This window comes from Heloderma suspectum, chromosome W (assembly GCF_057233095.1).
Source record: "Heloderma suspectum isolate Gila_16-S chromosome W, 16-S_ref, whole genome shotgun sequence".
In the NCBI taxonomy this organism is placed as follows: domain Eukaryota; kingdom Metazoa; phylum Chordata; class Lepidosauria; order Squamata; family Helodermatidae; genus Heloderma; species Heloderma suspectum.
Window position 1 is genome coordinate 27,391,421 of NC_139475.1, and position 65,865 is coordinate 27,457,285.

A 65,865-nucleotide genomic window follows, 5' to 3' on the forward strand; every position below is an offset into this window, starting at 1 on the left:
TTTGGGTTAGGGTTAGGGTTAGGATTAGGGCTAGGGCTAGTGTTAGGACTAGGGCTAGGGTAACGGTTAGGACATGCGTTAGAGCTAGAGTTAGGGCTAGCGTTAGGGTTTAGGTTCAGTTTAGGGTTACAGTTTGAGTTAGGGGTAGGGGTAGGGTAGGGCTAGGGCTAGGGTTAGGGCTAGGCCTAGGGTTAGAATTAGGGCTAAGGTTAGGTTTAGGGTTAGGGTTAGCGCTAGGGTTAGCGCTAGGGTTACGTTTAGGGTTAGGGATAGGGTTAGGTGTAGGGGTAGGGATAGGTTTAGGGATAGGGTCTGGGCTAGGGTTAGGTTTAGGGTTAAGGCTCGGGCTAGGGCTAGGTATAGGGCTAGGGCTAGGGCTAGGGCTAGGGCTAGGGTTAGGGTTAGGGTTAGGGCTATGGTTCGGGTTAGGGCTAGAGTTCGGGTTAGGGTTAGGGTGGGGTTAGGGCTACGGCTAGGGTTAGGGCTTGGGTTATGTTTAGGGTTAGGGTTAGGGTTAGGGTTAGGGCTAGGGCTAGGGTTAGGGCTAGGGCTTGGACTAGGGATAGGGACAGGGATAGGGATAGGGCTAGGGCTAGGACTAGGGATAGGGATAGGGCTAGGGCAAGGGTTAGGTCAAGGGCTATTGTTACGGTTAGGGTTAGGGTCAGTGTGAGGGCTATGGTTAGGGTGAGGGTGAGGGTGAGGGTTACGGCTAGGGTTAGCATTAGGGTTAGGGCTGGCGTTAGTGTTAGCGTTAGAGTTAGGTTTAGGTTTAGGGTTAGGGTTAGGGTTAGGGCTAGGGCTAGGGCTACGGTTAGGGCTAGCGTTATGGCTAGGGTTAGGGTTCGGTGAGGTTTAGGGTTAGGAGTAGAGTTAGGGTGAGGGTGAGGGCTAGGTTAGGGGTGAGGGTTAGTTTTAGGGTTAGGGTTAGGGCTAGGGTTATCATTAGGGTGAGGGCTAGGGTTAGGGTTAGGTTTATGATTATGGTTAGGGTTTTGGTTAGGTTTAGTGGTAGGCTTTGGGTTAGGGTTAGGGCTAGGGTTTGGGTTAGGGTTTGGGTTAGGGTTAGGGTTAGGATTAGGGCTAGGGCTCGTGTTAGCGCTAGGGCTAGGGCTAGGGTAACGGTTAGGACATGCGTTAGAGCTAGAGTTAGGGCTAGCGTTAGGGTTCAGGTTCAGTTTAGGGTTACAGTTTGAGTTAGGGGTAGGGCTAGGGTAGGGCTAGGGCTAGGGTTAGGGCTAGGCCTAGGGTTAGAATTAGGGCTAAGGTTAGGTTTAGGGTTAGGGTTAGCGTTAGGGTTAGCGCTAGGGTTACGTTTAGGGTTAGGGATAGGGTTAGGTTTAGGGCTCGGGTTATGGTTAGGGTTACGGTTAGGGTTAGGGTTTGGGTTAGGGTTAGGGTTAGTGGTAGGGGTTGGGTTAGGGTTAGGGCTAGGGTCAGGGTTGGGGCTAGGGTTAGGGTTAGGGTTATTGTAAGTGAGAGGGTTAGGGCTAAGCCTAGGGTTATGCTTAGGGTTAGGGATACTGTTTGGGTTAGGGTTAGGGTTAGGGTAAGGGTTAGGGTTAGGGTTAGGGCTAGGGTGATGTTGAGGGTTAGGGTTAGGGTTAGGGTTAGCTCTAGGGTTAGGGTTATCGTTAGGGTGACGCTTTGGGCTAGGGTTAGGGTTAGGGTTAGGGTTAGGGTTAGGCTTAGGCTTAGGGTTCGGGCTAGGGCTAGGGTTAGGGCTAGGGCTAGGGCTAGGGTGAGGGTTCTGGTTAGTGTTAGGGCTAGGGTTAGCATTAGGGTTAGGGCTACGGTTATGGTTAGGGTTTGTGTTAGGGTTAGTGGTAGGCTTTGAGTTAGGGTAAGGTCTAGGGTTAGGGCTAGGGCTAGGGTTAGGGCTAGGGCTAGGGCTACGGATAGGGCTAGGGTTAGGGCTAGGGTTAGGGCTTAGGTTAGGGTTAGGGTTAGGGTTAGGGTTCGGGTTAGGTATAGGGTGAGTGCTAGGGTTAGGTTGAGGGTTCTGGTTAGTGTTAGGGCTAGGGTTAGCATTAAGGTTAGGGCTACGGTTATGGTTAGGATTTGTGTTAGGGTTAGTGGTAGGCTTTGAGTTAGGGTAAGGTCTAGGGTTAGGGCTAGGGCTAGGGTAAGGGTTAGGGCTAGGGGTAGAACTAGAGCTAGGGCTAAGGTTAGGGTTAGGGTTCAGTTTTAGTTTAGGGTTACAGTTTGGTTTAGGGGTAGGGGTAGGGGTAGGGGTCGGTCTAGGCCTAGGGTTAGGGTTAAGGCTAAAGTTAGGTTTAGGGTTAGGGTTAGGGTTAGCGCTAGGGTTAGGCTTAGGGTTAGGGTTAGGGCTAGGGTTAGGTTTAGGGCTCGGGTTAGGGTTAGGGTTACGGTTCTGGTTAGGGTTTGGGTTAGCGTTAGGGTTAGTGGTAGGTGTTGGGTTAGGGTTAGGGCTAGGGATAGAGTTTAGGCTAGGATTAGGGTTAGGGTTACAGTTAGTGAGAGGGTTAGGGCTAAGCCTAGTGTTAGGGTGAGATTTAGGTTTAGGGATATGTTTTTTTGTTAGGGTTAGGGTTATGGTTAGCGTTAGGATTAGGGTTAGGGCTAGGGTTAGGTCGAGGGTTAGGGTTAGGGTTAGGGTTAGGGTTAGGGTTAGGGTTAAGGTTAGAGTTAGGGTTAGCGTTAGGGTTTGGGTTAGGGTTAGGGTTAGTGTTCGGGCTAGGGCTAGGGTTACTGCTAGGGCTACGGTTAGGGCTAGGGTTAGGGCTAGGGTTAGGGCTTGGGTTAGGGTTAGTTTTAGGGCTAGGGCTAGGGCTAGGGCAAGGGTTAGGGCAAGGGCTATGGTTAGGGTTAGGGTTAGGGTTAGGGTTAGGGTGAGGGTTAGGGCTAGGGCTAGGGCTAGGGCTAGGGCAAGGGTTAGGGCAAGGGTTAGGGCAAGGGCTATGATTAGGGTTAGAGATCGGGTTAGGGTTACGGTTGGGGTTAGGGTGAGGGTCAGGACTAGGGTTAGGGTGAGGGTTAGGGTTAGTGTTAGGGGCAGGGTTAGCATTAGGGTCAGGGCTACGGTTAGGGTTATGGGAAGGGGTCGGGGTAGGATTAGGGTAGGGTTAGGGTTATGGCTATGGTTAGGGTTAGGGCTCGGATAAGGGTTAGGGTTAAGGCTAGGGCTAGTGTTAGGGTTAGGGCTATGGCTAGGGCTTGGGCTAGGGCAAGGGTTAGGTTTAGGGTTAGGGTTAGGTATAGGGTGAGGGCTAGGGTTAGGGTGAGGGTTCTGGTTAGTGTTAGGGCTAGGGTTAGCATTAGGGTTAGGTCTACGGTTATCGTTAGGGTTTGTGTTAGGGTTAGTGGTAGGCTTTGAGTTAGGGTAAGGTCTAGGGTTAGGGCTAGGGCTAGGGTCAGGGTTAGGGCTAGGTTTAGAACTAGAGCTAGGGCTAGGGTTAGGGTTAGGGTTCAGTTTTAGTTTAGGGTTACAGTTTGGTTTAGGGGTAGGGGTAGGGGTAGGGTTAGGTCTAGGCCTAGGGTTTGGGTTAAGGCTATAGTTAGGTTTAGGGTTAGGGTTAGGGTTAGCGCTAGGGTTAGGCTTAGGGTTAGGGTTAGGGCTAGGGTTAGGTTTAGGGCTCGGGTTAGGGTTAGGGTTACGGTTCTGGTTCCGGTTAGGGTTTGGGTTAGCGTTAGGGTTAGTGGTAGGTGTTGGGTTAGGGTTAGGGCTAGGGATAGAGTTTAGGCTAGGATTAGGGTTAGGGTTACAGTTAGTGAGAGGGTTAGGGCTAAGGCTAGTGTTAGGGTGAGAGTTAGGTTTAGGGATATGGTTTTTTGTTAGGGTTAGGGTTATGGTTAGCGTTAGGATTAGGGTTAGGGCTAGGGTTAGGTCGAGGGTTAGGGTTAGGGTTAGGGTTAGGGTTAGGGTTAGGGTTAGGGTTAAGGTTAGAGTTAGGGTTAGGGTTAGGGTTAGGGTTTGGGTTAGGGTTAGTGTTCAGGCTAGGGCTAGGGTTACTGCTAGGGCTATGGTAAGGGCTAGGGTTAGGGCTAGGGGTAGGGCTTGGGTTAGGGTTAGGGTTAGGGCTAGGGCTAGGGCTAGGGCAAGGGTTAGGGCAAGGGCTATGGTTAGGGTTAGGGTTAGGGTTAGGGTTAGGGTTAGGGTTAGGGTTAGGGTGAGGGTTAGGGCTCGGGCTAGGGCTAGGGCTAGGGCAAGGGTTAGGGCAAGGGCTATGGTTAGGGTTAGAGATCGGGTTAGGGTTACGGTTGGGGTTAGGGTGAGGGTCAGGACTAGGGTTAGGGTGAGGGTTAGGGTTAGTGTTAGGGCCAGGGTTAGCATTAGGGTCAGGGCTACGGTTAGGGTTATGGGAAGGGGTAGGGGTAGGATTAGGGTAGGGTTAGGGTTACGGCTATGGTTAGGGTTAGGGCTCGGACAAGGGTTAGGGCTAAGGCTAGGGCTAGTGTTAGGGTTAGGGCTATGGCTAGGGCTTGGGCTAGGGCAAGGGTTAGGGTTAGGGTTAGGGTTAGGTATAGGGTGAGGGCTACGGTTAGGGCGAGGGTTTGTATTAGGGTTAGTGGTAGGCTTTGGGTTAGGGTAAGGTCTAGGGTTAGGGCTAGGGCTAGGGTAAGGTTTAGGGCTAGGTTTAGAACTAGAGCTAGGGCTAGGGTTAGGGTTAGGGTTCAGTTTCAGTTTAGGGTTACAGTTTGGTTTAGGGGTAGGGGTAGGGTTAGGTCTAGGCCTAGGGTTAGGGTTAAGGCTATAGTTAGGTTTAGGGTTAGGGTTAGGGTTAGCGCTAGGGTTAGGCTTAGGGTTAGGGTTAGGGCTAGGGTTAGGTTTAGGGCTCGGGTTAGGTTTAGGGTTACGGTTCTGGTTCTGGTTAGGGTTTGGGTTAGCGTTACGGTTAGTGGTAGGTGTTGGGTTAGGGTTAGGGCTAGGGATAGAGTTTAGGCTAGGATTAGGGTTAGGTTACAGTTAGTGAGAGGGTTAGGGCTAAGGCTAGTGTTAGGGTGAGATTTAGGTTTAGGGATACGGTTTTTGTTAGGGTTAGGGTTATGGTTAGCGTTAGGATTAGGGTTAGGGCTAGGGTTAGGTCGAGGGTTAGGGTTAGGGTTAAGGTTAGGGTTAGGGTTAAGGTTAGAGTTAGGGTTAGGGTTAGGGTTTGTGTTAGGGTTAGGGTTAGTGTTCGGGCTAGGGCTAGGGTTACTGCTAGGGCTACAGTTAGGGCTAAGGTTAGGGCTAGGGTTAGGGCTAGGGTTAGGGCTTGGGTTAGGGTTAGGGCTAGGGCTAGGGCTAGGGCAAGGGTTAGGCAAGGGCTATGGTTAGGGTTAGGGTTAGGGTTAGGGTTAGGGTTAGGGTGAGGGTTAGGGCTAGGGCTAGGGCAAGGGTTAGGGCAAGGGCTATGCTTAGGGTTAGAGTTAGGGTTAGGGTTAGGGTTAGGGTTAGGGCTAGGGTGAGGTTTAGGGTTAGGGTTAGGGTTAGGTCTAGGGTTAGGGTTATCGTTAGGGTGACGCTTTGGGCTAGGGTTAGGGTTAGGGTTAGGGTTAGGGTTCGGGTTCGGGTTCGGGCTAGGGCTAGGGTTAGGGCTAGGGCTAGGGCTAGGGCTACGTATAGGGCTAGCGTTAGGGCTAGGGTTAGGGCTTAGGTTAGGGTTAGGGTTAGGGTTAAGGTTTAGGGTTCGGGTTAGGTATAGGGTGAGGGCTAGGGTTAGGGTGAGGGTTCTGGTTAGTGTTAGGGCTAGGGTTAGGGTTAGCATTAGGGTTAGGTCTACAGTTATGGTTAGGGTTTGTGTTAGGGTTAGTGGTAGGCTTTGAGTTAGGGTAAGGTCTAGGGTTAGGGCTAGGGCTAGGGTCAGGGTTAGGGCTAGGTTTAGAACTAGAGCTAGGGCTAGGGTTAGGGTTAGGGTTCAGTTTTAGTTTAGGGTTACAGTTTGGTTTAGGGGTAGGGGTAGGGGTAGGGTTAGGTCTAGGCCTAGGGTTTGGGTTAAGGCTATAGTTAGGTTTAGGGTTAGGGTTAGGGTTAGCGCTAGGGTTAGGCTTAGGGTTAGGGTTAGGGCTAGGGTTAGGTTTAGGGCTCGGGTTAGGGTTAGGGTTACGGTTCTGGTTCCGGCTAGGGTTTGGGTTAGCGTTAGGGTTAGTGGTAGGTGTTGGGTTAGGGTTAGGGCTAGGGATAGAGTTTAGGCTAGGATTAGGGTTAGGGTTACAGTTAGTGAGAGGGTTAGGGCTAAGGCTAGTGTTAGGGTGAGAGTTAGGTTTAGGGATATGGTTTTTTGTTAGGGTTAGGGTTATGGTTAGCGTTAGGATTAGGATTAGGGCTAGGGTTAGGTCGAGGGTTAGGGTTAGGGTTAGGGTTAGGGTTAGGGTTAAGGTTAGAGTTAGGTTTAGGGTTAGGGTTAGGGTTTGGGTTAGGGTTAGTGTTCAGGCTAGGGCTAGGGTTACTGCTAGGGCTACGGTAAGGGCTAGGGTTAGGGCTAGGGGTAGGGCTTGGGTTAGGGTTAGGGTTAGGGCTAGGGCTAGGGCTAGGGCAAGGGTTAGGGCAAGGGCTATGGTTAGGGTTAGGGTTAGGGTTAGGGTTAGGGTGAGGGTTAGGGCTCGGGCTAGGGCTAGGGCTAGGGCAAGGGTTAGGGCAAGGGCTATGATTAGGGTTAGAGTTCGGGTTAGGGTTATGGTTGGGGTTAGGGTGAGGGTCAGGACTAGGGTTAGCGTGAGGGTTAGGGTTAGTGTTAGGGCCAGGGTTAGCATTAGGGTCAGGGCTACGGTTAGGGTTAGGGGTAGGGGTAGGGGTAGGATTAGGGTAGGGTTAGGGTTACGGCTATGGTTAGGGTTAGGGCTCGGACAAGGGTTAGGGCTAAGGCTAGGGCTAGTGTTAGGGTTAGGGCTATGGCTAGGGCAAGGGTTAAGGTTAGGGTTAGGGTTAGGTATAGGGTGAGGGCTAGGGTTAGGGTGAGGGTTCTGGTTAGTGTTAGGGCTAGGGTAAGCATTAGGGTTAGGGCTACGGTTTTGGTTAGGGTTGGTATTAGGGTTAGTGGTAGGCTTTGGGTTAGGGTAAGGTCTAGGGTTAGGGCTAGGGCTAGGGTAAGGGTTAGGGCTAGGTTTAGAACTAGAGCTAGGGCTAGGGTTAGGGTTAGGGTTCAGTTTCAGTTTAGGGTTACAGTTTGGTTTAGAGGTAGGCATAGGGGTAGGGTTAGGTCTAGGCCTAGGGTTAGGGTTAAGGGTTAGGGTTAGGGTTAGGGTTAGGGTTAGGGTTAGGGTTAAGGTTAGGGTTAGGGTTAAGGTTAGAGTTAGGGTTAGGGTTAGGGTTTGTGTTAGGGTTAGGGTTAGTGTTCGGGCTAGGGCTAGGGTTACTGCTAGGGCTACAGTTAGGGCTAAGGTTAGGGCTAGGGTTAGGGCTAGGGTTAGGGCTTGGGTTAGGGTTAGGGCTAGGGCTAGGGCTAGGGCAAGGGTTAGGCAAGGGCTATGGTTAGGGTTAGGGTTAGGGTTAGGGTTAGGGTTAGGGTTAGGGTGAGGGTTAGGGCTAGGGCTAGGGCAAGGCTTAGGGCAAGGGCTATGCTTAGGGTTAGAGTTAGGGTTAGGGTTAGGGTTAGGGTTAGGGCTAGGGTGAGGTTTAGGGTTAGGGTTAGGGTTAGGTCTAGGGTTAGGGTTATCGTTAGGGTGACGCTTTGGGCTAGGGTTAGGGTTAGGGTTAGGGTTAGGGTTCGGGTTCGGGTTCGGGCTAGGGCTAGGGTTAGGGCTAGGGCTAGGGCTAAGGCTACGTATAGGGCTAGCGTTAGGGCTAGGGTTAGGGCTTAGGTTAGGGTTAGGGTTAGGGTTAAGGTTTAGGGTTCGGGTTAGGTATAGGGTGAGGGCTAGGGTTAGGGTGAGGGTTCTGGTTAGTGTTAGGGCTAGGGTTAGGGTTAGCATTAGGGTTAGGTCTACAGTTATGGTTAGGGTTTGTGTTAGGGTTAGTGGTAGGCTTTGAGTTAGGGTAAGGTCTAGGGTTAGGGCTAGGGCTAGGGTCAGGGTTAGGGCTAGGTTTAGAACTAGAGCTAGGGCTAGGGTTAGGGTTAGGGTTCAGTTTTAGTTTAGGGTTACAGTTTGGTTTAGGGGTAGGGGTAGGGGTAGGGTTAGGTCTAGGCCTAGGGTTTGGGTTAAGGCTATAGTTAGGTTTAGGGTTAGGGTTAGGGTTAGCGCTAGGGTTAGGCTTAGGGTTAGGGTTAGGGCTAGGGTTAGGTTTAGGGCTCGGGTTAGGGTTAGGGTTACGGTTCTGGTTCTGGTTAGGGTTTGGGTTAGCGTTAGGGTTAGTGGTAGGTGTTGGGTTAGGGTTAGGGATAGGGATAGAGTTTAGGCTAAGATTAGGGTTAGGGTTACAGTTAGTGAGAGGGTTAGGGCTAAGGCTAGTGTTAGGGTGAGAGTTAGGTTTAGGGATATGGTTTTTTGTTAGGGTTAGGGTTATGGTTAGCGTTAGGATTAGGATTAGGGCTAGGGTTAGGTCGAGGGTTAGGGTTAGGGTTAGGGTTAGGGTTAGGGTTAGGGTTAAGGTTAGAGTTAGGTTTAGGGTTAGGGTTAGGGTTTGGGTTAGGGTTAGTGTTCAGGCTAGGGCTAGGGTTACTGCTAGGGCTACGGTAAGGGCTAGGGTTAGGGCTAGGGGTAGGGCTTGGGTTAGGGTTAGGGTTAGGGCTAGGGCTATGGCTAGGGCAAGGGTTAGGGCAAGGGCTATGGTTAGGGTTAGGGTTAGGGTTAGGGTTAGGGTTAGGGTGAGGGTTAGGGCTCGGGCTAGGGCTAGGGCTAGGGCTAGGGCAAGGGTTAGGGCAAGGGCTATGATTAGGGTTAGAGTTCGGGTTAGGGTTATGGTTGGGGTTAGGGTGAGGGTCAGGACTAGGGTTAGCGTGAGGGTTAGGGTTAGTGTTAGGGCCAGGGTTAGCATTAGGGTCAGGGCTACGGTTAGGGTTAGGGGTAGGGGTAGGGGTAGGATTAGGGTAGGGTTAGGGTTACGGCTATGGTTAGGGTTAGGGCTCGGACAAGGGTTAGGGCTAAGGCTAGGGCTAGTGTTAGGGTTAGGGCTATGGCTAGGGCAAGGGTTAAGGTTAGGGTTAGGGTTAGGTATAGGGTGAGGGCTAGGGTTAGGGTGAGGGTTCTGGTTAGTGTTAGGGCTAGGGTAAGCATTAGGGTTAGGGCTACGGTTATGGTTAGGGTTGGTATTAGGGTTAGTGGTAGGCTTTGGGTTAGGGTAAGGTCTAGGGTTAGGGCTAGGGCTAGGGTAAGGGTTAGGGCTAGGTTTAGAACTAGAGCTAGGGCTAGGGTTAGGGTTAGGGTTCAGTTTCAGTTTAGGGTTACAGTTTGGTTTAGGGGTAGGCATAGGGGTAGGGTTAGGTCTAGGCCTAGGGTTAGGGTTAAGGCTATAGTTAGGTTTAGGGTTAGGGTTAGGGTTAGCGCTAGGGTTAGGCTTAGGGTTAGGGTTAGGGCTAGGGTTAGGTTTAGGGCTCGGGTTAGGTTTTGGGTTACGGTTCTGGTTCTGGTTAGGGTTTGGGTTAGCGTTACGGTTAGTGGTAGGTGTTGGGTTAGGGTTAGGGATAGGGATAGAGTTTAGGCTATGATTAGGGTTAGGTTACAGTTAGTGAGAGGGTTAGGGCTAAGGCTAGTGTTAGGGTTAGGCTTAGGTTTAGGGATATGGTTTGGGTTAGGCTTAGGGTTAGGGCTAGGGTTAGGGTTAGGGTTAGGGTTAGGGTTAGGTCTAGGGTTAGGGTTAGGGTTATGGTTAGGGTTAGGGTTAGGGTTAGGGTTAGGGTTAGTGTTAGGGTTAGGGTTAGGGTTCGGGCTAGGGCTAGGGTTAGGGCTAGGGCTATGGTTACGACTAGGGTTAGGGCTAGGGTTAGGGCTACGGCAAGGGTTACGGCAAGGGCTATGGTTAGGGTTATGGTTAGGGTTAGGGTTAGGGTCAGGGTTAGGGTGAGGGCTAGGGTTAGGGTGAGGGTTAGGGTTAGTGTTAGGGCTAGGGTTAGCATTAGGGTTAGGGCTACGGTTAGGGTCAGGGTTAGGGCTATGGTTATGGTTAGGGTTTGGGTTAGGGTTTGTGGTAGGCTTTGGGTTAGGGTTAGGTCTAGGGTTAGGGTTTGGGCTAAGGTTAGGGTTAGGGTTATGGCTAGGGTTAGGGTTTGGGTTAGGTTTAGGATTTGGGTTAGAGTTAGGGTTAGGGCTAGGGTTAGGTTTAGGGTTAGGGTTAGGGTTAGGGCTGGGGTTGGGGTTGAGGTTAGGGTGAGGGTTACGGTTGGGGTTGTGGTTGGTGTCGTGTTGTGGTTGGGGTTGGGGTTAGGGTTTGAGTTTGGGTTCGGGTTCCGGATAGGGTTAGAATTAGTGTTAGGGTTAGGGTTAGGGCTAGGGCTAGGGTTAGGGTTAGGGCTAGGGCTAGGGCTACGGATAGGGCTAGGGTTAGGGCTAGGGTTAGGGCTTAGGTTAGGGTTAGGGTTAGGGTTAGGGTTCGGGTTAGGTATAGGTTGAGGGCTAGGGTTAGGGTGAGGGTTCTGGTTAGTGTTAGGGCTAGGGTTAGCATTAGGGTTAGGGCTACGGTTATGGTTAGGGTTTGTGTTAGGGTTAGTGGTAGGCTTTGAGTTAGGGTGAGATTTAGGTTTAGGGATATGTTTTTTTGTTAGGGTTAGGGTTATGGTTAGCGTTAGGATTAGGGTTAGGGCTAGGGTTAGGTCGAGGGTTAGGGTTAGGGTTAGGGTTAGGGTTAGGGTTAAGGTTAGAGTTAGGGTTAGGGTTAGGGTTTGGGTTAGGTTTAGTGTTCGGGCTAGGGCTAGGGTTACTGCTAGGGCTACGGTTAGGGCTAGGGTTAGGGCTAGGGGTAGGGCTTGGGTTAGGGTTAGGGTTAGGGCTAGGGCTAGGGCTAGGGCAAGGGTTAGGGCAAGGGCTATGGTTAGGGTTAGAGTTCGGACAAGGGTTAGGTCTAAGGCTAGGGCTAGTTTTAGGGTTAGGGCTATGGCTAGGTCTTGGGCTAGGGCAAGGTTTAGGGTTAAGGTTAGGTATAGGGTGAGGGCTAGGGTTAGGGTGAGGGTTCTGGTTAGTGTTAGGGCTAGGGTAAGCATTAGGGTTAGGGCAACGGTTATGGTTAGGGTTTGTATTAGTGTTAGTGGTAGGCTTTGGGTTAGGGTAAGGTCTAGGGTTAGGGCTAGGGTTAGGGTTAATGTTAGGGCTAGGGCTAGGGTTAGGTTTGGGGTTACGGTTAGGGTTACGGTTAGGGTTAGGGTTAGGGTTAGAGTTAGGGCTAGGGTTGGGGTAGAGGTTAGGGTTAGGGTTAGGGTTAGGATTAGGTTTACGGTTGTGGTTGCGGTTGGTGTTGTGTTGTGGTTGGGGTTGGGGTTAGGGTTTGAGTTCGGGTTCGGTTCGGGTTAGGGTTAGGGTTAGGGTTTGGGGTAGGTTTATGGTTTGGGTTAGGGTTAGGGTTGGGGTTGGGGTTAGGTTTAGGGCTAGGGCTAGGGTTAAAGCTAGGGCTAGGGCTAGGGTTAGGGTTAGCGTTAGGGTTAGCGCTAGGACTAGGGTTAGGGTTGGGGTTAGGGCTAGGGCTAGGGTTAGGTTTAGGGGTAGGGATAGGTTTAGGGATAGGGTCTGGGCTAGGGTTAGGTTTAGGGTTAAGGCTCGGGCTAGGGCTAGGGCTAGGGCTAGGGATAGGGATAGGGATAGGGATAGGGATAGGGCTAGGGCTAGGGCTAGGGTTAGTGTTAGGGTTAGGGCTAGGGTTCGGGTTAGGGCTAGAGTTCGGGTTAGGGTTAGGGTGGGGTTAGGGCTACGGCTAGGGTTTGGGCTTGGGTTAGGGTTAGGGATAGGGATAGGACTAGGGATAGGGATAGGGATAGGGATAGGGATAGGGATAGGGATAGGGATAGGACTAGGGCTAGGGATAGGGCTAGGGCTAGGGCAAGGGTTAGGTCAAGGGCTATTGTTACGGTTAAGTTTAGGGTCAGTGTGAGGGCTATGGTTAGGGTGAGGGTTACGGCTAGGGTTAGCATTAGGGATAGGGCTGGCGTTAGCGTTAGCATTAGAGTTAGGTTTAGGTTTAGGGTTAGGGTTAGGGTTAGGGTTAGGGTTAGGGCTAGGGCTAGGCCTACGGTTAGGGCTTGCGTTATGGCTAGGGTTAGGGTTTGGTGAGGTTTAGGGTTAGGAGTAGAGTTAGGGTTAGGGTGAGGGCTAGGTTTAGGGTGAGGGTTAGTTTTAGGGTTAGGGTTAGGGCTAGGGTTATCATTAGGGTTACGGCTAGGGTTAGGGTTAGGTTTATGATTATGGTTAGGGTTTTGGTTAGGTTTAGTGGTAGGCTTTGGCTTAGGGTTTGGGCTAGGGTTTGGGTTAGGGTTTGGGTTAGGGTTAGGGTTAGGATTAGGGCTAGGGCTAGTGTTAGGACTAGGGCTAGGGTATCGGTTAGGACATGCGTTAGAGCTAGAGTTAGGGCTAGCGTTAGGGTTTCGGTTCAGTTTAGGGTTACAGTTTGAGTTAGGGGTAGGGGTAGGGTAGGGCTAGGGCTAGGGTTAGGGCTAGGCCTAGGGTTACAATTAGGGCTAAGGTTAGGTTTAGGGTTAGGGTTAGCGCTAGGGTTAGCGCTAGGGTTACGTTTAGGGTTAGGGATAGGGTTAGGTGTAGGGGTAGGGATAGGTTTAGGGATAGGGTCTGGGCTAGGGTTAGGTTTAGGGTTAAGGCTCGGGCTAGGGCTAGGTATAGGGCTAGGGCTAGGGCTAGGGCTAGGGCTAGGGTTAGGGTTAGGGTTAGGGCTATGGTTCGGGTTAGGGCTAGAGTTCGGGTTAGGGTTAGGGTGGGGTTAGGGCTACGGCTAGGGTTAGGGCTTGGGTTATGTTTAGGGTTAGGGTTAGGGTTAGGGTTAGGGCTAGGGCTAGGGTTAGGGCTAGGGCTAGGACTAGGGATAGGGACAGGGATAGGGATAGGGCTAGGGCTAGGACTAGGGATAGGGATAGGGATAGGGCAAGGGTTAGGTCAAGGGCTATTGTTACGGTTAGGGTTAGGGTCAGTGTGAGGGCTATGGTTAGGGTGAGGGTGAGGGTGAGGGTTACGGCTAGGGTTAGCATTAGGGTTAGGGCTGGCGTTAGCGTTAGCGTTAGAGTTAGGTTTAGGTTTAGGGTTAGGGTTAGGGTTAGGGCTAGGGCTAGGCCTACGGTTAGGGCTAGCGTTATGGCTAGGGTTAGGGTTCGGTGAGGTTTAGGGTTAGGAGTAGAGTTAGGGTGAGGGTGAGGGCTAGGTTAGGGGTGAGGGTTAGTTTTAGGGTTAGGGTTAGGGCTAGGGTTATCATTAGGGTGAGGGCTAGGGTTAGGGTTAGGTTTATGATTATGGTTAGGGTTTTGGTTAGGTTTAGTGGTAGGCTTTGGGTTAGGGTTAGGGCTAGGGTTTGGGTTAGGGTTTGGGTTAGGGTTAGGGTTAGGATTAGGGCTAGGGCTCGTGTTAGCGCTAGGGCTAGGGCTAGGGTAACGGTTAGGACATGCGTTAGAGCTAGAGTTAGGGCTAGCGTTAGGGTTCAGGTTCAGTTTAGGGTTACAGTTTGAGTTAGGGGTAGGGCTAGGGTAGGGCTAGGGCTAGGGTTAGGGCTAGGCCTAGGGTTAGAATTAGGGCTAAGGTTAGGTTTAGGGTTAGGGTTAGCGTTAGGGTTAGCGCTAGGGTTACGTTTAGGGTTAGGGATAGGGTTAGGTTTAGGGCTCGGGTTATGGTTAGGGTTACGGTTAGGGTTAGGGTTTGGGTTAGGGTTAGGGTTAGTGGTAGGGGTTGGGTTAGGGTTAGGGCTAGGGTCAGGGTTGGGGCTAGGGTTAGGGTTAGGGTTATTGTAAGTGAGAGGGTTAGGGCTAAGCCTAGGGTTATGCTTAGGGTTAGGGATACTGTTTGGGTTAGGGTTAGGGTTAGGGTAAGGGTTAGGGTTAGGGTTAGGGCTAGGGTGATGTTTAGGGTTAGGGTTAGGGTTAGGGTTAGCTCTAGGGTTAGGGTTATCGTTAGGGTGACGCTTTGGGCTAGGGTTAGGGTTAGGGTTCGGGTTAGGCTTAGGCTTAGGGTTCGGGCTAGGGCTAGGGTTAGGGTTAGGGCTAGGGCTAGGGCTAGGGTGAGGGTTCTGGTTAGTGTTAGGGCTAGGGTTAGCATTAGGGTTAGGGCTACCGTTATGGTTAGGGTTTGTGTTAGGGTTAGTGGTAGGCTTTGAGTTAGGGTAAGGTCTAGGGTTAGGGCTAGGGCTAGGGTTAGGGCTAGGGCTAGGGCTACGGATAGGGCTAGGGTTAGGGCTAGGGTTAGGGCTTAGGTTAGGGTTAGGGTTAGGGTTAGGGTTCGGGTTAGGTATAGGGTGAGTGCTAGGGTTAGGTTGAGGGTTCTGGTTAGTGTTAGGGCTAGGGTTAGCATTAAGGTTAGGGCTACGGTTATGGTTAGGATTTGTGTTAGGGTTAGTGGTAGGCTTTGAGTTAGGGTAAGGTCTAGGGTTAGGGCTAGGGCTAGGGTAAGGGTTAGGGCTAGGGGTAGAACTAGAGCTAGGGCTAAGGTTAGGGTTAGGGTTCAGTTTTAGTTTAGGGTTACAGTTTGGTTTATGGGTAGGGGTAGGGGTAGGGGTAAGGTATGTCTAGGCCTAGGGTTAGGGTTAAGGCTAAAGTTAGGTTTAGGGTTAGGGTTAGGGTTAGTGCTAGGGTTAGGCTTAGGGTTAGGGTTAGGGCTAGGGTTAGGTTTAGGGCTCGGGTTAGGGTTAGGGTTACGGTTCTGGTTAGGGTTTGGGTTAGCGTTAGGGTTAGGGTTAGGGTTAGGGTTAAGGTTAGAGTTAGGGTTAGCGTTAGGGTTTGGGTTAGGGTTAGGGTTAGTGTTCGGGCTAGGGCTAGGGTTACTGCTAGGGCTACGGTTAGGGCTAGGGTTAGGGCTAGGGTTAGGGCTTGGGTTAGGGTTAGTTTTAGGTCTAGGGCTAGGGCTAGGGCAAGGGTTAGGGCAAGGGCTATGGTTAGGGTTAGGGTTAGGGTTAGGGTTAGGGTGAGGGTTAGGGCTAGGGCTAGGGCTAGGGCTAGGGCAAGGGTTAGGGCAAGGGTTAGGGCAAGGGCTATGATTAGGGTTAGAGATCGGGTTAGGGTTACGGTTGGGGTTAGGGTGAGGGTCAGGACTAGGGTTAGGGTGAGGGTTAGGGTTAGTGTTAGGGGCAGGGTTAGCATTAGGGTCAGGGCTACGGTTAGGGTTATGGGAAGGGGTCGGGGTAGGATTAGGGTAGGGTTAGGGTTATGGCTATGGTTAGGGTTAGGGCTCGGATAAGGGTTAGGGTTAAGGCTAGGGCTAGTGTTAGGGTTAGGGCTATGGCTAGGGCTTGGGCTAGGGCAAGGGTTAGGTTTAGGGTTAGGGTTAGGTATAGGGTGAGGGCTAGGGTTAGGGTGAGGGTTCTGGTTAGTGTTAGGGCTAGGGTTAGCATTAGGGTTAGGTCTACGGTTATCGTTAGGGTTTGTGTTAGGGTTAGTGGTAGGCTTTGAGTTAGGGTAAGGTCTAGGGTTAGGGCTAGGGCTAGGGTCAGGGTTAGGGCTAGGTTTAGAACTAGAGCTAGGGCTAGGGTTAGGGTTAGGGTTCAGTTTTAGTTTAGGGTTACAGTTTGGTTTAGGGGTAGGGGTAGGGGTAGGGTTAGGTCTAGGCCTAGGGTTTGGGTTAAGGCTATAGTTAGGTTTAGGGTTAGGGTTAGGGTTAGCGCTAGGGTTAGGCTTAGGGTTAGGGTTAGGGCTAGGGTTAGGTTTAGGGCTCGGGTTAGGGTTAGGGTTATGGTTCTGGTTCCGGTTAGGGTTTGGGTTAGCGTTAGGGTTAGTGGTAGGTGTTGGGTTAGGGTTAGGGCTAGGGATAGAGTTTAGGCTAGGATTAGGGTTAGGGTTACAGTTAGTGAGAGGGTTAGGGCTAAGGCTAGTGTTAGGGTGAGAGTTAGGTTTAGGGATATGGTTTTTTGTTAGGGTTAGGGTTATGGTTAGCGTTAGGATTAGGGTTAGGGCTAGGGTTAGGTCGAGGGTTAGGGTTAGGGTTAGGGTTAGGGTTAGGGTTAGGGTTAGGGTTAGGGTTAAGGTTAGAGTTAGGGTTAGGGTTAGGGTTAGGGTTTGGGTTAGGGTTAGTGTTCAGGCTAGGGCTAGGGTTACTGCTAGGGCTATGGTAAGGGCTAGGGTTAGGGCTAGGGGTAGGGCTTGGGTTAGGGTTAGGGTTAGGGCTAGGGCTAGGGCTAGGGCAAGGGTTAGGGCAAGGGCTATGGTTAGGGTTAGGGTTAGGGTTAGGGTTAGGGTGAGGGTGAGGGTTAGGGCTCGGGCTAGGGCTAGGGCTAGGGCAAGGGTTAGGGCAAGGGCTATGGTTAGGGTTAGAGATCGGGTTAGGGTTACGGTTGGGGTTAGGGTGAGGGTCAGGACTAGGGTTAGGGTGAGGGTTAGGGTTAGTGTTAGGGCCAGGGTTAGCATTAGGGTCAGGGCTACGGTTAGGGTTATGGGAAGGGGTAGGGGTAGGATTAGGGTAGGGTTAGGGTTACGGCTATGGTTAGGGTTAGGGCTCGGACAAGGGTTAGGGCTAAGGCTAGGGCTAGTGTTAGGGTTAGGGCTATGGCTAGGGCTTGGGCTAGGGCAAGGGTTAGGGTTAGGGTTAGGGTTAGGTATAGGGTGAGGGCTACGGTTAGGGCGAGGGTTTGTATTAGGGTTAGTGGTAGGCTTTGGGTTAGGGTAAGGTCTAGGGTTAGGGCTAGGGCTAGGGTAAGGTTTAGGGCTAGGTTTAGAACTAGAGCTAGGGCTAGGGTTAGGGTTAGGGTTCAGTTTCAGTTTAGGGTTACAGTTTGGTTTAGGGGTAGGGGTAGGGTTAGGTCTAGGCCTAGGGTTAGGGTTAAGGCTATAGTTAGGTTTAGGGTTAGGGTTAGGGTTAGCGCTAGGGTTAGGCTTAGGGTTAGGGTTAGGGCTAGGGTTAGGTTTAGGGCTCGGGTTAGGTTTAGGGTTACGGTTCTGGTTCTGGTTAGGGTTTGGGTTAGCGTTACGGTTAGTGGTAGGTGTTGGGTTAGGGTTAGGGCTAGGGATAGAGTTTAGGCTAGGATTAGGGTTAGGTTACAGTTAGGGAGAGGGTTAGGGCTAAGGCTAGTGTTAGGGTGAGATTTAGGTTTAGGGATACGGTTTTTTGTTAGGGTTAGGGTTATGGTTAGCGTTAGGATTAGGGTTAGGGCTAGGGTTAGGTCGAGGGTTAGGGTTAGGGTTAAGGTTAGGGTTAGGGTTAAGGTTAGAGTTAGGGTTAGGGTTAGGGTTTGTGTTAGGGTTAGGGTTAGTGTTCGGGCTAGGGCTAGGGTTACTGCTAGGGCTACAGTTAGGGCTAAGGTTAGGGCTAGGGTTAGGGCTAGGGTTAGGGCTTGGGTTAGGGTTAGGGCTAGGGCTAGGGCTAGGGCAAGGGTTAGGCAAGGGCTATGGTTAGGGTTAGGGTTAGGGTTAGGGTTAGGGTTAGGGTGAGGGTTAGGGCTAGGGCTAGGGCTAGGGTTAGGGCAAGGGCTATGCTTAGGGTTAGAGTTAGGGTTAGGGTTAGGGTTAGGGTTAGGGCTAGGGTGAGGTTTAGGGTTAGGGTTAGGGTTAGGTCTAGGGTTAGGGTTATCGTTAGGGTGACACTTTGGGCTAGGGTTAGGGTTAGGGTTAGGGTTCGGGTTCGGGTTCGGGTTCGGGTTCGGGCTAGGGCTAGGGTTAGGGCTAGGGCTAGGGCTAGGGCTACGTATAGGGCTAGCGTTAGGGCTAGGGTTAGGGCTTAGGTTAGGGTTAGGGTTAGGGTTAAGGTTTAGGGTTCGGGTTAGGTATAGGGTGAGGGCTAGGGTTAGGGTGAGGGTTCTGGTTAGTGTTAGGGCTAGGGTTAGGGTTAGCATTAGGGTTAGGTCTACGGTTATGGTTAGGGTTTGTGTTAGGGTTAGTGGTAGGCTTTGAGTTAGGGTAAGGTCTAGGGTTAGGGCTAGGGCTAGGGTCAGGGTTAGGGCTAGGTTTAGAACTAGAGCTAGGGCTAGGGTTAGGGTTAGGGTTCAGTTTTAGTTTAGGGTTACAGTTTGGTTTAGGGGTAGGGGTAGGGGTAGGGTTATGTCTAGGCCTAGGGTTTGGGTTAAGGCTATAGTTAGGTTTAGGGTTAGGGTTAGGGTTAGCGCTAGGGTTAGGCTTAGGGTTAGGGTTAGGGCTAGGGTTAGGTTTAGGGCTCGGGTTAGGGTTAGGGTTACGGTTCTGGTTCTGGTTAGGGTTTGGGTTAGCGTTAGGGTTAGTGGTAGGTGTTGGGTTAGGGTTAGGGCTAGGGATAGAGTTTAGGCTAGGATTAGGGTTAGGGTTACAGTTAGTGAGAGGGTTAGGGCTAAGGCTAGTGTTAGGGTGAGAGTTAGGTTTAGGGATATGGTTTTTTGTTAGGGTTAGGGTTATGGTTAGCGTTAGGATTAGGATTAGGGCTAGGGTTAGGTCGAGGGTTAGGGTTAGGGTTAGGGTTAGGGTTAGGGTTAGGGTTAAGGTTAGAGTTAGGTTTAGGGTTAGGATTAGGGTTTGGGTTAGGGTTAGTGTTCAGGCTAGGGCTAGGGTTACTGCTAGGGCTACGGTAAGGGCTAGGGTTAGGGCTAGGGGTAGGGGTAGGGCTTGGGTTAGGGTTAGGGTTAGGGCTAGGGCTAGGGCTAGGGCAAGGGTTAGGGCAAGGGCTATGGTTAGGGTTAGGGTAAGGGTTAGGGTTAGGGTTAGGGTGAGGGTTAGGGCTCGGGCTAGGGCTAGGGCAAGGGTTAGGGCAAGGGCTATGGTTAGGGTTAGGGTTAGGGTTAGGGTTAGGGTTAGGGTGAGGGTTAGGGCTCGGGCTAGGGCTAGGGCTAGGGCTAGGGCAAGGGTTAGGGCAAGGGCTATGGTTAGGGTTAGAGATCGGGTTAGGGTTACGGTTGGGTTAGGGTGAGGGTCAGGACTAGGGTTAGGGTGAGGGTTAGGGTTAGTGTTAGGGCCAGGGTTAGCATTAGGGTCAGGGCTACGGTTAGGGTTATGGGAAGGGGTAGGGGTAGGATTAGGGTAGGGTTAGGGTTACGGCTATGGTTAGGGTTAGGGCTCGGACAAGGGTTAGGGCTAAGGCTAGGGCTAGTGTTAGGGTTAGGGCTATGGCTAGGGCTTGGGCTAGGGCAAGGGTTAGGTTTAGGGTTAGGGTTAGGTATAGGGTGAGGGCTAGGGTTAGGGTGAGGGTTTGTATTAGGGTTAGTGGTAGGCTTTGGGTTAGGGTAAGGTCTAGGGTTAGGGCTAGGGCTAGGGTAAGGTTTAGGGCTAGGTTTAGAACTAGAGCTAGGGCTAGGGTTAGGGTTCAGTTTCAGTTTAGGGTTACAGTTTGGTTTAGGGGTAGGGGTAGGGGTAGGGGTAGGTCTAGGCCTAGGGTTAGGGTTAAGGCTATAGTTAGGTTTAGGGTTAGGGTTAGGGTTAGCGCTAGTGTTAGGCTTAGGGTTAGGGTTAGGGCTAGGGTTAGGGTTAGGGTTAGGGTTAGGGTTAGGGTTAGGGTTAGGGCTAGGGTTAGGTTTAGGGCTAGGGCTAGGGTTAGGGTTAGGGTTCGGGCTAGGATTAGGGCTAGGGTTAGGGCTAGGGCTAGGGCTAGGTAACGGTTAGGGCTAGGGTTAGAGCCAGAGCTAGGACTAGGGTTAGGGTTCAGGTTCAGATTCAGTTTAGGGTTACAGTTTGGGTTAGGGGCAGGGGTAGGGGTAGGGGTATGGTTACGGCTAGGCCTAGGGTTAGGGTTAGGGTTAGGGCTAGGGTTAGGTTTAGGGTTAGCGTTAGAGTTAGGATTAGCGCTAGGGTTAGGGTTATGGTTAGGGTTAGGGCTAGGTTCAGGTTTAGGGCTCGGGTTAGTGTTATGTTTAGGGTTACGGTTCTGGTTAGGGTTTGGGTTAGGGTTAGGGTTAGTGGTAGGGGTTGGGTTAGGGCTAGGGTTAGGGTTTGGGCTAGGATTAGGGTTAGGGTTACAGTTAGTGAGAGGGATAGGGCTAAGACTAGGGTTAGGGTGAGATTTAGGTTTAGGGATATGTTTTTTTGTTAGGGTTAGGGTTATGGTTAGCGTTAGGATTAGGGTTAGGGCTAGGGTTAGGTCGAGGGTTAGGGTTAGGGTTAGGGTTAGGGTTATGGTTAGGTTTAGGGTTAAGGTTAAGGTTAGAGTTAGGGTTAGGGTTAGGGTTAGGGTTAGGGTTAGTGTTCGGGCTAGGGCTAGGGTTACTGCTAGGGCTACGGTTAGGGCTAGGGTTAGGGCTAGGGTTAGGGCTTGGGTTAGGGTTAGTTTTAGGTCTAGGGCTAGGGCTAGGGCAAGGGTTAGGGCAAGGGCTATGGTTAGGGTTAGGGTTAGGGTTAGGGTTAGGGTGAGGGTTAGGGCTAGGGCTAGGGCTAGGGCTAGGGCAAGGGTTAGGGCAAGGGTTAGGGCAAGGGCTATGATTAGGGTTAGAGATCGGGTTAGGGTTACGGTTGGGGTTAGGGTGAGGGTCAGGACTAGGGTTAGGGTGAGGGTTAGGGTTAGTGTTAGGGGCAGGGTTAGCATTAGGGTCAGGGCTACGGTTAGGGTTATGGGAAGGGGTCGGGGTAGGATTAGGGTAGGGTTAGGGTTATGGCTATGGTTAGGGTTAGGGCTCGGATAAGGGTTAGGGTTAAGGCTAGGGCTAGTGTTAGGGTTAGGGCTATGGCTAGGGCTTGGGCTAGGGCAAGGGTTAGGTTTAGGGTTAGTGTTAGGTATAGGGTGAGGGCTAGGGTTAGGGTGAGGGTTCTGGTTAGTGTTAGGGCTAGGGTTAGCATTAGGGTTAGGTCTACGGTTATCGTTAGGGTTTGTGTTAGGGTTAGTGGTAGGCTTTGAGTTAGGGTAAGGTCTAGGGTTAGGGCTAGGGCTAGGGTCAGGGTTAGGGCTAGGTTTAGAACTAGAGCTAGGGCTAGGGTTAGGGTTAGGGTTCAGTTTTAGTTTAGGGTTACAGTTTGGTTTAGGGGTAGGGGTAGGGGTAGGGGTAGGTCTAGGCCTAGGGTTTGGGTTAAGGCTATAGTTAGGTTTAGGGTTAGGGTTAGGGTTAGCGCTAGGGTTAGGCTTAGGGTTAGGGTTAGGGCTAGGGTTAGGTTTAGGGCTCGGGTTAGGGTTAGGGTTACGGTTCTGGTTCCGGTTAGGGTTTGGGTTAGCGTTAGGGTTAGTGGTAGGTGTTGGGTTAGGGTTAGGGCTAGGGATAGAGTATAGGCTAGGATTAGGGTTAGGGTTACAGTTAGTGAGAGGGTTAGGGCTAAGGCTAGTGTTAGGGTGAGAGTTAGGTTTAGGGATATGGTTTTTTGTTAGGGTTAGGGTTATGGTTAGCGTTAGGATTAGGGTTAGGGCTAGGGTTAGGTCGAGGGTTAGGGTTAGGGTTAGGGTTAGGGTTAGGGTTAGGGTTAGGGTTAAGGTTAGAGTTAGGGTTAGGGTTAGGGTTAGGGTTAGGGTTAGGGTTTGGGTTAGGGTTAGTGTTCAGGCTAGGGCTAGGGTTACTGCTAGGGCTATGGTAAGGGCTAGGGTTAGGGCTAGGGGTAGGGCTTGGGTTAGGGTTAGGGTTAGGGCTAGGGCTAGGGCTAGGGCAAGGGTTAGGGCAAGGGCTATGGTTAGGGTTAGGGTTAGGGTTAGGGTTTGGGTGAGGGTGAGGGTTAGTGCTCGGGCTAGGGCTAGGGCTAGGGCAAGGGTTAGGGCAAGGGCTATGGTTCGGGTTAGAGATCGGGTTAGGGTTACGGTTGGGGTTAGGGTGAGGGTCAGGACTAGGGTTAGGGTGAGGGTTAGGGTTAGTGTTAGGGGCAGGGTTAGCATTAGGGTCAGGGCTACGGTTAGGGTTATGGGAAGGGGTCGGGGTAGGATTAGGGTAGGGTTAGGGTTATGGCTATGGTTAGGGTTAGGGCTCGGATAAGGGTTAGGGTTAAGGCTAGGGCTAGTGTTAGGGTTAGGGCTATGGCTAGGGCTTGGGCTAGGGCAAGGGTTAGGTTTAGGGTTAGGGTTAGGTATAGGGTGAGGGCTAGGGTTAGGGTGAGGGTTCTGGTTAGTGTTAGGGCTAGGGTTAGCATTAGGGTTAGGTCTACGGTTATCGTTAGGGTTTGTGTTAGGGTTAGTGGTAGGCTTTGAGTTAGGGTAAGGTCTAGGGTTAGGGCTAGGGCTAGGGTCAGGGTTAGGGCTAGGTTTAGAACTAGAGCTAGGGCTAGGGTTAGGGTTAGGGTTCAGTTTTAGTTTAGGGTTACAGTTTGGTTTAGGGGTAGGGGTAGGGGTAGGGTTAGGTCTAGGCCTAGGGTTTGGGTTAAGGCTATAGTTAGGTTTAGGGTTAGGGTTAGGGTTAGCGCTAGGGTTAGGCTTAGGGTTAGGGTTAGGGCTAGGGTTAGGTTTAGGGCTCGGGTTAGGGTTAGGGTTATGGTTCTGGTTCCGGTTAGGGTTTGGGTTAGCGTTAGGGTTAGTGGTAGGTGTTGGGTTAGGGTTAGGGCTAGGGATAGAGTTTAGGCTAGGATTAGGGTTAGGGTTACAGTTAGTGAGAGGGTTAGGGCTAAGGCTAGTGTTAGGGTGAGAGTTAGGTTTAGGGATATGGTTTTTTGTTAGGGTTAGGGTTATGGTTAGCGTTAGGATTAGGGTTAGGGCTAGGGTTAGGTCGAGGGTTAGGGTTAGGGTTAGGGTTAGGGTTAGGGTTAGGGTTAGGGTTAAGGTTAGAGTTAGGGTTAGGGTTAGGGTTAGGGTTTGGGTTAGGGTTAGTGTTCAGGCTAGGGCTAGGGTTACTGCTAGGGCTATGGTAAGGGCTAGGGTTAGGGCTAGGGGTAGGGCTTGGGTTAGGGTTAGGGTTAGGGCTAGGGCTAGGGCTAGGGCAAGGGTTAGGGCAAGGGCTATGGTTAGGGTTAGGGTTAGGGTTAGGGTTAGGGTGAGGGTGAGGGTTAGGGCTCGGGCTAGGGCTAGGGCTAGGGCAAGGGTTAGGGCAAGGGCTATGGTTAGGGTTAGAGATCGGGTTAGGGTTACGGTTGGGGTTAGGGTGAGGGTCAGGACTAGGGTTAGGGTGAGGGTTAGGGTTAGTGTTAGGGCCAGGGTTAGCATTAGGGTCAGGGCTACGGTTAGGGTTATGGGAAGGGGTAGGGGTAGGATTAGGGTAGGGTTAGGGTTACGGCTATGGTTAGGGTTAGGGCTCGGACAAGGGTTAGGGCTAAGGCTAGGGCTAGTGTTAGGGTTAGGGCTATGGCTAGGGCTTGGGCTAGGGCAAGGGTTAGGGTTAGGGTTAGGGTTAGGTATAGGGTGAGGGCTACGGTTAGGGCGAGGGTTTGTATTAGGGTTAGTGGTAGGCTTTGGGTTAGGGTAAGGTCTAGGGTTAGGGCTAGGGCTAGGGTAAGGTTTAGGGCTAGGTTTAGAACTAGAGCTAGGGCTAGGGTTAGGGTTAGGGTTCAGTTTCAGTTTAGGGTTACAGTTTGGTTTAGGGGTAGGGGTAGGGTTAGGTCTAGGCCTAGGGTTAGGGTTAAGGCTATAGTTAGGTTTAGGGTTAGGGTTAGGGTTAGCGCTAGGGTTAGGCTTAGGGTTAGGGTTAGGGCTAGGGTTAGGTTTAGGGCTCGGGTTAGGTTTAGGGTTACGGTTCTGGTTCTGGTTAGGGTTTGGGTTAGCGTTACGGTTAGTGGTAGGTGTTGGGTTAGGGTTAGGGCTAGGGATAGAGTTTAGGCTAGGATTAGGGTTAGGTTACAGTTAGTGAGAGGGTTAGGGCTAAGGCTAGTGTTAGGGTGAGATTTAGGTTTAGGGATACGGTTTTTTGTTAGGGTTAGGGTTATGGTTAGCGTTAGGATTAGGGTTAGGGCTAGGGTTAGGTCGAGGGTTAGGGTTAGGGTTAAGGTTAGGGTTAGGGTTAAGGTTAGAGTTAGGGTTAGGGTTAGGGTTTGTGTTAGGGTTAGGGTTAGTGTTCGGGCTAGGGCTAGGGTTACTGCTAGGGCTACAGTTAGGGCTAAGGTTAGGGCTAGGGTTAGGGCTAGGGTTAGGGCTTGGGTTAGGGTTAGGGCTAGGGCTAGGGCTAGGGCAAGGGTTAGGCAAGGGCTATGGTTAGGGTTAGGGTTAGGGTTAGGGTTAGGGTTAGGGTGAGGGTTAGGGCTAGGGCTAGGGCAAGGGTTAGGGCAAGGGCTATGCTTAGGGTTAGAGTTAGGGTTAGGGTTAGGGTTAGGGTTAGGGCTAGGGTGAGGTTTAGGGTTAGGGTTAGGGTTAGGTCTAGGGTTAGGGTTATCGTTAGGGTGACACTTTGGGCTAGGGTTAGGGTTAGGGTTAGGGTTAGGGTTCGGGTTCGGGTTCGGGCTAGGGCTAGGGTTAGGGCTAGGGCTAGGGCTAGGGCTACGTATAGGGCTAGCGTTAGGGCTAGGGTTAGGGCTTAGGTTAGGGTTAGGGTTAGGGTTAAGGTTTAGGGTTCGGGTTAGGTATAGGGTGAGGGCTAGGGTTAGGGTGAGGGTTCTGGTTAGTGTTAGGGCTAGGGTTAGGGTTAGCATTAGGGTTAGGTCTACGGTTATGGTTAGGGTTTGTGTTAGGGTTAGTGGTAGGCTTTGAGTTAGGGTAAGGTCTAGGGTTAGGGCTAGGGCTAGGGTCAGGGTTAGGGCTAGGTTTAGAACTAGAGCTAGGGCTAGGGTTAGGGTTAGGGTTCAGTTTTAGTTTAGGGTTACAGTTTGGTTTAGGGGTAGGGGTAGGGGTAGGGTTAGGTCTAGGCCTAGGGTTTGGGTTAAGGCTATAGTTAGGTTTAGGGTTAGGGTTAGGGTTAGGGTTAGCGCTAGGGTTAGGCTTAGGGTTAGGGTTAGGGCTAGGGTTAGGTTTAGGGCTCGGGTTAGGGTTAGGGTTACGGTTCTGGTTCTGGTTAGGGTTTGGGTTAGCGTTAGGGTTAGTGGTAGGTGTTGGGTTAGGGTTAGGGCTAGGGATAGAGTTTAGGCTAGGATTAGGGTTAGGGTTACAGTTAGTGAGAGGGTTAGGGCTAAGGCTAGTGTTAGGGTGAGAGTTAGGTTTAGGGATATGGTTTTTTGTTAGGGTTAGGGTTATGGTTAGCGTTAGGATTAGGATTAGGGCTAGGGTTAGGTCGAGGGTTAGGGTTAGGGTTAGGGTTAGGGTTAAGGTTAGAGTTAGGTTTAGGGTTAGGGTTAGGGTTTGGGTTAGGGTTAGTGTTCAGGCTAGGGCTAGGGTTACTGCTAGGGCTACGGTAAGGGCTAGGGTTAGGGCTAGGGGTAGGGGTAGGGCTTGGGTTAGGGTTAGGGTTAGGGCTAGGGCTAGGGCTACGGCAAGGGTTAGGGCAAGGGCTATGGTTAGGGTTAGGGTAAGGGTTAGGGTTAGGGTTAGGGTGAGGGTTAGGGCTCGGGCTAGGGCTAGGGCAAGGGTTAGGGCAAGGGCTATGGTTAGGGTTAGAGATCGGGTTAGGGTTACGGTTGGGGTTAGGGTGAGGGTCAGGACTAGGGTTAGGGTGAGGGTTAGGGTTAGTGTTAGGGCCAGGGTTAGCATTAGGGTCAGGGCTACGGTTAGGGTTATGGGAAGGGGTAGGGGTAGGATTAGGGTAGGGTTAGGGTTACGGCTATGGTTAGGGTTAGGGCTCGGACAAGGGTTAGGGCTAAGGCTAGGGCTAGTGTTAGGGTTAGGGCTATGGCTAGGGCTTGGGCTAGGGCAAGGGTTAGGGTTAGGGTTAGGGTTAGGTATAGGGTGAGGGCTACGGTTAGGGCGAGGGTTTGTATTAGGGTTAGTGGTAGGCTTTGGGTTAGGGTAAGGTCTAGGGTTAGGGCTAGGGCTAGGGTAAGGTTTAGGGCTAGGTTTAGAACTAGAGCTAGGGCTAGGGTTAGGGTTAGGGTTCAGTTTCAGTTTAGGGTTACAGTTTGGTTTAGGGGTAGGGGTAGGGTTAGGTCTAGGCCTAGGGTTAGGGTTAAGGCTATAGTTAGGTTTAGGGTTAGGGTTAGGGTTAGCGCTAGGGTTAGGCTTAGGGTTAGGGTTAGGGCTAGGGTTAGGTTTAGGGCTCGGGTTAGGTTTAGGGTTACGGTTCTGGTTCTGGTTAGGGTTTGGGTTAGCGTTACGGTTAGTGGTAGGTGTTGGGTTAGGGTTAGGGCTAGGGATAGAGTTTAGGCTAGGATTAGGGTTAGGTTACAGTTAGGGAGAGGGTTAGGGCTAAGGCTAGTGTTAGGGTGAGATTTAGGTTTAGGGATACGGTTTTTTGTTAGGGTTAGGGTTATGGTTAGCGTTAGGATTAGGGTTAGGGCTAGGGTTAGGTCGAGGGTTAGGGTTGGGGTTAAGGTTAGGGTTAGGGTTAAGGTTAGAGTTAGGGTTAGGGTTAGGGTTTGTGTTAGGGTTAGGGTTAGTGTTCGGGCTAGGGCTAGGGTTACTGCTAGGGCTACAGTTAGGGCTAAGGTTAGGGCTAGGGTTAGGGCTAGGGTTAGGGCTTGGGTTAGGGTTAGGGCTAGGGCTAGGGCTAGGGCAAGGGTTAGGCAAGGGCTATGGTTAGGGTTAGGGTTAGGGTTAGGGTTAGGGTTAGGGTGAGGGTTAGGGCTAGGGCTAGGGCAAGGGTTAGGGCAAGGGCTATGCTTAGGGTTAGAGTTAGGGTTAGGGTTAGGGTTAGGGTTAGGGCTAGGGTGAGGTTTAGGGTTAGGGTTAGGGTTAGGTCTAGGGTTAGGGTTATCGTTAGGGTGACACTTTGGGCTAGGGTTAGGGTTAGGGTTAGGGTTCGGGTTCGGGTTCGGGTTCGGGCTAGGGCTAGGGTTAGGGCTAGGGCTAGGGCTAGGGCTACGTATAGGGCTAGCGTTAGGGCTAGGGTTAGGGCTTAGGTTAGGGTTAGGGTTAGGGTTAAGGTTTAGGGTTCGGGTTAGGTATAGGGTGAGGGCTAGGGTTAGGGTGAGGGTTCTGGTTAGTGTTAGGGCTAGGGTTAGGGTTAGCATTAGGGTTAGGTCTACGGTTATGGTTAGGGTTTGTGTTAGGGTTAGTGGTAGGCTTTGAGTTAGGGTAAGGTCTAGGGTTAGGGCTAGGGCTAGGGTCAGGGTTAGGGCTAGGTTTAGAACTAGAGCTAGGGCTAGGGTTAGGGTTAGGGTTCAGTTTTAGTTTAGGGTTACAGTTTGGTTTAGGGGTAGGGGTAGGGGTAGGGTTATGTCTAGGCCTAGGGTTTGGGTAAAGGCTATAGTTAGGTTTAGGGTTAGGGTTAGGGTTAGCGCTAGGGTTAGGCTTAGGGTTAGGGTTAGGGCTAGGGTTAGGTTTAGGGCTCGGGTTAGGGTTAGGGTTACGGTTCTGGTTCTGGTTAGGGTTTGGGTTAGCGTTAGGGTTAGTGGTAGGTGTTGGGTTAGGGTTAGGGCTAGGGATAGAGTTTAGGCTAGGATTAGGGTTAGGGTTACAGTTAGTGAGAGGGTTAGGGCTAAGGCTAGTGTTAGGGTGAGAGTTAGGTTTAGGGATATGGTTTTTTGTTAGGGTTAGGGTTATGGTTAGCGTTAGGATTAGGATTAGGGCTAGGGTTAGGTCGAGGGTTAGGGTTAGGGTTAGGGTTAGGGTTAGGGTTAGGGTTAAGGTTAGAGTTAGGTTTAGGGTTAGGGTTAGGGTTTGGGTTAGGGTTAGTGTTCAGGCTAGGGCTAGGGTTACTGCTAGGGCTACGGTAAGGGCTAGGGTTAGGGCTAGGGGTAGGGGTAGGGCTTGGGTTAGGGTTAGGGTTAGGGCTAGGGCTAGGGCTAGGGCAAGGGTTAGGGCAAGGGCTATGGTTAGGGTTAGGGTAAGGGTTAGGGTTAGGGTTAGGGTGAGGGTTAGGGCTCGGGCTAGGGCTAGGGCAAGGGTTAGGGCAAGGGCTATGGTTAGGGTTAGAGATCGGGTTAGGGTTACGGTTGGGTTAGGGTGAGGGTCAGGACTAGGGTTAGGGTGAGGGTTAGGGTTAGTGTTAGGGCCAGGGTTAGCATTAGGGTCAGGGCTACGGTTAGGGTTATGGGAAGGGGTAGGGGTAGGATTAGGGTAGGGTTAGGGTTACGGCTATGGTTAGGGTTAGGGCTCGGACAAGGGTTAGGGCTAAGGCTAGGGCTAGTGTTAGGGTTAGGGCTATGGCTAGGGCTTGGGCTAGGGCAAGGGTTAGGTTTAGGGTTAGGGTTAGGTATAGGGTGAGGGCTAGGGTTAGGGTGAGGGTTTGTATTAGGGTTAGTGGTAGGCTTTGGGTTAGGGTAAGGTCTAGGGTTAGGGCTAGGGCTAGGGTAAGGTTTAGGGCTAGGTTTAGAACTAGAGCTAGGGCTAGGGTTAGGGTTCAGTTTCAGTTTAGGGTTACAGTTTGGTTTAGGGGTAGGGGTAGGGGTAGGGGTAGGTCTAGGCCTAGGGTTAGGGTTAAGGCTATAGTTAGGTTTAGGGTTAGGGTTAGGGTTAGCGCTAGTGTTAGGCTTAGGGTTAGGGTTAGGGCTAGGGTTAGGGTTAGGGTTAGGGTTAGGGTTAGGGTTAGGGCTAGGGTTAGGTTTAGGGCTAGGGCTAGGGTTAGGGTTAGGGTTCGGGCTAGGATTAGGGCTAGGGTTAGGGCTAGGGCTAGGGCTAGGTAACGGTTAGGGCTAGGGTTAGAGCCAGAGCTAGGACTAGGGTTAGGGTTCAGGTTCAGATTCAGTTTAGGGTTACAGTTTGGGTTAGGGGCAGGGGTAGGGGTAGGGGTATGGTTACGGCTAGGCCTAGGGTTAGGGTTAGGGTTAGGGCTAGGGTTAGGTTTAGGGTTAGCGTTAGAGTTAGGATTAGCGCTAGGGTTAGGGTTATGGTTAGGGTTAGGGCTAGGTTCAGGTTTAGGGCTCGGGTTAGTGTTATGTTTAGGGTTACGGTTCTGGTTAGGGTTTGGGTTAGGGTTAGGGTTAGTGGTAGGGGTTGGGTTAGGGCTAGGGTTAGGGTTTGGGCTAGGATTAGGGTTAGGGTTACAGTTAGTGAGAGGGATAGGGCTAAGACTAGGGTTAGGGTGAGATTTAGGTTTAGGGATATGTTTTTTTGTTAGGGTTAGGGTTATGGTTAGCGTTAGGATTAGGGTTAGGGCTAGGGTTAGGTCGAGGGTTAGGGTTAGGGTTAGGGTTAGGGTTATGGTTAGGTTTAGGGTTAAGGTTAAGGTTAGAGTTAGGGTTAGGGTTAGGGTTAGGGTTAGGGTTAGTGTTCGGGCTAGGGCTAGGGTTACTGCTAGGGCTACGGTTAGGGCTAGGGTTAGGGCTAGGGTTAGGGCTTGGGTTAGGGTTAGTTTTAGGTCTAGGGCTAGGGCTAGGGCAAGGGTTAGGGCAAGGGCTATGGTTAGGGTTAGGGTTAGGGTTAGGGTTAGGGTGAGGGTTAGGGCTAGGGCTAGGGCTAGGGCTAGGGCAAGGGTTAGGGCAAGGGTTAGGGCAAGGGCTATGATTAGGGTTAGAGATCGGGTTAGGGTTACGGTTGGGGTTAGGGTGAGGGTCAGGACTAGGGTTAGGGTGAGGGTTAGGGTTAGTGTTAGGGGCAGGGTTAGCATTAGGGTCAGGGCTACGGTTAGGGTTATGGGAAGGGGTCGGGGTAGGATTAGGGTAGGGTTAGGGTTATGGCTATGGTTAGGGTTAGGGCTCGGATAAGGGTTAGGGTTAAGGCTAGGGCTAGTGTTAGGGTTAGGGCTATGGCTAGGGCTTGGGCTAGGGCAAGGGTTAGGTTTAGGGTTAGTGTTAGGTATAGGGTGAGGGCTAGGGTTAGGGTGAGGGTTCTGGTTAGTGTTAGGGCTAGGGTTAGCATTAGGGTTAGGTCTACGGTTATCGTTAGGGTTTGTGTTAGGGTTAGTGGTAGGCTTTGAGTTAGGGTAAGGTCTAGGGTTAGGGCTAGGGCTAGGGTCAGGGTTAGGGCTAGGTTTAGAACTAGAGCTAGGGCTAGGGTTAGGGTTAGGGTTCAGTTTTAGTTTAGGGTTACAGTTTGGTTTAGGGGTAGGGGTAGGGGTAGGGGTAGGTCTAGGCCTAGGGTTTGGGTTAAGGCTATAGTTAGGTTTAGGGTTAGGGTTAGGGTTAGCGCTAGGGTTAGGCTTAGGGTTAGGGTTAGGGCTAGGGTTAGGTTTAGGGCTCGGGTTAGGGTTAGGGTTACGGTTCTGGTTCCGGTTAGGGTTTGGGTTAGCGTTAGGGTTAGTGGTAGGTGTTGGGTTAGGGTTAGGGCTAGGGATAGAGTATAGGCTAGGATTAGGGTTAGGGTTACAGTTAGTGAGAGGGTTAGGGCTAAGGCTAGTGTTAGGGTGAGAGTTAGGTTTAGGGATATGGTTTTTTGTTAGGGTTAGGGTTATGGTTAGCGTTAGGATTAGGGTTAGGGCTAGGGTTAGGTCGAGGGTTAGGGTTAGGGTTAGGGTTAGGGTTAGGGTTAGGGTTAAGGTTAGAGTTAGGGTTAGGGTTAGGGTTAGGGTTAGGGTTTGGGTTAGGGTTAGTGTTCAGGCTAGGGCTAGGGTTACTGCTAGGGCTATGGTAAGGGCTAGGGTTAGGGCTAGGGGTAGGGCTTGGGTTAGGGTTAGGGTTAGGGCTAGGGCTAGGGCTAGGGCAAGGGTTAGGGCAAGGGCTATGGTTAGGGTTAGGGTTAGGGTTAGGGTTTGGGTGAGGGTGAGGGTTAGTGCTCGGGCTAGGGCTAGGGCTAGGGCAAGGGTTAGGGCAAGGGCTATGGTTAGGGTTAGAGATCGGGTTAGGGTTACGGTTGGGGTTAGGGTGAGGGTCAGGACTAGGGTTAGGGTGAGGGTTAGGGTTAGTGTTAGGGCCAGGGTTAGCATTAGGGTCAGGGCTACGGTTAGGGTTATGGGAAGGGGTAGGGGTAGGATTAGGGTAGGGTTAGGGTTACGGCTATGGTTAGGGTTAGGGCTCGGACAAGGGTTAGGGCTAAGGCTAGGGCTAGTGTTAGGGTTAGGGCTATGGCTAGGGCTTGGGCTAGGGCAAGGGTTAGGGTTAGGGTTAGGGTTAGGTATAGGGTGAGGGCTACGGTTAGGGCGAGGGTTTGTATTAGGGTTAGTGGTAGGCTTTGGGTTAGGGTAAGGTCTAGGGTTAGGGCTAGGGCTAGGGTAAGGTTTAGGGCTAGGTTTAGAACTAGAGCTAGGGCTAGGGTTAGGGTTAGGGTTCAGTTTCAGTTTAGGGTTACAGTTTGGTTTAGGGGTAGGGGTAGGGGTAGGGGTAGGTCTAGGCCTAGGCTTAGGGTTACGGCTATAGTTAGGTTTAGGGTTAGGGTTAGGGTTAGCGCTAGGGTTAGGCTTAGGGTTAGGGTTAGGGCTAGGGTTAGGTTTAGGGCTCGGGTTAGGTTTAGGGTTACGGTTCTGGTTCTGGTTAGGGTTTGGGTTAGCGTTACGGTTAGTGGTAGGTGTTGGGTTAGGGTTAGGGCTAGGGATAGAGTTTAGGCTAGGATTAGGGTTAGGTTACAGTTAGTGAGAGGGTTAGGGCTAAGGCTAGTGTTAGGGTGAGATTTAGGTTTAGGGATACGGTTTTTTGTTAGGGTTAGGGTTATGGTTAGCGTTAGGATTAGGGTTAGGGCTAGGGTTAGGTCGAGGGTTAGGGTTAGGGTTAAGGTTAGGGTTAGGGTTAAGGTTAGAGTTAGGGTTAGGGTTAGGGTTTGTGTTAGGGTTAGGGTTAGTGTTCGGGCTAGGGCTAGGGTTACTGCTAGGGCTACAGTTAGGGCTAAGGTTAGGGCTAGGGTTAGGGCTAGGGTTAGGGCTTGGGTTAGGGTTAGGGCTAGGGCTAGGGCTAGGGCAAGGGTTAGGCAAGGGCTATGGTTAGGGTTAGGGTTAGTGTTAGGGTTAGGGTTAGGGTGAGGGTTAGGGCTAGGGCTAGGGCAAGGGTTAGGGCAAGGGCTATGCTTAGGGTTAGGGTGAGGGTTAGGGTTAGTGTTAGGGCCAGGGTTAGCATTAGGGTCAGGGCTACGGTTAGGGTTAGGGGTAGGGGTAGGAGTAGGATTAGGGTAGGGTTAGGGTTACGGCTATGGTTAGGGTTAGGGTTAGGGTTAGGGTTAGAGTTAGGGCAAGGGTTAGGGCTAGAGTTCAGGTTAGGTTTAGGGTAGGGTTAGGGCTAGGGCTAGGGTTAGGGTTAGGGTTAGGGTTAGGTTTAGGGCGAGGGCTAGGGCTAGGGTTTGTGTTAGGGTTAGGGCTAGGGCTAGGGCTAGGGTTAGTGTTAGGGTTAGTGTTAGGGTTAGGTTTAGGTGTAGGGTTAGGGTTAGACTTAGGGGCAGGTTTAGGGGTAGGGCTAGGGTTAGTTGTAGTGTTAGAGCTAGGGCTAGGGCTTGGGATAGGGATAGGGATAGGGATAGGGATAGGGATAGGGATAGGGATAGGGATAGGGTTAGTGTTAGGGCTAGGGTTAGGTTTAGGGTTAGCGTTAGAGTTAGGATTAGCGCTAGGGTTAGGGTTATGGTTAGGGTTAGGGCTAGGTTCAGGTTTAGGGCTCGGGTTAGTGTTATGTTTAGGGTTACGGTTCTGGTTAGGGTTTGGGTTAGGGTTAGGGTTAGTGGTAGGGGTTGGGTTAGGGCTAGGGTTAGGGTTTGGGCTAGGATTAGGGTTAGGGTTACAGTTAGTGAGAGGGATAGGGCTAAGACTAGGGTTAGGGTGAGATTTAGGTTTAGGGATATGTTTTTTTGTTAGGGTTAGGGTTATGGTTAGCGTTAGGATTAGGGTTAGGGCTAGGGTTAGGTCGAGGGTTAGGGTTAGGGTTAGGGTTAGGGTTATGGTTAGGTTTAGGGTTAAGGTTAAGGTTAGAGTTAGGGTTAGGGTTAGGGTTTGGGTTAGGGTTAGGGTTAGTGTTCGGGCTAGGGCTAGGGCTAGGGTTACTGCTAGGGCTACGGTTAGGCCTAGGGTTAGGGCTAGGGTTAGGGCTTGGGTTAGGTTTAGGGTTAGGGCTAGGGCTAGGGCTAGGGCAAGGGTTAGGGCAAGGGCTATGGTTAGGGTTAGGGTTAGGGTTAGGGTTAGGGTTAGGGTGAGGGTTAGGGCTAGGGCTAGGGCTAGGGCTAGGGCTAGGGCTAGGGCTAGGGCTAGGGCAAGGGTTAGGGCAAGGGCTATGGTTAGGGTTAGAGTTCGGGTTAGGGTTACGGTTGGGGTTAGGGTGAGGGTCAGGACTAGGGTTAGGGTGAGGGTTAGGGTTAGTGTTAGGGCCAGGGTTAGCATTAGGGTCAGGGCTACAGTTAGGGTAACGGGTAGGGGTAGGGGTAGGATTAGGGTAGGGTTAGGGTTACGGCTATGGTTAGGGTTAGGGCTCGGACAAGGGTTAGGGCTAAGGCTAGGGCTAGTGTTAGGGTTAGAGGTATGGCTAGGGCTTCGGCTAGGGCAAGGGTTAGGGTTAGGGTTAGGGTTAGGGTTAGGTATAGGGTGAGGGCTAGGGTTAGGGTGAGGGTTCTGGTTAGTGTTAGGGCTAGGGTAAGCATTAGGGTTAGGGCTACGATTATGGTTAGGGTTTGTATTAGGGTTAGTGGTAGGCTTTGGGTTAGGGTAAGGTCTAGGGTTAGGGCTAGGGTTAGGGTTAATGTTAGGGCTAGGGCTAGGGTTAGGTTTGGGTTTACGGTTAGGGTTACGGTTAGGGTTAGGGTTAGGGTTAGGGTTAGGGTTAGAGTTAGGGCTAGGGTTGGGGTTGGGGTTAGGGTTTGAGTTCGGGTTCGGTTCGGGTTAGGGTTAGGGTTAGGGTTTGGGGTAGATTTATGGTTTGGGTTAGGGTTAGGGTTGCGGTTGGGGTTAGGTTTAGGGCTAGGGCTAGGGCTCGGGCTAAGGTTAAAGCTAGGGCTAGGGCTAGGGTTAGAGTTAGCATTAGGGTTAGCACTAGGGCTAGGGTTAGGGGTAGGGGTAGGGTTAGGATTAGGGTTAGCGCGAGGGCTGGGGTTAGGGTTAGGTTTAGGGGTAGGGTTAGGGTTAGGGTTAGGGTTAGGGCTAGGGTTAGGTTTAGGGCTAGCGATAGGTTTAGGGATAGGGTCTGGGCTAGGGTTAGATTTAGGGTTAAGGCTCGGGATAGGGCTAGGGATAGGGCTAGGGCTAGGTCTAAGGCTAGGGTTAGGGTTCGGGCTAGGGTTCGGGTTAGGGCTAGAGTTCGGGTTAGGGTTAGGGTGGGGTTAGGGCTACGGCTAGGGTTAGGGCTTGGGTTTGGGTTAGGGTTAGGGTTAGGGTTAGGGCTAGGGCTAGGGCTAGGACTAGGGATAGGGATAGGGATAGGGATAGGGATAGGGATAGGGATAGGGATAGGACTAGGGATAGGGATAGGGCTAGGGCAAGGGTTAGGTCAAGGGCTATTGTTACGGTTAGGGTTAGGGTCAGTGTGAGGGCTATGGTTAGGGTGAGGGTGACGGTGAGGGTTACGGCTAGGGTTAGCATTAGGGTTAGGGCTGGCGTTAGCGTTAGAGTTAGGTTTAGGTTAAGGGTTAGGGTTAGGGTTAGGGTTAGGGTTAGGGCTAGGGCTAGGGCTACGGTTAGGGCTAGCGTTATGGCTAGGGTTAGGGTTCGGTGAGGTTTAGGGTTAGGAGTAGAGTTAGGGTTAGGGTGAGGGCTAGGTTTAGGGTGAGGGTTAGTTTTAGGGTTTGGGTTAGGGCTAGGGTTATCATTAGGGTTAGGGCTAGGGTTAGGGTTAGGTTTATGATTATGGTTAGGGTTTTGGTTAGGTTTAGTGGTAGGCTTTGGGTTAGGGTTAGGACTAGGGTTTGGGTTAGGGTTTGGGTTAGGGTTAGGGTTAGGATTAGGGCTAGGGCTAGTCTTAGGGCTAGGGCTAGGGCTAGGGTAACGGTTAGGACATGCGTTAGAGCTAGAGTTAGGGCTAGCGTTAGGGTTCAGGTTCAGTTTAGGGTTACAGTTTGAGTTAGGGGTAGGGGTAGGGTAGGGCTAGGGCTAGGGTTAGGGCTAGGCCTAGGGTTAGAATTAGGGCTAAGGTTAGGTTTAGGCTTAGGCTTAGCGTTAGGGTTAGCGCTAGGGTTACGTTTAGGGTTAGGGATAGGGTTAGGTTTAGGGCTCGGGTTAGGGTTAGGGTTACGGTTATGGTTAGGGTTTGGGTTAGGGTTAGGGTTAGTGGTAGGGGTTGGGTTAGGGTTCGGGCTAGGGTCAGGGTTGGGGCTAGGGTTAGGGTTAGGGTTATTGTAAGTGAGAGGGTTAGGGCTAAGCCTAGGGTTATGCTTAGGGTTAGGGATACTGTTTGGGTTAGGGTTAGGGTTAGGGTAAGGGTTTGGGTTAGGGTTAGGGCTAGGGTGAGGTTTAGGGTTAGGGTTAGGGTTAGGGTTAGTTCTAGGGTTAGGGTTATCGTTAGGGTGACGCTTTGGGCTAGGCTTAGGGTTAGGGTTAGGGTTAGGGTTCGGGCTAGGGCTAGGGTTAGGGCTAGGGCTAGGGCTACGGATAGGGCTAGGATAAGGTCTAGGGTTAGGGCTAGGGCTAGGGTAAGGGTTAGGGCTAGGGTTAGAACTAGAGCTAGGGCTAGGATTAGGGTTAGGGTTACAGTTAGTGAGAGGGTTAGGGCTAAGGCTAGTGTTAGGGAGAGATTTAGGTTTAGGGATATGGTTTTTTGTTAGGGTTAGGGTTATGGTTAGCGTTAGGATTAGGGTTAGGGCTAGGGTTAGGGCTTGGGTTAGGGTTAGGGTTAGGGTTAGCATTAGGGTCACGGCTACGTTTAGGGTTAGGGGTAGGGGTAGGGGTACGATTAGGGTAGGGTTAGGGTTACGGCTATGGTTAGGGTTTGTATTAGGGTTAGTGGTAGGCTTTGGGTTAGGGTAAGGTCTAGGGTTAGGGCTAGGCTAGGGTAAGGGTTAGGGCTAGGTTTAGAACTAGAGCTAGGGCTAGGGTTAGGGTTAGGGTTACAGTTTGGTTTAGGGGTAGGCATAGGGGTAGGGTTAGGTCTAGGCCTAGGGTTAGGGTTACGGCTATAGTTAGGTTTAGGGTTAGGGTTAGGGTTAGCGCTAGGGTTAGGCTTAGTGTTAGGGTCAGGGCTAGGGTTAGGTTTAGGGCTCGGGTTAGGGTTAGGGTTACGGTTCTGGTTCTGGTTAGGGTTTGGGTTAGCGTTACGGTTAGTGGTAGGTGTTGGGTTAGGGTTAGGGCTAGGGATAGAGTTTAGGCTAGGATTAGGGTTAGGTTACAGTTAGTGAGAGGGTTAGGGCTAAGGCTAGTGTTAGGGTGAGAGTTAGGTTTAGGGATATGGTTTTTTGTTAGGGTTAGGGTTATGGTTAGCGTTAGGATTAGGGCTAGGGCAAGGGTTAGGGCAAGGGCTATGGTTAGGGTTAGAGATCGGGTTAGGGTTACGGTTGGGGTTAGGGTGAGGGTCAGGACTAGGGTTAGGGTGAGGGTTAGGGTTAGTGTTAGGGCCAGGGTTCGCATTAGGGTCAGGGCTACGGTTAGGGTTATGGGAAGGGGTAGGGGTAGGATTAGGGTAGGGTTAGGGTTACGGCTATGGTTAGGGTTAGGGCTCGGACAAGGGTTAGGGCTAAGGCTAGGGCTAGTGTTAGGGTTAGGGCTATGGCTAGGGCTTGGGCTAGGGCAAGGGTTAGGGTTAGGGTTAGGGTTAGGTATAGGGTGAGGGCTAGGGTTAGGGTGAGGGTTCTGGTTAGTGTTAGAGCTAGGGTAAGCATTAGGGTTAGGGCTACAGTTATGGTTAGGGTTTGTATTAGGGTTAGTGGTAGGCTTTGGGTTAGGGTAAGGTCTAGGGTTAGGGCTAGGGCTAGGGTAAGGGTTAGGGCTAGGTTTAGAACTAGAGCTAGGGCTAAGGTTAGGGTTAGGGTTCAGTTTCAGTTTAGGGTTACAGTTTGGTTTAGGGGTAGGGGTAGGGGTAGGGTTAGGTCTAGGCCTAGGGTTAGGGTTAAGGCTATAGTTAGGTTTAGGGTTAGGGTTAGGGTTAGGGTTAGCGCTAGGGTTAGGCTTAGGGTTAGGGTTAGGGCTAGGGTTAGGTTTAGGGCTCGGGTTAGGTCTAGGGTTACGGTTCTGGTTCTGGTTAGGGTTTGGGTTAGCGTTACGGTTAGTGGTAGGTGTTGGGTTAGGGTTAGGGCTAGGGATAGAGTTTAGGCTAGGATTAGGGTTAGGTTACAGTTAGTGAGAGGGTTAGGGCTAAGGCTAGTGTTAGGGTGAGATTTAGGTTTAGGGATACGGTTTTTTGTTAGGGTTAGGGTTATGGTTAGCGTTAGGATTAGGGTTAGGGCTAGGGTTAGGTCGAGGGTTAGGGTTAGGGTTAAGGTTAGGGTTAGGGTTAAGGTTAGAGTTAGGGTTAGGGTTAGGGTTTGTGTTAGGGTTAGGGTTAGTGTTCGGGCTAGGGCTAGGGTTACTGCTAGGGCTACAGTTAGGGCTAAGGTTAGGGTTAGGGTTAGGGTTAGGGCTAGGGTTAGGGCTTGGGTTAGGGTTAGGGCTAGGGCTAGGGCTAGGGCAAGGGTTAGGGCAAGGGCTATGGTTAGGGTTAGGGTAAGGGTTAGGGTTAGGGTTAGGGTGAGGGTTAGGGCTCGGGCTAGGGCTAGGGCAAGGGTTAGGGCAAGGGCTATGGTTAGGGTTAGAGATCGGGTTAGGGTTACGGTTGGTTTAGGGTGAGGGTCAGGACTAGGGTTAGGGTGAGGGTTAGTGTTAGTGTTAGGGCCAGGGTTAGCATTAGGGTCAGGGCTACGGTTAGGGTTATGGGAAGGGGTAGGGGTAGGATTAGGGTAGGGTTAGGGTTACGGCTATGGTTAGGGTTAGGGCTCGGACAAGGGTTAGGGCTAAGGCTAGGGCTAGTGTTAGGGTTAGGGCTATGGCTAGGGCTTGGGCTAGGGCAAGGGTTAGGTTTAGGGTTAGGGTTAGGTATAGGGTGAGGGCTAGGGTTAGGGTGAGGGTTTGTATTAGGGTTAGTGGTAGGCTTTGGGTTAGGGTAAGGTCTAGGGTTAGGGCTAGGGCTAGGGTAAGGTTTAGGGCTAGGTTTAGAACTAGAGCTAGGGCTAGGGTTAGGGTTAGGGTTCAGTTTCAGTTTAGGGTTACAGTTTGGTTTAGGGGTAGGGGTAGGGGTAGGGGTAGGTCTAGGCCTAGGGTTAGGGTTAAGGCTATAGTTAGGTTTAGGGTTAGGGTTAGGGTTAGCGCTAGTTTTAGGCTTATGGTTAGGGTTAGCGCTAGGGTTAGGTTTAGGGCTCGGGTTAGGTTTAGGGTTACGGTTCTGGTTCTGGTTAGGGTTTGGGTTAGCGTTACGGTTAGTGGTAGGTGTTGGGTTAGGGTTAGGGCTAGGGATAGAGTTTAGGCTAGGATTAGGGTTAGGTTACAGTTAGTGAGAGGGTTAGGGCTAAGGCTAGTGTTAGGGTGAGATTTAGGTTTAGGGATACGGTTTTTTGTTAGGGTTAGGGTTATGGTTAGCGTTAGGATTAGGGTTAGGGCTAGGGTTAGGTCGAGGGTTAGGGTTAGGGTTAAGGTTAGGGTTAGGGTTAAGGTTAGAGTTAGGGTTAGGGTTAGGGTTTGTGTTAGGGTTAGGGTTAGTGTTCGGGCCAGGGCTAGGGTTACTGCTAGGGCTACAGTTAGGGCTAAGGTTAGGGCTAGGGTTAGGGCTAGGGTTAGGGCTTGGGTTAGGGTTAGGGCTAGGGCTAGGGCTAGGGCTAGGGCAAGGGTTAGGCAAGGGCTATGGTTAGGGTTAGGGTTAGGGTTAGGGTTAGGGTTAGGGTGAGGGTTAGGGCTAGGGCTAGGGCAAGGGTTAGGGCAAGGGCTATGCTTAGGGTTAGAGTTAGGGTTAGGGTTAGGGTTAGGGTTGGGGTTAGGGTGAGGGTCAGGGCTAGGGTTAGGGTGAGGGTTAGGGTTAGTGTTAGGGCCAGGGTTAGCATTAGGGTCAGGGCTACGGTTAGGGTTAGGGGTAGGGGTAGGGGTAGGATTAGGGTAGGGTTAGGGTTACGGCTATGGTTAGGGTTAGGGTTAGGGTTAGGGTTAGAGTTAGGGCAAGGGTTAGGGCTAGAGTTCAGGTTAGGTTTAGGGTAGGGTTAGGGCTAGGGCTAGGGTTAGGGTTAGGGTTAGGGTTAGGGTTAGGGCTAGGGCTAGGGCTACGGTTAGGGCTAGCGTTATGGCTAGGGTTAGGGTTCGGTGAGGTTTAGGGTTAGGAGTAGAGTTAGGGTTAGGGTGAGGGCTAGGTTTAGGGTGAGGGTTAGTTTTAGGGTTTGGGTTAGGGCTAGGGTTATCATTAGGGTTAGGGCTAGGGTTAGGGTTAGGTTTATGATTATGGTTAGGGTTTTGGTTAGGTTTAGTGGTAGGCTTTGGGTTAGGGTTAGGACTAGGGTTTGGGTTAGGGTTTGGGTTAGGGTTAGGGTTAGGATTAGGGCTAGGGCTAGTCTTAGGGCTAGGGCTAGGGCTAGGGTAACGGTTAGGACATGCGTTAGAGCTAGAGTTAGGGCTAGCGTTAGGGTTCAGGTTCAGTTTAGGGTTACAGTTTGAGTTAGGGGTAGGGGTAGGGTAGGGCTAGGGCTAGGGTTAGGGCTAGGCCTAGGGTTAGAATTAGGGCTAAGGTTAGGTTTAGGGTTAGGGTTAGCGTTAGGGTTAGCGCTAGGGTTACGTTTAGGGTTAGGGATAGGGTTAGGTTTAGGGCTCGGGTTAGGGTTAGGGTTACGGTTATGGTTAGGGTTTGGGTTAGGGTTAGGGTTAGTGGTAGGGGTTGGGTTAGGGTTCGGGCTAGGGTCAGGGTTGGGGCTAGGGTTAGGGTTAGGGTTATTGTAAGTGAGAGGGTTAGGGCTAAGCCTAGGGTTATGCTTAGGGTTAGGGATACTGTTTGGGTTAGGGTTAGGGTTAGGGTAAGGGTTTGGGTTAGGGTTAGGGCTAGGGTGAGGTTTAGGGTTAGGGTTAGGGTTAGGGTTAGTTCTAGGGTTAGGGTTATCGTTAGGGTGACGCTTTGGGCTAGGCTTAGGGTTAGGGTTAGGGTTAGGGTTCGGGCTAGGGCTAGGGTTAGGGCTAGGGCTAGGGCTACGGATAGGGCTAGGATAAGGTCTAGGGTTAGGGCTAGGGCTAGGGTAAGGGTTAGGGCTAGGGTTAGAACTAGAGCTAGGGCTAGGATTAGGGTTAGGGTTACAGTTAGTGAGAGGGTTAGGGCTAAGGCTAGTGTTAGGGAGAGATTTAGGTTTAGGGATATGGTTTTTTGTTAGGGTTAGGGTTATGGTTAGCGTTAGGATTAGGGTTAGGGCTAGGGTTAGGGCTTGGGTTAGGGTTAGGGTTAGGGTTAGCATTAGGGTCACGGCTACGGTTAGGGTTAGGGGTAGGGGTAGGGGTACGATTAGGGTAGGGTTAGGGTTACGGCTATGGTTAGGGTTTGTATTAGGGTTAGTGGTAGGCTTTGGGTTAGGGTAAGGTCTAGGGTTAGGGCTAGGCTAGGGTAAGGGTTAGGGCTAGGTTTAGAACTAGAGCTAGGGCTAGGGTTAGGGTTAGGGTTACAGTTTGGTTTAGGGGTAGGCATAGGGGTAGGGTTAGGTCTAGGCCTAGGGTTAGGGTTACGGCTATAGTTAGGTTTAGGGTTAGGGTTAGGGTTAGCGCTAGGGTTAGGCTTAGTGTTAGGGTCAGGGCTAGGGTTAGGTTTAGGGCTCGGGTTAGGGTTAGGGTTACGGTTCTGGTTCTGGTTAGGGTTTGGGTTAGCGTTACGGTTAGTGGTAGGTGTTGGGTTAGGGTTAGGGCTAGGGATAGAGTTTAGGCTAGGATTAGGGTTAGGTTACAGTTAGTGAGAGGGTTAGGGCTAAGGCTAGTGTTAGGGTGAGAGTTAGGTTTAGGGATATGGTTTTTTGTTAGGGTTAGGGTTATGGTTAGCGTTAGGATTAGGGCTAGGGCAAGGGTTAGGGCAAGGGCTATGGTTAGGGTTAGAGATCGGGTTAGGGTTACGGTTGGGGTTAGGGTGAGGGTCAGGACTAGGGTTAGGGTGAGGGTTAGGGTTAGTGTTAGGGCCAGGGTTCGCATTAGGGTCAGGGCTACGGTTAGGGTTATGGGAAGGGGTAGGGGTAGGATTAGGGTAGGGTTAGGGTTACGGCTATGGTTAGGGTTAGGGCTCGGACAAGGGTTAGGGCTAAGGCTAGGGCTAGTGTTAGGGTTAGGGCTATGGCTAGGGCTTGGGCTAGGGCAAGGGTTAGGGTTAGGGTTAGGGTTAGGTATAGGGTGAGGGCTAGGGTTAGGGTGAGGGTTCTGGTTAGTGTTAGAGCTAGGGTAAGCATTAGGGTTAGGGCTACAGTTATGGTTAGGGTTTGTATTAGGGTTAGTGGTAGGCTTTGGGTTAGGGTAAGGTCTAGGGTTAGGGCTAGGGCTAGGGTAAGGGTTAGGGCTAGGTTTAGAACTAGAGCTAGGGCTAAGGTTAGGGTTAGGGTTCAGTTTCAGTTTAGGGTTACAGTTTGGTTTAGGGGTAGGGGTAGGGGTAGGGTTAGGTCTAGGCCTAGGGTTAGGGTTAAGGCTATAGTTAGGTTTAGGGTTAGGGTTAGGGTTAGGGTTAGCGCTAGGGTTAGGCTTAGGGTTAGGGTTAGGGCTAGGGTTAGGTTTAGGGCTCGGGTTAGGTCTAGGGTTACGGTTCTGGTTCTGGTTAGGGTTTGGGTTAGCGTTACGGTTAGTGGTAGGTGTTGGGTTAGGGTTAGGGCTAGGGATAGAGTTTAGGCTAGGATTAGGGTTAGGTTACAGTTAGTGAGAGGGTTAGGGCTAAGGCTAGTGTTAGGGTGAGATTTAGGTTTAGGGATACGGTTTTTTGTTAGGGTTAGGGTTATGGTTAGCGTTAGGATTAGGGTTAGGGCTAGGGTTAGGTCGAGGGTTAGGGTTAGGGTTAAGGTTAGGGTTAGGGTTAAGGTTAGAGTTAGGGTTAGGGTTAGGGTTTGTGTTAGGGTTAGGGTTAGTGTTCGGGCTAGGGCTAGGGTTACTGCTAGGGCTACAGTTAGGGCTAAGGTTAGGGTTAGGGTTAGGGCTAGGGTTAGGGCTTGGGTTAGGGTTAGGGCTAGGGCTAGGGCTAGGGCAAGGGTTAGGGCAAGGGCTATGGTTAGGGTTAGGGTAAGGGTTAGGGTTAGGGTTAGGGTGAGGGTTAGGGCTCGGGCTAGGGCTAGGGCAAGGGTTAGGGCAAGGGCTATGGTTAGGGTTAGAGATCGGGTTAGGGTTACGGTTGGTTTAGGGTGAGGGTCAGGACTAGGGTTAGGGTGAGGGTTAGTGTTAGTGTTAGGGCCAGGGTTAGCATTAGGGTCAGGGCTACGGTTAGGGTTATGGGAAGGGGTAGGGGTAGGATTAGGGTAGGGTTAGGGTTACGGCTATGGTTAGGGTTAGGGCTCGGACAAGGGTTAGGGCTAAGGCTAGGGCTAGTGTTAGGGTTAGGGCTATGGCTAGGGCTTGGGCTAGGGCAAGGGTTAGGTTTAGGGTTAGGGTTAGGTATAGGGTGAGGGCTAGGGTTAGGGTGAGGGTTTGTATTAGGGTTAGTGGTAGGCTTTGGGTTAGGGTAAGGTCTAGGGTTAGGGCTAGGGCTAGGGTAAGGTTTAGGGCTAGGTTTAGAACTAGAGCTAGGGCTAGGGTTAGGGTTAGGGTTCAGTTTCAGTTTAGGGTTACAGTTTGGTTTAGGGGTAGGGGTAGGGGTAGGGGTAGGTCTAGGCCTAGGGTTAGGGTTAAGGCTATAGTTAGGTTTAGGGTTAGGGTTAGGGTTAGCGCTAGTTTTAGGCTTAGGGTTAGGGTTAGGGCTAGGGTTAGGTTTAGGGCTCGGGTTAGGTTTAGGGTTACGGTTCTGGTTCTGGTTAGGGTTTGGGTTAGCGTTACGGTTAGTGGTAGGTGTTGGGTTAGGGTTAGGGCTAGGGATAGAGTTTAGGCTAGGATTAGGGTTAGGTTACAGTTAGTGAGAGGGTTAGGGCTAAGGCTAGTGTTAGGGTGAGATTTAGGTTTAGGGATACGGTTTTTTGTTAGGGTTAGGGTTATGGTTAGCGTTAGGATTAGGGTTAGGGCTAGGGTTAGGTCGAGGGTTAGGGTTAGGGTTAAGGTTAGGGTTAGGGTTAAGGTTAGAGTTAGGGTTAGGGTTAGGGTTTGTGTTAGGGTTAGGGTTAGTGTTCGGGCTAGGGCTAGGGTTACTGCTAGGGCTACAGTTAGGGCTAAGGTTAGGGCTAGGGTTAGGGCTAGGGTTAGGGCTTGGGTTAGGGTTAGGGCTAGGGCTAGGGCTAGGGCTAGGGCAAGGGTTAGGCAAGGGCTATGGTTAGGGTTAGGGTTAGGGTTAGGGTTAGGGTTAGGGTGAGGGTTAGGGCTAGGGCTAGGGCAAGGGTTAGGGCAAGGGCTATGCTTAGGGTTAGAGTTAGGGTTAGGGTTAGGGTTAGGGTTGGGGTTAGGGTGAGGGTCAGGGCTAGGGTTAGGGTGAGGGTTAGGGTTAGTGTTAGGGCCAGGGTTAGCATTAGGGTCAGGGCTACGGTTAGGGTTAGGGGTAGGGGTAGGGGTAGGATTAGGGTAGGGTTAGGGTTACGGCTATGGTTAGGGTTAGGGTTAGGGTTAGGGTTAGAGTTAGGGCAAGGGTTAGGGCTAGAGTTCAGGTTAGGTTTAGGGTAGGGTTAGGGCTAGGGCTAGGGTTAGGGTTAGGTTTAGGGTTAGGTTTAGGGCGAGGGCTAGGGCTAGGGTTTGTGTTAGGGTTAGGGCTAGGGCTAGGGCTAGGGTTAGTGTTAGGGTTAGTGTTAGGGTTAGGTTTAGGTGTAGGGTTAGGGTTAGACTTAGGGGCAGGTTTAGGGGTAGGGCTAGGGTTAGTTGTAGTGTTAGAGCTAGGGCTAGGGCTTGGGATAGGGATAGGGATAGGGATAGGGATAGGGATAGGGATAGGGTTAGTGTTAGTGTTAGTGTTAGTGTTAGTGTTAGTGTTAGTGTTAGTGTTAGGGCTAGGGCTAGGGTTAGGGTTAGGGTTAGGGTTAGGGTTAGGGTTAGGGTTAGGGCTAGGGTTAGGTTTAGGGCTAGGGCTAGGGCTAGGGTTAGGGTTAGGGTTCGGGCTAGGATTAGGGCTAGGGTTAGGGCTAGGGCTAGGGCTAGGTAACGGTTAGGGCTAGGGTTAGAGCTAGAGCTAGGACTAGGGTTAGGGTTCAGGTTCAGGTTCAGTTTAGGGTTACAGTTTGGGTTAGGGGCAGGGGTAGGGGTAGGGGTATGGTTACGGCTAGGCCTAGGGTTAGGGTTAGGGTTAGGGCTAGGGTTAGGTTTAGGGTTAGCGTTAGAGTTAGGATTAGCGCTAGGGTTAGGGTTATGGTTAGGGTTAGGGCTAGGTTCAGGTTTAGGGCTCGGGTTAGTGTTATGTTTAGGGTTACGGTTCTGGTTAGGGTTTGGGTTAGGGTTAGGGTTAGTGGTAGGGGTTGGGTTAGGGCTAGGGTTAGGGTTTGGGCTAGGATTAGGGTTAGGGTTACAGTTAGTGAGAGGGATAGGGCTAAGACTAGGGTTAGGGTGAGATTTAGGTTTAGGGATATGTTTTTTTGTTAGGGTTAGGGTTATGGTTAGCGTTAGGATTAGGGTTAGGGCTAGGGTTAGGTCGAGGGTTAGGGTTAGGGTTAGGGTTAGGGTTAGGGTTAGGGTTAGTGTTCGGGCTAGGGCTAGGGCTAGGGTTACTGCTAGGGCTACGGTTAGGCCTAGGGTTAGGGCTAGGGTTAGGGCTTGGGTTAGGTTTAGGGTTAGGGCTAGGGCTAGGGCTAGGGCAAGGGTTAGGGCAAGGGCTATGGTTAGGGTTAGGGTTAGGGTTAGGGTTAGGGTTAAGGTTAAGGTTAGAGTTAGGGTTAGGGTTAGGGTTTGGGTTAGGGTTAGGGTTAGTGTTCGGGCTAGGGCTAGGGCTAGGGTTACTGCTAGGGCTACGGTTAGGCCTAGGGTTAGGGCTAGGGTTAGGGCTTGGGTTAGGTTTAGGGTTAGGGTTAGGGCTAGGGCTAGGGCAAGGGTTAGGGCAAGGGCTATGGTTAGGGTTAGGGTTAGGGTTAGGGTTAGGGTTAGGGTTAGGGTGAGGGTTAGGGCTAGGGCTAGGGCTAGGGCTAGGGCTAGGGCTAGGGCTAGGGCTAGGGCAAGGGTTATGGTTAGGGTTAGAGTTCGGGTTAGGGTTACGGTTGGGGTTAGGGTGAGGGTCAGGACTAGGGTTAGGGTGAGGGTTAGGGTTAGTGTTAGGGCCAGGGTTAGCATTAGGGTCAGGGCTACAGTTAGGGTTACGGGTAGGGGTAGGGGTAGGATTAGGGTAGGGTTAGGGTTACGGCTATGGTTAGGGTTAGGGCTCGGACAAGGGTTAGGGCTAAGGCTAGGGCTAGTGTTAGGGTTAGAGGTATGGCTAGGGCTTCGGCTAGGGCAAGGGTTAGGGTTAGGGTTAGGGTTAGGGTTAGGTATAGGGTGAGGGCTAGGGTTAGGGTGAGGGTTCTGGTTAGTGTTAGGGCTAGGGTAAGCATTAGGGTTAGGGCTACGGTTATGGTTAGGGTTTGTATTAGGGTTAGTGGTAGGCTTTGGGTTAGGGTAAGGTCTAGGGTTAGGGCTAGGGTTAGGGTTAATGTTAGGGCTAGGTCTAGGGTTAGGTTTGGGGTTACGGTTAGGGTTACGGTTAGGGTTAGGGTTAGGGTTAGGGTTAGGGTTAGAGTTAGGGCTAGGGTTGGGGTTGGGGTTAGGGTTTGAGTTCGGGTTCGGTTCGGGTTAGGGTTAGGGTTAGGGTTTGGGGTAGATTTATGGTTTGGGTTAGGGTTAGGGTTGCGGTTGGGGTTAGGTTTAGGGCTAGGGCTAGGGCTCGGGCTAAGGTTAAAGCTAGGGCTAGGGCTAGGGTTAGAGTTAGCGTTAGGGTTAGCACTAGGGCTAGGGTTAGGGGTAGGGGTAGGGGTAGGATTAGGGTTAGCGCGAGGGCTGGGGTTAGGGTTAGGGTTAGGGTTAGGGGTAGGGTTAGGGTTAGGGTTAGGGTTAGGGTTAGTGTTAGGGCTAGGGTTAGGTTTAGGGCTAGCGATAGGTTTAGGGATAGGGTCTGGGCTAGGGTTAGATTTAGGGTTAAGGCTCGGGATAGGGCTAGGGATAGGGCTAGGGCTAGGTCTAAGGCTAGGGTTAGGGTTCGGGCTAGGGTTCGGGTTAGGGCTAGAGTTCGGGTTAGGGTTAGGGTGGGGTTAGGGCTACGGCTAGGGTTAGGGCTTGGGTTTGGGTTAGGGTTAGGGTTAGGGTTAGGGCTAGGGCTAGGGCTAGGACTAGGGATAGGGATAGGGATAGGGATAGGGATAGGGATAGGGATAGGACTAGGGATAGGGATAGGGCTAGGGCTAGGGCAAGGGTTAGGTCAAGGGCTATTGTTACGGTTAGGGTTAGGGTCAGTGTGAGGGCTATGGTTAGGGTGAGGGTGACGGTGAGGGTTACGGCTAGGGTTAGCATTAGGGTTAGGGCTGGCGTTAGCGTTAGAGTTAGGTTTAGGTTAAGGGTTAGGGTTAGGGTTAGGGTTAGGGTTAGGGCTAGGGCTAGGGCTACGGTTAGGGCTAGCGTTATGGCTAGGGTTAGGGTTCGGTGAGGTTTAGGGTTAGGAGTAGAGTTAGGGTTAGGGTGAGGGCTAGGTTTAGGGTGAGGGTTAGTTTTAGGGTTTGGGTTAGGGCTAGGGTTATCATTAGGGTTAGGGCTAGGGTTAGGGTTAGGTTTATGATTATGGTTAGGGTTTTGGTTAGGTTTAGTGGTAGGCTTTGGGTTAGGGTTAGGACTAGGGTTTGGGTTAGGGTTTGGGTTAGGGTTAGGGTTAGGATTAGGGCTAGGGCTAGTCTTAGGGCTAGGGCTAGGGCTAGGGTAACGGTTAGGACATGCGTTAGAGCTAGAGTTAGGGCTAGCGTTAGGGTTCAGGTTCAGTTTAGGGTTACAGTTTGAGTTAGGGGTAGGGGTAGGGTAGGGCTAGGGCTAGGGTTAGGGCTAGGCCTAGGGTTAGAATTAGGGCTAAGGTTAGGTTTAGGGTTAGGGTTAGCGTTAGGGTTAGCGCTAGGGTTACGTTTAGGGTTAGGGATAGGGTTAGGTTTAGGGCTCGGGTTAGGGTTAGGGTTACGGTTATGGTTAGGGTTTGGGTTAGGGTTAGGGTTAGTGGTAGGGGTTGGGTTAGGGTTCGGGCTAGGGTCAGGGTTGGGGCTAGGGTTAGGGTTAGGGTTATTGTAAGTGAGAGGGTTAGGGCTAAGCCTAGGGTTATGCTTAGGGTTAGGGATACTGTTTGGGTTAGGGTTAGGGTTAGGGTAAGGGTTTGGGTTAGGGTTAGGGCTAGGGTGAGGTTTAGGGTTAGGGTTAGGGTTAGGGTTAGTTCTAGGGTTAGGGTTATCGTTAGGGTGACGCTTTGGGCTAGGCTTAGGGTTAGGGTTAGGGTTAGGGTTCGGGCTAGGGCTAGGGTTAGGGCTAGGGCTAGGGCTACGGATAGGGCTAGGATAAGGTCTAGGGTTAGGGCTAGGGCTAGGGTAAGGGTTAGGGCTAGGGTTAGAACTAGAGCTAGGGCTAGGATTAGGGTTAGGGTTACAGTTAGTGAGAGGGTTAGGGCTAAGGCTAGTGTTAGGGAGAGATTTAGGTTTAGGGATATGGTTTTTTGTTAGGGTTAGGGTTATGGTTAGCGTTAGGATTAGGGTTAGGGCTAGGGTTAGGGCTTGGGTTAGGGTTAGGGTTAGGGTTAGGGTTAGGGCTAGGGCAAGGGTTAGGGCAAGGGCTATGGTTAGTGTTAGGGTTAGGTTTAGGGTTAGGTTTAGGGTGAGGGTTAGGGCTAGGGCTAGGGCTAGGGCTAGGGCAAGGGTTAGGGCAAGGACTATGATTAGGGTTAGAGTTCGGGTTAGGGTTACGGTTGGGGTTAGGGTGAGGGTCAGGACTAGGGTTAGGGTGAGGGTTAGGGTTAGTGTTAGGGCCAGGGTTAGCATTAGGGTCAGGGCTACGGTTAGGGTTAGGGGTAGGGGTAGGGGTACGATTAGGGTAGGGTTAGGGTTACGGCTATGGTTAGGGTTTGTATTAGGGTTAGTGGTAGGCTTTGGGTTAGGGTAAGGTCTAGGGTTAGGGCTAGGCTAGGGTAAGGGTTAGGGCTAGGTTTAGAACTAGAGCTAGGGCTAGGGTTAGGGTTAGGGTTACAGTTTGGTTTAGGGGTAGGCATAGGGGTAGGGTTAGGTCTAGGCCTAGGGTTAGGGTTAAGGCTATAGTTAGGTTTAGGGTTAGGGTTAGGGTTAGCGCTAGGGTTAGGCTTAGTGTTAGGGTCAGGGCTAGGGTTAGGTTTAGGGCTCGGGTTAGGGTTAGGGTTACGGTTCTGGTTCTGGTTAGGGTTTGGGTTAGCGTTACGGTTAGTGGTAGGTGTTGGGTTAGGGTTAGGGCTAGGGATAGAGTTTAGGCTAGGATTAGGGTTAGGTTACAGTTAGTGAGAGGGTTAGGGCTAAGGCTAGTGTTAGGGTGAGAGTTAGGTTTAGGGATATGGTTTTTTGTTAGGGTTAGGGTTATGGTTAGCGTTAGGATTAGGGCTAGGGCAAGGGTTAGGGCAAGGGCTATGGTTAGGGTTAGAGATCGGGTTAGGGTTACGGTTGGGGTTAGGGTGAGGGTCAGGACTAGGGTTAGGGTGAGGGTTAGGGTTAGTGTTAGGGCCAGGGTTCGCATTAGGGTCAGGGCTACGGTTAGGGTTATGGGAAGGGGTAGGGGTAGGATTAGGGTAGGGTTAGGGTTACGGCTATGGTTAGGGTTAGGGCTCGGACAAGGGTTAGGGCTAAGGCTAGGGCTAGTGTTAGGGTTAGGGCTATGGCTAGGGCTTGGGCTAGGGCAAGGGTTAGGGTTAGGGTTAGGGTTAGGTATAGGGTGAGGGCTAGGGTTAGGGTGAGGGTTCTGGTTAGTGTTAGAGCTAGGGTAAGCATTAGGGTTAGGGCTACAGTTATGGTTAGGGTTTGTATTAGGGTTAGTGGTAGGCTTTGGGTTAGGGTAAGGTCTAGGGTTAGGGCTAGGGCTAGGGTAAGGGTTAGGGCTAGGTTTAGAACTAGAGCTAGGGCTAAGGTTAGGGTTAGGGTTCAGTTTCAGTTTAGGGTTACAGTTTGGTTTAGGGGTAGGGGTAGGGGTAGGGTTAGGTCTAGGCCTAGGGTTAGGGTTAAGGCTATAGTTAGGTTTAGGGTTAGGGTTAGGGTTAGCGCTAGGGTTAGGCTTAGGGTTAGGGTTAGGGCTAGGGTTAGGTTTAGGGCTCGGGTTAGGTCTAGGGTTACGGTTCTGGTTCTGGTTAGGGTTTGGGTTAGCGTTACGGTTAGTGGTAGGTGTTGGGTTAGGGTTAGGGCTAGGGATAGAGTTTAGGCTAGGATTAGGGTTAGGTTACAGTTAGTGAGAGGGTTAGGGCTAAGGCTAGTGTTAGGGTGAGATTTACGTTTAGGGATACGGTTTTTTGTTAGGGTTAGGGTTATGGTTAGCGTTAGGATTAGGGTTAGGGCTAGGGTTAGGTCGAGGGTTAGGGTTAGGGTTAAGGTTAGGGTTAGGGTTAAGGTTAGAGTTAGGGTTAGGGTTAGGGTTTGTGTTAGGGTTAGGGTTAGTGTTCGGGCTAGGGCTAGGGTTACTGCTAGGGCTACAGTTAGGGCTAAGGTTAGGGTTAGGGTTAGGGTTAGGGCTAGGGTTAGGGCTTGGGTTAGGGTTAGGGTTAGGTCTAGGGCTAGGGCAAGGGTTAGGCAAGGGCTATGGTTAAAGTTAGGGTTAGGGTTAGGGTTAGGGTTAGTGTTAGGGTTAGGGTTAGGGTGAGGGTTAGGGCTAGGGCTAGGGCAAGGGTTAGGGCAAGGGCTATGCTTAGGGTTAGAGTTAGGGTTAGGGTTGGGGTTAGGGTTGGGGTTAGGGTGAGGGTCAGGGCTAGGGTTAGGGTGAGGGTTAGGGTTAGTGTTAGGGCCAGGGTTAGCATTAGGGTCAGGGCTACGGTTAGGGTTAGGGGTAGGGGTAGGGGTAGGATTAGGGTAGGGTTAGGGTTACGGCTATGGTTAGGGTTAGAGTCAGGGTTAGGGTTAGGGTTAGAGTTAGGGCAAGGGTTAGGGCTAGAGTTCAGGTTAGGTTTAGGGTAGGGTTAGGGCTAGGGCTAGGGTTAGGGTTAGGGTTAGGGTTAGGTTTAGGGCGAGGGCTAGGGCTAGGGTTTGTGTTAGGGTTAGGGCTAGGGCTAGGGCTAGGGTTAGTGTTAGGGTTAGTGTTAGGGTTAGTGTTAGGGTTAGGGTTAGGTTTAGGGGTAGGGCTAGGGTTAGTTGTAGTGTTAGAGCTAGGGCTAGGGCTTGGGAAAGGTATAGGGATAGGGATAGGGATAGGGATAGGGATAGGGATAGGGTTAGTGTTAGGGTTAGGGTTAGGGTTAGGGCTAGGGTTAGGGTTAGGGTTAGGGTTAGGGCTAGGGTTAGGGTTAGGGTTAGGGTTCGGGCTAGGATTAGGGTTAGGGTTCGGGCTAGGATTAGGGCTAGGGTTAGGGCTAGGGGTAGGGCTAGGTAATGTTTAGGGCTAGGGTTAGAGCTAGACCTAGGGCTAGGGTTAGGGTTCAGGTTCAGGTTCAGTTTAGGGTTACAGTTTGGGTTAGGGGCAGGGGTAGGGGTAGGGGTATGGTTACGGCTAGGCCTAGGGTTAGGGTTAGGGCTAGGGTTAGGTTTAGGGTTAGCGTTAGAGTTAGGATTAGCGCTAGGGTTAGGGTTATGGTTAGGGTTAGGGCTAGGTTCAGGTTTAGGGCTCGGGTTAGTGTTAGGTTTAGGGTTACGGTTCTGGTTAGGGTTTGGGTTAGGGTTAAGGTTAGTGGTAGGGGTTCGGTTAGGGCTAGGGTTAGGGTTTGGGCTAGGATTAGGGTTAGGGTTACAGTTAGTGAGAGGGTTAGGGCTAAGGCTAGGGTTAGGGTGAGATTTAGGTTTAGGGATATGTTTTTTTGTTAGGGTTAGGGTTATGGTTAGCGTTACGATTAGGGTTAGGGCTAGGGTTAGGTCGAGGGTTAGGGTTAGGGTTAGGGTTAGGGTTAGGGTTAGGGTTAGGGTTAGGGTTAAGGTTAGAGTTAGAGTTAGGGTTAGGGTTAGGGTTAGGGTTTGGGTTAGGGTTAGGGTTAGTGTTCGGGCTAGGGCTAGGGCTAGGGTTCCTGCTAGGGCTACGGTTAGGCCTAGGGTTAGGGCTAGGGTTCGGGTTAGGGTTCGGGCTAGGATTAGGTTTAGGGTTCGTGCTAGGATTAGGGCTAGGGTTAGGGCTAGGGCTAGGGCTAGGTAATGGTTAGGGCTAGGGTTAGAGCTAGACCTAGGGCTAGGGTTAGGGTTCAGGTTCAGGTTCAGTTTGGGGTTACAGTTTGGGTTAGGGGCAGGGGTAGGGGTAGGGGTATGGTTACGGCTAGGCCTAGGGTTAGGGTTAGGGCTAGGGTTAGGTTTAGGGTTAGCGTTAGAGTTAGGATTAGCGCTAGGGTTAGGGTTATGGTTAGGGTTAGGGCTAGGTTCAGGTTTAGGGCTCGGGTTAGTGTTAGGTTTAGGGTTACGGTTCTGGTTAGGGTTTGGGTTAGGGTTAAGGTTAGTGGTAGGGGTTCGGTTAGGGCTAGGGTTAGGGTTTGGGCTAGGATTAGGGTTAGGGTTACAGTTAGTGAGAGGGTTAGGGCTAAGGCTAGGGTTAGGGTGAGATTTAGGTTTAGGGATATGTTTTTTTTTTAGGGTTAGGGTTATGGTTAGCGTTACGATTAGGGTTAGGGCTAGGGTTAGGTCGAGGGTTAGGGTTAGGGTTAGGGTTAGGGTTAGGGTTAGGGTTAAGGTTAGAGTTAGGGTTAGGGTTAGGGTTTGGGTTAGGGTTAGGGTTAGTGTTCGGGCTAGGGCTAGGGCTAGGGTTACTGCTAGGGCTACGGTTAGGCCTAGGGTTAGGGCTAGGGTTAGGGTTAGGGCTAGGGCTAGGGCTCGGGCTAGGGCTAGGGCAAGGGTTAGGGCAAGGGCTATGGTTAGGGTTAGAGTTCAGACAAGGGTTAGGTCTAAGGCTAGGGCTAGTGTTAGGGTTAGGGCTATGGCTAGGTCTTGGGCTAGGGCAAGGGTTAGGGTTAAGGTTAGGTATAGGGTGAGGGCTAGGGTTAGGGTGAGGGTTCTGGTTAGTGTTAGGGCTAGGGTAAGCATTAGGGTTAGGGCAACGGTTATGGTTAGGGTTTGTATTAGTGTTAGTGGTAGGCTTTGGGTTAGGGTAAGGTCTAGGGTTAGGGCTAGGGTTAGGGTTAATGTTAGGGCTAGGGCTAGGGTTAGGTTTGGGGTTACGGTTAGGGTTACGGTTAGGGTTAGAGTTAGGGCTAGGGTTGGGGTAGAGGTTAGGGTTAGGGTTAGGGTTAGGATTAGGTTTACGGTTGTGGTTGCGGTTGGTGTTGTGTTGTGGTTGGGGTTGGGGTTAGGGTTTGAGTTCGGGTTCGGTTCGGGTTAGGGTTAGGGTTAGCGTTTGGGGTAGGTTTATGGTTTGGGTTAGGGTTAGGGTTGGGGTTGGGGTTAGGTTTAGGGCTAGGGCTAGGGTTAGGGGTAGGGCTAGGGCTAGGGTTAGGGTTAGCGTTAGGGTTAGCGCTAGGACTAGGGTTAGGGTTAGGGTTAGGGCTAGGGCTAGGGTTAGGTTTAGGGGTAGGGATAGGTTTAGGGATAGGGTCTGGGCTAGGGTTAGGTTTAGGGTTAAGGCTCGGGCTAGGGCTAGGGATAGGGATAGGGATAGGGATAGGGATAGGGATAGGGATAGGGATAGGGATAGGGATAGGGCTAGGGTTAGTGTTAGGGTTAGGGCTAGGGTTCGGGTTAGGGCTAGAGTTCGGGTTAGGGTTAGGGTGGGGTTAGGGCTACGGCTAGGGTTTGGGCTTGGGTTAGGGTTAGGGCTAGGGATAGGACTAGGGATAGGGATGGGGATAGGGATAGGACTAGGGATAGGGATAGGGATAGGGCTAGGGCAAGTGTTAGGTCAAGGGCTATTGTTACGGTTAAGTTTAGGGTCAGTGTGAGGGCTATGGTTAGGGTGAGGGTGAGGGTTACGGCTAGGGTTAGCATTAGGGTTAGGGCTGGCGTTAGCGTTAGCATTAGAGTTAGGTTTAGGTTTAGGGTTAGGGTTAGGGTTAGGGTTAGGGCTAGGGCTAGGCCTACGGTTAGGGCTTGCGTTATGGCTAGGGTTAGGGTTTGGTGAGGTTTAGGGTTAGGAGTAGAGTTAGGGTTAGGGTGAGGGCTAGGTTTAGGGTGAGGGTTAGTTTTAGGGTTAGGGTTAGAGCTAGGGTTATCATTAGGGTTAGGGCTAGGGTTAGGTTTAGGTTTATGATTATGGTTAGGGATTTGGTTAGGTTTAGTGGTAGGCTTTGGGTTAAGGTTAGGGCTAGGGTTTGGGTTAGGGTTTGGGTTAGGGTTAGGGTTAGGATTAGGGCTAGGGCTAGGGCTAGTGTTAGGGCTAGGGCTAGGGTAACGGTTAGGACATGCGTTAGAGCTAGAGTTAGGGCTAGCGTTAGGGTTCAGGTTCAGGTTAGGGTTACAGTTTGAGTTAGGGGTAGGGGTAGGGTAGGGCTAGGGCTAGGGTTAGGGCTAGGCCTAGGGTTACAATTAGGGCTAAGGTTAGGTTTAGGGTTAGGGTTAGCGCTAGGGTTAGCGCTAGGGTTACGTTTAGGGTTAGGGATAGGGTTAGGTGTAGGGGTAGGGATAGGTTTAGGGATAGGGTCTGGGCTAGGGTTAGGTTTAGGGTTAAGGCTCGGGCTAGGGCTAGGTATAGGGCTAGGGCTAGGGCTAGGGCTAGGGCTAGGGTTAGGGATAGGGTTAGGGCTATGGTTCGGGTTAGGGCTAGAGTTCGGGTTAGGGTTAGGGTGGGGTTAGGGCTACGGCTAGGGTTAGGGCTTGGATTATGTTTAGGGTTAGGGTTAGGGTTAGGGTTAGGGCTAGGGCTAGGGTTAGGGCTAGAGCTAGGACTAGGGATAGGGACAGGGATAGGGATAGGGATAGGGCTAGGACTAGGGATAGGGATAGGGCTAGGGCAAGGGTTAGGTCAAGGGCTATTGTTACGGTTAGGGTTAGGGTCAGTGTGAGGGCTATGGTTAGGGTGTGGGTGAGGGTGAGGGTTACGGCTAGGGTTAGCATTAGGGTTAGGGCTGGCGTTAGCGTTAGCGTTAGAGTTAGGTTTAGGTTTAGGGTTAGGGTTAGGGTTAGGGCTAGGGCTAGGGCTACGGTTAGGGCTAGCGTTATGGCTAGGGTTAGGGTTCGGTGAGGTTTAGGGTTAGGAGTAGAGTTAGGGTGAGGGTGAGGGCTAGGTTAGGGGTGAGGGTTAGTTTTAGGGTTAGGGTTAGGGCTAGGGTTATCATTAGGGTGAGGGCTAGGGTTAGGGTTAGGTTTATGATTATGGTTAGGGTTTTGGTTAGGTTTAGTGGTAGGCTTTGGGTTAGGGTTAGGGCTAGGGTTTGGGTTAGGGTTTGGGTTAGGGTTAGGGTTAGCTCTAGGGTTAGGGTTATCGTTAGGGTGACGCTTTGGGCTAGGGTTAGGGTTAGGCTTAGGCTTAGGCTTAGGGTTCGGGCTAGGGCTAGGGTTAGGGCTAGGGCTAGGGCTAGGGTGAGGGTTCTGGTTAGTGTTAGGGCTAGGGTTAGCATTAGGGTTAGGGCTACGGTTATGGTTAGGGTTTGTGTTAGGGTTAGTGGTAGGCTTTGAGTTAGGGTAAGGTCTAGGGTTAGGGCTAGGGCTAGGGTTAGGGCTAGGGCTAGGGCTACGGATAGGGCTAGGGTTAGGGCTAGGGTTAGGGCTTAGTTTCGGGTTAGGGTTAGGGTTCGGGTTAGGTATAGGGTGAGGGCTAGGGTTAGGTTGAGGGTTCTGGTTAGTGTTAGGGCTAGGGTTAGCATTAAGGTTAGGGCTACGGTTATGGTTAGGATTTGTGTTAGGGTTAGTGGTAGGCTTTGGGTTAGGGTTAGGGCTAGGGTTTGGGTTAGGGTTTGGGTTAGGGTTAGGGTTAGGGTGAGGATTAAGGCTATGGCTAGGGTTAGGGTTAATGTTAGGGTAGGGCTAGGGTTAGGTTTGGGGTTACGGTTAGGGTTACGGTTAGGGTTAGGGTTAGGGTTAGAGTTAGGGCTAGGGTTGTGGTTGAGGTTAGGGTTAGGGTTAGGGTTAGGGTTAGGGTTACGGTTGTGGTTGCGGTTGGTGTTGTGTTGTGGTTGGGGTTGGGGTTAGGGTTTGAGTTCGGGTTCGGTTCGGGTTAGGGTTAGGGTTAGGGTTGGGGTTGGGGTTAGGTTTAGGGCGAGGGCTAGGGCTAGGGCTAGGGTTAAAGCTAGGGCTAGGGCTAGGGTTAGGGTTAGCGTTAGGGTTAGCGCTAGGGCTAGTGTTAGGGTTAGGGGTAGGGTTAGGGTTAGGGTTAGCGCTAGGGCTAGGGTTAGGGTTAGGGGTAGGGTTAGGGTTAGGGTTAGGGCTAGGGTTAGGTTTAGGGGTAGGGATAGGTTTAGGGATAGGGTCTGGGCTAGGGTTAGGTTTAGGGTTAAGGCTCGGGCTAGGGCTAGGGATAGGGCTAGGGCTAGGGCTAGGGCTAGGGTTAGGGTTACGGTTAGGGCTAGGGTTCGGGTTAGGGCTAGGGTTCGGGTTAGGGTTAGGGTTAAGGTTAGGATTAGGGCTAGGGCTAGTCTTAGGGCTAGGGCTAGGGCTGGGTAACTGTTAGGACATGCGTTAGAGCTAGAGTTAGGGCTAGCGTTAGGGTTCAGGTTCAGTTTAGGGTTACAGTTTGAGTTAGGGGTAGGGGTAGGGTAGGGCTAGGGCTAAGGTTAGGGCTAGGCCTAGGGTTAGAATTAGGGCTACGGTTAGGTTTAGGGTTGGGGTTAGCGTTAGGGTTAGCGCTAGGGTTACGTTTAGGGTTAGGGATAGGGTTAGGTTTAGGGCTCGGGTTAGGGTTAGGGTTACGGTTATGGTTAGGGTTTGGGTTAGGGTTAGGGTTAGTGGTAGGGGTTGGGTTAGGGTTAGGGCTAGGGTCAGGGTTGGGGCTAGGGTTAGGGTTAGGGTTATTGTAAGTGAGAGGGTTAGGGCTAAGCCTAGGGTTATGGTTAGGGTTAGGGATACTGTTTGGGTTAGGGTTAGGGTTAGGGTTAGGGTTAGGGTAAGGGTTAGGGTTAGGGTTAGGGTTAGGGCTAGGGTGAGGTTTAGGGTTAGGGTTAGGGTTAGGCTTATGTCTAGGGTTAGGGTTATCGTTAGGGTGACGCTTTGGGCTAGGGTTAGGGTTAGGGTTAAGGTTTAGGGTTCGGGTTAGGTATAGGGTGAGGGCTAGGGTTAGGGTGAGGGTTCTGGTTAGTGTTAGGGCTAGGGTTAGCATTAGGGTTAGGTCTACGGTTATCGTTAGGGTTTGTGTTAGGGTTAGTGGTAGGCTTTGAGTTAGGGTAAGGTCTAGGGTTAGGGCTAGGGCTAGGGTCAGGGTTAGGGCTAGGTTTAGAACTAGAGCTAGGGCTAGGGTTAGGGTTAGGGTTCAGTTTTAGTTTAGGGTTACAGTTTGGTTTAGGGGTAGGGGTAGGGGTAGGGTTAGGTCTAGGCCTAGGGTTTGGGTTAAGGCTATAGTTAGGTTTCGGGTTAGGGTTAGGGTTAGCGCTAGGGTTAGGCTTAGCGTTAGGGTTAGGGCTAGGGTTAGGTTTAGGGCTCGGGTTAGGGTTAGGGTTACGGTTCTGGTTCTGGTTAGGGTTTGGGTTAGCGTTAGGGTTAGTGGTAGGTGTTGGGTTAGGGTTAGGGCTAGGGATAGAGTTTAGGCTAGGATTAGGGTTAGGGTTACAGTTAGTGAGAGGGTTAGGGCTAAGGCTAGTGTTAGGGTGAGAGTTAGGTTTAGGGATATGGTTTTTTGTTAGGGTTAGGGTTAGTGTTAGGCCCAGGGTTAGCATTAGGGTCAGGGCTACGGTTAGGGTTAGGGGTAGGGGTAGGGGTAGGATTAGGGCAGGGTTAGGGTTACGGCTATGGTTAGGGTTAGGGTTAGGGTTAGGGCTATGGCTAGGGCAAGGGTTAAGGTTAGGGTTAGGGTTAGGTATAGGGTGAGGGCTAGGGTTAGGGTGAGGGTTCTGGTTAGTGTTAGGGCTAGGGTAAGCATTAGGGTTAGGGCTACGGTTATGGTTAGGGTTTGTATTAGGGTTAGTGGTAGGCTTTGGGTTAGGGTAAAGTCTAGGGTTAGGGCTAGGGCTAGGGTAAGGGTTAGGGCTAGGTTTAGAACTAGAGCTAGGGCTAGGGTTAGGGTTAGGGTTCAGTTTCAGTTTAGGGTTACAGTTTGGTTTAGGAGTAGGCATAGGGGTAGGGTTAGGTCTAGGCCTAGGGTTAGGGTTAAGGCTATAGTTAGGTTTAGGGTTAGGGTTAGCGCTAGGGTTAGGCTTAGGGTTAGGGTTAGGGCTAGAGTTAGGTTTAGGGCTCGGGTTAGGTTTAGGGTTACGGTTCTGGTTCTGGTAAGGGTTTGGGTTAGCGTTAGGGTTAGTGGTAGGTGTTGGGTTAGGGTTAGGGCTAGGGATAGAGTTTAGGCTATGATTAGGTTTAGGTTACAGTTAGTGAGAGGGTTAGGGCTAAGGCTAGTGTTAGGGTAAGGCTTAGGTTCAGGGATATGGTTTGGGTTAGGGTTAGGGTTATGGTTAGCTTTAGGATTAGGGTTAGGGCTAGGGTTAGGTCGAGGGTTAGGGTTACGGTTAAGGTTAGGGTTAGGGTTAAGGTTAGAGTTAGGGTTAGGGTTAGGGTTTGTGTTAGGGTTAGGGTTAGTGTTCGGGCTAGGGCTAGGGTTACTGCTAGGGCTACAGTTAGGGCTAAGGTTAGGGTTAGGGTTAGGGTTAGGGCTTGGATTATGTTTAGGGTTAGGGTTAGGGTTAGGGTTAGGGCTAGGGCTAGGGTTAGGGCTAGGGCTAGGACTAGGGATAGGGACAGGGATAGGGATAGGGCTAGGGCTAGGACTAGGGATAGGGATAGGGCTAGGGCAAGGGTTAGGTCAAGGGCTATTGTTACGGTTAGGGTTAGGGTCAGTGTGAGGGCTATGGTTAGGGTGTGGGTGAGGGTGAGGGTTACGGCTAGGGTTAGCATTAGGGTTAGGGCTGGCGTTAGCGTTAGCGTTAGAGTTAGGTTTAGGTTTAGGGTTAGGGTTAGGGTTAGGGCTAGGGCTAGGGCTACGGTTAGGGCTAGCGTTATGGCTAGGGTTAGGGTTCGGTGAGGTTTAGGGTTAGGAGTAGAGTTAGGGTGAGGGTGAGGGCTAGGTTAGGGGTGAGGGTTAGTTTTAGGGTTAGGGTTAGGGCTAGGGTTATCATTAGGGTGAGGGCTAGGGTTAGGGTTAGGTTTATGATTATGGTTAGGGTTTTGGTTAGGTTTAGTGGTAGGCTTTGGGTTAGGGTTTGGGCTAGGGTTTGGGTTAGGGTTTGGGTTAGGGTTAGGGTTAGCTCTAGGGTTAGGGTTATCGTTAGGGTGACGCTTTGGGCTAGGGTTAGGGTTAGTCTTAGGCTTAGGCTTAGGGTTCGGGCTAGGGCTAGGGTTAGGGCTAGGGCAAGGGCTCGGGTGAGGGTTCTGGTTAGTGTTAGGGCTAGGGTTAGCATTAGGGTTAGGGCTACGGTTATGGTTAGGGTTTGTGTTAGGGTTAGTGGTAGGCTTTGAGTTAGGGTAAGGTCTAGGGTTAGGGCTAGGGCTAGGGTTAGGGCTAGGGCTAGGGCTACGGATAGGGCTAGGGTTAGGGCTAGGGTTAGGGTTAGGGTTAGGGTTAGGGTTAGGGTTAAGGTTAGAGTTAGGGTTAGGGTTAGGGTTAGGGTTAGGGTTTGGGTTAGGGTTAGTGTTCAGGCTAGGGCTAGGGTTACTGCTAGGGCTATGGTAAGGGCTAGGGTTAGGGCTAGGGGTAGGGCTTGGGTTAGGGTTAGGGTTAGGGCTAGGGCTAGGGCTAGGGCAAGGGTTAGGGCAAGGGCTATGGTTAGGGTTAGGGTTAGGGTTAGGGTTAGGGTGAGGGTGAGGGTTAGGGCTCGGGCTAGGGCTAGGGCTAGGGCAAGGGTTAGGGCAAGGGCTATGGTTAGGGTTAGAGATCGGGTTAGGGTTACGTTTGGGGTTAGGGTGAGGGTCAGGACTAGGGTTAGGGTGAGGGTTAGGGTTAGTGTTAGGGCCAGGGTTAGCATTAGGGTCAGGGCTACGGTTAGGGTTATGGGAAGGGGTAGGGGTAGGATTAGGGTAGGGTTAGGGTTACGGCTATGGTTAGGGTTAGGGCTCGGACAAGGGTTAGGGCTAAGGCTAGGGCTAGTGTTAGGGTTAGGGCTATGGCTAGGGCTTGGGCTAGGGCAAGGGTTAGGGTTAGGGTTAGGGTTAGGTATAGGGTGAGGGCTCCGGTTAGGGTGAGGGTTTGTATTAGGGTTAGTGGTAGGCTTTGGGTTAGGGTAAGGTCTAGGGTTAGGGCTAGGGCTAGGGTAAGGTTTAGGGCTAGGTTTAGAACTAGAGCTAGGGCTAGGGTTAGGGTTAGGGTTCAGTTTCAGTTTAGGGTTACAGTTTGGTTTAGGGGTAGGGGTAGGGTTAGGTCTAGGCCTAGGGTTAGGGTTAAGGCTATAGTTAGGTTTAGGGTTAGGGTTAGGGTTAGCGCTAGGGTTAGGCTTAAGGTTAGGGTTAGGGCTAGGGTTAGGTTTAGGGCTCGGGTTAGGTCTAGGGTTACGGTTCTGGTTCTGGTTAGGGTTTGGGTTAGCGTTACGGTTAGTGGTAGGTGTTGGGTTAGGGTTAGGGCTAGGGATAGAGTTTAGGCTAGGATTAGGGTTAGGTTACAGTTAGTGAGAGGGTTAGGGCTAAGGCTAGTGTTAGGGTGAGATTTAGGTTTAGGGATACGGTTTTTTGTTAGGGTTAGGGTTATGGTTAGCGTTAGGATTAGGGTTAGGGCTAGGGTTAGGTCGAGGGTTAGGGTTAGGGTTAAGGTTAGGGTTAGGGTTAAGGTTAGAGTTAGGGTTAGGGTTAGGGTTTGTGTTAGGGTTAGGGTTAGTGTTCGGGCTAGGGCTAGGGTTACTGCTAGGGCTACAGTTAGGGCTAAGGTTAGGGTTAGGGTTAGGGCTAGGGTTAGGGCTTGGGTTAGGGTTAGGGCTAGGGCTAGGGCTAGGGCAAGGGTTAGGGCAAGGGCTATGGTTAGGGTTAGGGTAAGGGTTAGGGTTAGGGTTAGGGTGAGGGTTAGGGCTCGGGCTAGGGCTAGGGCAAGGGTTAGGGCAAGGGCTATGGTTAGGGTTAGAGATCGGGTTAGGGTTACGGTTGGTTTAGGGTGAGGGTCAGGACTAGGGTTAGGGTGAGGGTTAGTGTTAGTGTTAGGGCCAGGGTTAGCATTAGGGTCAGGGCTACGGTTAGGGTTATGGGAAGGGGTAGGGGTAGGATTAGGGTAGGGTTAGGGTTACGGCTATGGTTAGGGTTAGGGCTCGGACAAGGGTTAGGGCTAAGGCTAGGGCTAGTGTTAGGGTTAGGGCTATGGCTAGGGCTTGGGCTAGGGCAAGGGTTAGGTTTAGGGTTAGGGTTAGGTATAGGGTGAGGGCTAGGGTTAGGGTGAGGGTTTGTATTAGGGTTAGTGGTAGGCTTTGGGTTAGGGTAAGGTCTAGGGTTAGGGCTAGGGCTAGGGTAAGGTTTAGGGCTAGGTTTAGAACTAGAGCTAGGGCTAGGGTTAGGGTTAGGGTTCAGTTTCAGTTTAGGGTTACAGTTTGGTTTAGGGGTAGGGGTAGGGGTAGGGGTAGGTCTAGGCCTAGGGTTAGGGTTAAGGCTATAGTTAGGTTTAGGGTTAGGGTTAGGGTTAGCGCTAGTTTTAGGCTTAGGGTTAGGGTTAGGGCTAGGGTTAGGTTTAGGGCTCGGGTTAGGTTTAGGGTTACGGTTCTGGTTCTGGTTAGGGTTTGGGTTAGCGTTACGGTTAGTGGTAGGTGTTGGGTTAGGGTTAGGGCTAGGGATAGAGTTTAGGCTAGGATTAGGGTTAGGTTACAGTTAGTGAGAGGGTTAGGGCTAAGGCTAGTGTTAGGGTGAGATTTAGGTTTAGGGATACGGTTTTTTGTTAGGGTTAGGGTTATGGTTAGCGTTAGGATTAGGGTTAGGGCTAGGGTTAGGTCGAGGGTTAGGGTTAGGGTTAAGGTTAGGGTTAGGGTTAAGGTTAGAGTTAGGGTTAGGGTTAGGGTTTGTGTTAGGGTTAGGGTTAGTGTTCGGGCTAGGGCTAGGGTTACTGCTAGGGCTACAGTTAGGGCTAAGGTTAGGGCTAGGGTTAGGGCTAGGGTTAGGGCTTGGGTTAGGGTTAGGGCTAGGGCTAGGGCTAGGGCTAGGGCAAGGGTTAGGCAAGGGCTATGGTTAGGGTTAGGGTTAGGGTTAGGGTTAGGGTTAGGGTGAGGGTTAGGGCTAGGGCTAGGGCAAGGGTTAGGGCAAGGGCTATGCTTAGGGTTAGAGTTAGGGTTAGGGTTAGGGTTAGGGTTGGGGTTAGGGTGAGGGTCAGGGCTAGGGTTAGGGTGAGGGTTAGGGTTAGTGTTAGGGCCAGGGTTAGCATTAGGGTCAGGGCTACGGTTAGGGTTAGGGGTAGGGGTAGGGGTAGGATTAGGGTAGGGTTAGGGTTACGGCTATGGTTAGGGTTAGGGTTAGGGTTAGGGTTAGAGTTAGGGCAAGGGTTAGGGCTAGAGTTCAGGTTAGGTTTAGGGTAGGGTTAGGGCTAGGGCTAGGGTTAGGGTTAGGTTTAGGGTTAGGTTTAGGGCGAGGGCTAGGGCTAGGGTTTGTGTTAGGGTTAGGGCTAGGGCTAGGGCTAGGGTTAGTGTTAGGGTTAGTGTTAGGGTTAGGTTTAGGTGTAGGGTTAGGGTTAGACTTAGGGGCAGGTTTAGGGGTAGGGCTAGGGTTAGTTGTAGTGTTAGAGCTAGGGCTAGGGCTTGGGATAGGGATAGGGATAGGGATAGGGATAGGGATAGGGATAGGGTTAGTGTTAGTGTTAGTGTTAGTGTTAGTGTTAGTGTTAGTGTTAGTGTTAGGGCTAGGGCTAGGGTTAGGGTTAGGGTTAGGGTTAGGGTTAGGGTTAGGGTTAGGGCTAGGGTTAGGTTTAGGGCTAGGGCTAGGGCTAGGGTTAGGGTTAGGGTTCGGGCTAGGATTAGGGCTAGGGTTAGGGCTAGGGCTAGGGCTAGGTAACGGTTAGGGCTAGGGTTAGAGCTAGAGCTAGGACTAGGGTTAGGGTTCAGGTTCAGGTTCAGTTTAGGGTTACAGTTTGGGTTAGGGGCAGGGGTAGGGGTAGGGGTATGGTTACGGCTAGGCCTAGGGTTAGGGTTAGGGTTAGGGCTAGGGTTAGGTTTAGGGTTAGCGTTAGAGTTAGGATTAGCGCTAGGGTTAGGGTTATGGTTAGGGTTAGGGCTAGGTTCAGGTTTAGGGCTCGGGTTAGTGTTATGTTTAGGGTTACGGTTCTGGTTAGGGTTTGGGTTAGGGTTAGGGTTAGTGGTAGGGGTTGGGTTAGGGCTAGGGTTAGGGTTTGGGCTAGGATTAGGGTTAGGGTTACAGTTAGTGAGAGGGATAGGGCTAAGACTAGGGTTAGGGTGAGATTTAGGTTTAGGGATATGTTTTTTTGTTAGGGTTAGGGTTATGGTTAGCGTTAGGATTAGGGTTAGGGCTAGGGTTAGGTCGAGGGTTAGGGTTAGGGTTAGGGTTAGGGTTAGGGTTAGTGTTCGGGCTAGGGCTAGGGCTAGGGTTACTGCTAGGGCTACGGTTAGGCCTAGGGTTAGGGCTAGGGTTAGGGCTTGGGTTAGGTTTAGGGTTAGGGCTAGGGCTAGGGCTAGGGCAAGGGTTAGGGCAAGGGCTATGGTTAGGGTTAGGGTTAGGGTTAGGGTTAGGGTTAAGGTTAAGGTTAGAGTTAGGGTTAGGGTTAGGGTTTGGGTTAGGGTTAGGGTTAGTGTTCGGGCTAGGGCTAGGGCTAGGGTTACTGCTAGGGCTACGGTTAGGCCTAGGGTTAGGGCTAGGGTTAGGGCTTGGGTTAGGTTTAGGGTTAGGGTTAGGGCTAGGGCTAGGGCAAGGGTTAGGGCAAGGGCTATGGTTAGGGTTAGGGTTAGGGTTAGGGTTAGGGTTAGGGTTAGGGTGAGGGTTAGGGCTAGGGCTAGGGCTAGGGCTAGGGCTAGGGCTAGGGCTAGGGCTAGGGCAAGGGTTATGGTTAGGGTTAGAGTTCGGGTTAGGGTTACGGTTGGGGTTAGGGTGAGGGTCAGGACTAGGGTTAGGGTGAGGGTTAGGGTTAGTGTTAGGGCCAGGGTTAGCATTAGGGTCAGGGCTACAGTTAGGGTTACGGGTAGGGGTAGGGGTAGGATTAGGGTAGGGTTAGGGTTACGGCTATGGTTAGGGTTAGGGCTCGGACAAGGGTTAGGGCTAAGGCTAGGGCTAGTGTTAGGGTTAGAGGTATGGCTAGGGCTTCGGCTAGGGCAAGGGTTAGGGTTAGGGTTAGGGTTAGGGTTAGGTATAGGGTGAGGGCTAGGGTTAGGGTGAGGGTTCTGGTTAGTGTTAGGGCTAGGGTAAGCATTAGGGTTAGGGCTACGGTTATGGTTAGGGTTTGTATTAGGGTTAGTGGTAGGCTTTGGGTTAGGGTAAGGTCTAGGGTTAGGGCTAGGGTTAGGGTTAATGTTAGGGCTAGGTCTAGGGTTAGGTTTGGGGTTACGGTTAGGGTTACGGTTAGGGTTAGGGTTAGGGTTAGGGTTAGGGTTAGAGTTAGGGCTAGGGTTGGGGTTGGGGTTAGGGTTTGAGTTCGGGTTCGGTTCGGGTTAGGGTTAGGGTTAGGGTTTGGGGTAGATTTATGGTTTGGGTTAGGGTTAGGGTTGCGGTTGGGGTTAGGTTTAGGGCTAGGGCTAGGGCTCGGGCTAAGGTTAAAGCTAGGGCTAGGGCTAGGGTTAGAGTTAGCGTTAGGGTTAGCACTAGGGCTAGGGTTAGGGGTAGGGGTAGGGGTAGGATTAGGGTTAGCGCGAGGGCTGGGGTTAGGGTTAGGGTTAGGGTTAGGGGTAGGGTTAGGGTTAGGGTTAGGGTTAGGGTTAGTGTTAGGGCTAGGGTTAGGTTTAGGGCTAGCGATAGGTTTAGGGATAGGGTCTGGGCTAGGGTTAGATTTAGGGTTAAGGCTCGGGATAGGGCTAGGGATAGGGCTAGGGCTAGGTCTAAGGCTAGGGTTAGGGTTCGGGCTAGGGTTCGGGTTAGGGCTAGAGTTCGGGTTAGGGTTAGGGTGGGGTTAGGGCTACGGCTAGGGTTAGGGCTTGGGTTTGGGTTAGGGTTAGGGTTAGGGTTAGGGCTAGGGCTAGGGCTAGGACTAGGGATAGGGATAGGGATAGGGATAGGGATAGGGATAGGGATAGGACTAGGGATAGGGATAGGGCTAGGGCTAGGGCAAGGGTTAGGTCAAGGGCTATTGTTACGGTTAGGGTTAGGGTCAGTGTGAGGGCTATGGTTAGGGTGAGGGTGACGGTGAGGGTTACGGCTAGGGTTAGCATTAGGGTTAGGGCTGGCGTTAGCGTTAGAGTTAGGTTTAGGTTAAGGGTTAGGGTTAGGGTTAGGGTTAGGGTTAGGGCTAGGGCTAGGGCTACGGTTAGGGCTAGCGTTATGGCTAGGGTTAGGGTTCGGTGAGGTTTAGGGTTAGGAGTAGAGTTAGGGTTAGGGTGAGGGCTAGGTTTAGGGTGAGGGTTAGTTTTAGGGTTTGGGTTAGGGCTAGGGTTATCATTAGGGTTAGGGCTAGGGTTAGGGTTAGGTTTATGATTATGGTTAGGGTTTTGGTTAGGTTTAGTGGTAGGCTTTGGGTTAGGGTTAGGACTAGGGTTTGGGTTAGGGTTTGGGTTAGGGTTAGGGTTAGGATTAGGGCTAGGGCTAGTCTTAGGGCTAGGGCTAGGGCTAGGGTAACGGTTAGGACATGCGTTAGAGCTAGAGTTAGGGCTAGCGTTAGGGTTCAGGTTCAGTTTAGGGTTACAGTTTGAGTTAGGGGTAGGGGTAGGGTAGGGCTAGGGCTAGGGTTAGGGCTAGGCCTAGGGTTAGAATTAGGGCTAAGGTTAGGTTTAGGGTTAGGGTTAGCGTTAGGGTTAGCGCTAGGGTTACGTTTAGGGTTAGGGATAGGGTTAGGTTTAGGGCTCGGGTTAGGGTTAGGGTTACGGTTATGGTTAGGGTTTGGGTTAGGGTTAGGGTTAGTGGTAGGGGTTGGGTTAGGGTTCGGGCTAGGGTCAGGGTTGGGGCTAGGGTTAGGGTTAGGGTTATTGTAAGTGAGAGGGTTAGGGCTAAGCCTAGGGTTATGCTTAGGGTTAGGGATACTGTTTGGGTTAGGGTTAGGGTTAGGGTAAGGGTTTGGGTTAGGGTTAGGGCTAGGGTGAGGTTTAGGGTTAGGGTTAGGGTTAGGGTTAGTTCTAGGGTTAGGGTTATCGTTAGGGTGACGCTTTGGGCTAGGCTTAGGGTTAGGGTTAGGGTTAGGGTTCGGGCTAGGGCTAGGGTTAGGGCTAGGGCTAGGGCTACGGATAGGGCTAGGATAAGGTCTAGGGTTAGGGCTAGGGCTAGGGTAAGGGTTAGGGCTAGGGTTAGAACTAGAGCTAGGGCTAGGATTAGGGTTAGGGTTACAGTTAGTGAGAGGGTTAGGGCTAAGGCTAGTGTTAGGGAGAGATTTAGGTTTAGGGATATGGTTTTTTGTTAGGGTTAGGGTTATGGTTAGCGTTAGGATTAGGGTTAGGGCTAGGGTTAGGGCTTGGGTTAGGGTTAGGGTTAGGGTTAGGGTTAGGGCTAGGGCAAGGGTTAGGGCAAGGGCTATGGTTAGTGTTAGGGTTAGGTTTAGGGTTAGGTTTAGGGTGAGGGTTAGGGCTAGGGCTAGGGCTAGGGCTAGGGCAAGGGTTAGGGCAAGGACTATGATTAGGGTTAGAGTTCGGGTTAGGGTTACGGTTGGGGTTAGGGTGAGGGTCAGGACTAGGGTTAGGGTGAGGGTTAGGGTTAGTGTTAGGGCCAGGGTTAGCATTAGGGTCAGGGCTACGGTTAGGGTTAGGGGTAGGGGTAGGGGTACGATTAGGGTAGGGTTAGGGTTACGGCTATGGTTAGGGTTTGTATTAGGGTTAGTGGTAGGCTTTGGGTTAGGGTAAGGTCTAGGGTTAGGGCTAGGCTAGGGTAAGGGTTAGGGCTAGGTTTAGAACTAGAGCTAGGGCTAGGGTTAGGGTTAGGGTTACAGTTTGGTTTAGGGGTAGGCATAGGGGTAGGGTTAGGTCTAGGCCTAGGGTTAGGGTTAAGGCTATAGTTAGGTTTAGGGTTAGGGTTAGGGTTAGCGCTAGGGTTAGGCTTAGTGTTAGGGTCAGGGCTAGGGTTAGGTTTAGGGCTCGGGTTAGGGTTAGGGTTACGGTTCTGGTTCTGGTTAGGGTTTGGGTTAGCGTTACGGTTAGTGGTAGGTGTTGGGTTAGGGTTAGGGCTAGGGATAGAGTT